Genomic DNA, 62,170 nt, shown 5'->3' with positions numbered 1-62,170 from the left:
TTCACTTCCATGATTTAAAATCATAATTAAATTATGCAATTAAGATGTCATAAAAATCTATAACTCCAATTATAAACTTAATTCTACAAAATTTCTCCCACTTCCACTAATATTTTAAAATATTTATGAAAGACAAAATAAAAATTTTAAGATTAAGTAAGTAAATCATTAAAATATTTCAAATAAAATATAATGTAAAGTTAGAAAAAATTACTAAAATCAAACCAAAAAATTAAATTAATTTAAATTAAAAAAAAACCTATTTAATAATAATTCAAATAGATGAATAGCTTGTTTGAACATATTTATCCCATAGAAGAAGATTATAAGAAGTAAAATCAAGGTCATAAATGTTGAATAAATTAAAAGAGTTCTATGACCGTAAAACGCACAAAATAAAACCGTTTAATTTGGAAATTGTTTATATGATATACAAAGACGATGACTCAATGCCAGAGAATGAGATATGAATGTTTAAGACTATTAAGAGTTACATAGAAGCTAGTGATATAAATTGGATGATGAGTTGAATTTTTATTATTGATTTGTTAATGATATAGAAAATGATGATGATAATGTAAATCATACGCATGCACATGCCGATGTAACTACATGATGATGTAACTAACATCCATAACATAAAACTTAACTCTAAGTTAGTTACACTATAGTTGGTTAGTTAGTTGAAGATACTTCATATATAAGCAAAACAATGCTCATGTAACTGATTAAGATTAACCAATACATTGGTTCTACTTTTCTCATCGTTGCATGCATGTTAGCCTTTCTTTCTTCTTCTCCAAGCCATAGCCAAAAGCTTGTCATTTCCATGGCATGATTTGCATAGAGTCCATCTTCACATGGTATCATCGACCTGTGATTCTTTTTGGTTGACTTATCATCAAATTTCAAATTCAATAGCTATTTTTCCACAAACATGGCCTTTACAATTTCGTTCATATGAAAAATGAATAAATTATGATTATAATGTTTAGATTATTTTAATTTAAACATTTAATTTATATACGAATATATGAATAAGCAAGTATGAGTAGTTAAAATCTTACTCTTATAGCCTTAACTCAAGTCTGAGAATTTTTGTAGGTTTTCCTTGTGAGTAAATGTTTGTTTAATGTCCAAGAGATGAAGCACTCCAATTATGTTTGAAAAGAAACATGAATATAGTTATATAATACATTTATATTGTTATAGGGTAACTTATGTATAATACTACCAGAAAGAACATTGTTATCTCCAACTCGTTCTAAAATTGTTTCTATGGTAACAATTCAAAATAATAGTGTGGAGTTGTGGAGTATGAGTCTGAATATTTATGACATAAGTCGTTCCCAAAAAAACATGCATTTTTAAGCCTTTGATTGGTTTGTATGTTTCATTTACATGAAGTATTTTTTATATTTTTTATGGTATATAAATTTTTCTCTTGTATCATTTCTCTAAATTGTGGTATAAGCTATTTGGCTTTCGTTACATGTAAAGGAGTTCCCTGAAGAAAAAAAATAGCAATAAAATATTAAAATCAATTAACTTATAACGAAAAGTAATAATGTTAAATTTTTTGAATATAAAAGTATATTTTGTGAACAATAAACACAATATTTTAGATAAAAATTTTACCTTCGTCTAACAAAATCATTTCTACGAATGCATATATAGTGAATATGGCGATGTTAAGAAGTTGTTAGGTGGTTATTAAAAGTTAAGAGAGTGTTATTATATACGACAATGCGCTCCTCTGACTTTTATGACTGAAGCGTATATATTTTCCTATGTTTATTATTTTAATCGGCTCAATGAATGAAAGGATGATGATAATAAATGAATATTATATGCAAGGGTAAACCACTAAATATGAAATGGAAATCCAATTAATTCTTAATTATAACAAAATTAAAATTGTCAATAATTAAATAGGTAAGTAATTCAAGTCCATCAATTTATTGATTATCTTTAATGATTTTAAAAAAAGTTTATTCTATTTATTGTCATTAATTCATGTGTTAAATTCCTAAAAAAAATAGTAGACATATTCGGGTTTACATATCCTTTGTGATAAATTAACGTTTTTTTTTTACCTTTGTGGCAGGAGTCTTTATGACCGCTTCCCCATTAAATGAGTTAACATATCTGGGTTGTCAATGTCTCAGTAGTGGTTTTGGTTTCATGGTATTTCATATATATATATATATATATATATATATATATATATATATATATATAATTTAATTATATTTTTCTTAGTGAAGTGTTTTGTGATATTTATGACATTTTGTTATGGTCAACATGATTCAATGTGTATATGGAATTTGACCCGTACAATTAACATTTTAGATACTCTAGGTGAAATTTATGATTAATGTGTTGCTCGAAGTGCGTAAGGGAAAAAACATGATTTTTGCAAATTAACACTTTATTTAATTATTGGTCGTTATGGTACACTATTTTACTTGATTTTCTTCCGTTAGAGATTTTTCCAACTGTTGCTCAAATTTATTAAGTCACCTTTTTTTCTTGAATTTTATTTCAGTTATCATTATAAGTATTCCATTTTAGAAATAAAAAAGCAGTCACATTTTAATAGTATATTCTGAACAATATCTTGCGGAAAGTATGGATGTTACAAGAATCACCAAGAGATACCAAATATATGTCAAATATTTTCTTATGATATAATTATATATAGCAAATGGTATGCTCCCCACCAATCATAAACCGATGAGTTTTGGTTTTATAAATGATAGTAAACTAGTATACGACCTGCGTGATGCGCTGGTTGTAAAGAAGGTTGTGCATATGGTAAAAATAAGTCTTTGAAATAAAATAAAATTTTATTTATGATATATATTAATTTTTTTATAAAAACTCGCATTAGCGGTTTCATGGAACACTTTCAATATTATCTTGAACATGTGATAACTTGTGCCCTAAGGGCACATGTTAAGTAGTCTAAAAATGGAAAGTTTGTGTTGGAAAAACAATGAAAAATTATTTATCAATTTTTAATAAAAACAATGCACATTTTTCAAAAAAAAAGTTTATACATTTAACTTTTAACATTTCGGCATTACCTTATATTAATAATAATTTTTAATAAGAAGTGGTTTATGATTGCAAATGTCTAACCTTATTTAGAGTATTTGGAAGGTGGTTCAGACGAAGGACACCTAAATTCATGGCATTCTTGGTGAAGTTTCTTCATACATTTTTCACATCCAATGTAATGCCATCCAAACCTATCGTCAATTTCATTTATAGTTACTGAAATTGTGAAGAAAACTTCCTATATTTAAAAGTTTAAAAAAATTGGTAAGTAAAATAACATAATTGTATTTACAAAATATTTTTTAATTAAAATGTATAGTGTACCTTAATATCTGACTCTCATGTCATTGCCATTACATTTTGTAGTGTAGTTCTATTTTGAGTCATTATCTTTTGAGGTGACATATTTAAAACTCAATGATAGGAATCTCCTTTATTTCTAGCTAAGTATTTGATGGAGTGTATAGTTTATACAGAATAAAAGACAATTAATAAATATTAGTAACCAAATAAAGTATAATCAATGGGTACACTAATTTTTTAGAATTCTGAATTTTCTAGATTGATGTAAATCTGAATAGTTGAAGTTGAGTTGATCGAGCGGTGGATCAAAATTTAAGTTTATTAGTGAAAATGGTAATACTTCTGAGTGAATATAATATATATAAGATTTAAATATATAGTTACCTCTAAACACATTCACTATTGTAGAGGTGATTGCAACTATGGTCATTTTTTTTTTTGACTTATCATCAAATTTTCAAATTCAATAGCTATTTTTCCCACAACATGGCCTTTACAATTTCATTCATATGTATAAATGAATAAATTATTATTATAATGTTTAGATTAATTTTAATTTAATACACTTAATTATATACGACTATATGAATAAGCAAATATGGGTAGTTAAAATCTTACTCTTGTAGCCTTAACTCAAGTCTGAGATTTTTGTAGGTTTTCCTTATGAGTAAATGTGTTCTTAATGTCCAAGAGAATGAAGCGCTCCAATCATGTCTGAAAAGAACCTGAATATAGTTATATAATATAATTTATATTGTTGTAGGGTAACTTATGTATAATACTACAGAAAAGAACATTGTTGTCTCCAACTCTTTCTAAAATTGTTTCTATGGTGACAAATTCAAAATAATAGTGTGGAATTGTGGAGTATGAGTCTTGAATATTTATGACATAAGTCGTTCCCAAAAAACATGCATTTTTAAGCCTTTGATTGGTTTGTATGTTTCATTTACATGAAGTTTTTTATATTTTTGTTATGGTATGAATTTCTCTCTTCTATCATTTCTCTAAATCGTGGTATAAGCTATTTGGCTTTTGTTACATGTAAAGGAGTTCCTGAAGAAAAAAATATATAGCAATAAAATATTAGAATCAATTATTTTATAAAGAAAAAATAATAATGTTAAATATTTTGAATATAAAGTATATTTTGCTAACAATAAACACAATATTTTAAATAACAAGTATTACCTTTCATCTAACAAAATTATTTCTACTAATGTTGTTCTTTTTTATTTCGCACATTATAAACGTTCCACAATCAAACGACTCTGACTCAGAGTAAGCAATCATTATTATTTATGATCGATGTTAAGATAGTTGCTATGGTGTGGTATTAAAAAAGTTAAGAGATTGTTGTTTATATACAACAATGCGTTCCTATGACTTTTCTTATGACTGAAGCGTATACATTTTCCTATGTTTATTATTTTAATCGGCTCAATGAATGAAATTGTGATAATAATAAAGGAATATTCTATGCAAGGGTTAACCACTAAATATGAATTGAAATCCAATTAATTCTTAACTATAACAAAATTAAAATTGTCAATAATTAAATAGGTAAGTAATTTAAGTCCATCAATTTATTGATTATCTTTAATGATTTAAAAAAAGTTTATTTTATTTATTATCATTAATTCATGCGTTAAATTCTTACAAAAAAAGTAGATATATTCGGGTTTATATATCCTTTGTGATAAATTAAAGTTTTTTTAGACCTTTGTGCCAGCAAATTTTACCTCATACCCCTACATTTATCCTTACACCCTTACAAATTTATCCTTATATATTTTTAACTAATTTATTTATTATTTTTTAAAATAATAATAATTTTTTTTGTATACCGGGAGACTTTACAAAAGAGTACCGGTAGTTATTTTTCAAATTTTTTTTAATATTTTTTTGTATACCGGAAGACTTTGCCAAAGAGTTCCGATAGTTAATTTTTGTGTACGGAGGACTTGGCAAAAGAGTTCCGTAGTCATTTTTCAAGCATTTTTTAAAATATTAAAGTCCCAGTAGTCATTTTATTATGTGTTGTTAATATTTAGGATAAAATCTTATATGTAAATTTTTTTTAATGTTTATAAGTAAAATAATTATTTATTATTCACATTCATTTTTCAATTTTTAATAAAAAAATTAATAATACAAAATTAAATCATTTATTATATTCATTATTTAGTTTTTATCACATTTTTTAATGATGAAATTAACTTTTATGACATCAATTTTTTTCAATAATTTTTTACAATTATTTATGATTTTTGTGCTCATAAATAATATTTTATTTATACTTTTTTTGAAAAATAATATAGTAAATTAAAATGATAATATTAATGGTTAAAATGAAGTGTAGTGTAATGTTTCATCATAACTCCAATTAAAGTTTTTATTAAATCTTTATTGGTAATAAATATTTCAATTTAGTTCAAAAATGAAATTGATAACTTTCTATTATCGTTAGGAAATAAATAGATGTAAATTTGATGTATTTTATTATTTATTAATAAAAATTAAAAATTAAGTTAAATTACATATGGATAATCAAAAGTATAATGTAATAGAATTCAATGAGTTTTTAAATTTTCAGTAATAATGTTAATAATATAAAATTTAAATATTTATTATATTCATTATTTAATTTAATTGAGAACAACTTTAAATATAATTTATTGTAAATATTTATCATTCGTTTTTTTTAATGATGACATTATATTTTATGACATTAATGTTTTCAATAACTTTTATAATGATTTGTGATGTTTTTGTCTTCAAAGTAGTCGGCCATCCCCTATTATTAGTGACAGATAAAATTATTTTTATTACAGAATAAAATTAATTTTTGTTGATTCAAATTAAATGGTGATAAATCAATTTTAATAAATACTGTTTATGAAAAAAAAATTGTAGTAAAATTTGTTTTTATTTAATATTTATCTTAGTAACTTTTTTATACCCTTGTAATGCTATTAATATTAGAATTAATGATTAATATATATAATACATTATACATATTTCATATGCCTTTAACTATTAAAGGTGTTAAATTTAATTCTCATAATAATAAAAAACATTCATAATAATCTAAAGACATTTAATATCTATGTTTATTATTTCTAATTTAACATTAAATATTTTGATTACCAATAATAATAAATTTAGTTAATTATTAACTTGAATAACATGTGGTAGAAAGTGATCTCTTTCAATTATTTCCATATCGATTGTTTCCTATGTTATATTAAAATAAATTATTATATATTATTAGTAGGTAGGTAAATATTTCATTCTGGTATATTTTTTACTTTGGCCATTTGTGATACTATTAATATTTGGCATAAAAATGTAATATGTGTTATATTTTTTTAAAAAATTTAGTGAAAAAAATAGAATTATGCAAGAAAGGAAAACCAAAATTGATTTGTCTTGTACCTATGTAGTTTGTGAAGAAGGTGCATATAGCATGTTCTTGACAACATTAAATTCCTATACAAAAAAAAGCAAATTGTACCAAATCAAACTCTACAAGAAAACAAGCATACTCTTTAAGATAATAATCTAAGCTAAAAGAACAACAACTTCATCATTATCCATATTTTTCAACAATGGAATTCCAAGAATTAAAGTATTAGGAAGGGTTAACAACGATAAATCAGTTTTAATCCATTTCAAACCACCTTTTCCGAAGATCTTAATAATTGTGGTTAAGAGAGCAAATGCAAGAAGTTTCTAAATGAAATTAACATACATGGATTTTAAACTCATTTTATTGATATTGTTTGATGAAACTACTTGGAATGAAAGAAGAGGGATTGAAAACGTTGCAACAAATTTGTTTATTCCCTAACATTGTTCTTTTCTGAAGATTTTGAATCATTTCATAATATTGGAGAAATCTAAAGTAGAATTCTGCAAGAACAACAATCCAGTCGGAGAAATCCAGAATAGAATTTTGCAAGAAAACATTCCAAAATCTATTTTTCCATAACGGTGGGAAGATGAAAATCTAATCGTGATGGAAGAAATCCAAAATATAATCCTGCAATAACAACCACACACATAACTAATTATGCAACACTAATCCAAAATCGAGAAATGTAATTAGAGAAATTCAAAATCAACTTTGCAAGAACAGAATGACTTCCTGAGATATTTGCAACAGGAGTAGTGATTACTTTGATTACTCTCTTATTCTACTGAGAAGTACTTGAAACCATTTTCTTTAAGGTACAAAATTATAAGTTTCTCTCCATTTCTCTGAGTTTTGCCACTCCTAGCCTGGTTTTGGAGAAATTAGAGAGGGAGAAAATGGATTTTAGTATGGAAAGAGTCAAAGAATATGGGGTGTTGGCAAATAGTGGTATTTTGATTAGTGGTTTAGTAAAAGTTGTACACATGATCTAATCGAATGATGTGGATTATTTTTTAAGAAGTTAAGGTTAGGTGTTTGTTGCATTGGTTTTAATAGATATAAATAGAAATTGAATTTTGTTTTGAATATTATAATGTAAATATACATACCGGTACTCGACAAATTAGAATATTTAGTAACGTAATATAAATATTAGTTAGGGTCATTGCCTTGGTCTTGTTGACTGTCCACTACCATATAAAATGCTTACTTGTGCACTTAGTGTATAAGCATGTGCTTTATTATGGTACCAAATTTATTTATAGCAGTATGTGTGTGATCTTAAGAATATACGCAATAGGTAGTTAGTGGGTTAGTAATTGAAAAAAATAAAATTGTTGACTTAGTGAATTTGGTTCCTAAAAATTGGGGTGTTTGGACTAAGTGAGAATTGAATAAACCTAATAAATAGAACCATTCTCCTTATCTTGAAAAAGTCATGTACATTCCAATAATTTTCTCTATTGTTTGCTTCAATCGGTGTCACTTTTGTCCGTCTTATCTCTCAACTTTCAGCTTTATAAAAATTTATTAACTCAATTCATATCTTACACGTAAAAATACTCAGCCTATACTTTTTCAATTTCATAAAAGATGTACTTGTTATCCTAGTGAAATATGCATTATGTGGAATGTTGTAGTAGAGTCACTTGTTATGTCTTGATAAAAAGTTTGACGCTTTTTAGGCCTTTCTGTCAAAAGCTTTTGTGACAAATTAACATTTCTTAGAGTTTTGTGGCAAGAGACTTTAGGACAGCTTCCGCCATTGAAATGGATTTACATATATAGATGGTTAATGTCTCATTAGTCATTTTGGGTTCATGCATTTCATAACACACACACACACACACACACACACACACACATATATATATATATATATATATATATATATATATATATATATATATATATATATATATATATATATATATATAAATATAAAAATTTTAATTATAGTTTTTTTGGTGAAGTGTTTTGTGCTATTTTATGACATTTTCTTATGGTGAACATGATTCAACGTGCATATGGAATTTGACCCTTACAATTAACATTTTAGGTACTCAAGAAAAAATGCATGATTGAATGTGTTGCTTGAAGGGCGTATGGAAGAAAAATAAGATTTTTGCAAATTAGCACTTTATTTAATAATTGGTCGTTGTGTTATACTATTTTACTTCACTTATTGTTAACATTTGAACTCGATTAGAAATGCGGATACTGATTTTCTTTCGCTAGCAATTTGTCGAACCATTGCTCAATTTTATTAAATCTACATTTTTTTCCGAATTTTATTTCAGTTTTCATTATAAGTATTCCATTTTATAAAAAAAACAGTCCATTTTAATAGTAAATTCTAAATAATATCTTGGAGAAAGTATGAGATGTTACAAGAACCACCAAGAGATACCAAGTATGCGTCAAAAAAAAATTTATGATATAATTATATAAAGTTGAATGGTAAACTCTCCATCAAAGATAGACGAATGAGGTTTGGTTTTATAAATGTTAGTAAATGTTATTTCTGTGAGAATTGTGAATCCATGATCCATCTCTTTTTTGCTTGTGATGCTCTTAACCATATTTGGAGAGACATTCTAATGTGGATGGGCATTAGAAGAAATCTTTATATTTGGAATAGAGAGAAAATGTGGATGATAAAAGAAACAAAGATAAAAGTTTGGAAGTGGCATATTTTGAAAATAGCTATAGCGGAAGCAGTTTATGAGATTTGGAGAAGTAGGAATGAGAAGATATTTTCACAAAGAGATAAGAACCCATATTTAAAAGATAAGATAATACGAAATATTGTAGCGAGATGTACATTGCATAGAGAGTTAGAAAACCATGTGAATACAATTCATCCTTGAATATAATAGGTCTTGTTTTGGTTGATACCTGGATCCATTGGATTGATTTTTGTAATGACTGTTTTTTTATAATGACAATTTAATGCTTTTATTGAGAAAAAAAAAGTTATATATAATTTTAGTTTTTTAATATTGTACAACTTTACCAATGTTCATAATTATTAATAGTTGTTCAGTAGTTTTATGGATAATTAGTCCATTTTTTAATTATATACAAATATACTAAGTTATCTTGTGAATAAATCACAACTTCTTTAAATTACTTAAATTTATTTTTGTAATTTTAATTTCTAATTCTAGATATTATTTGAAAATTTTAATACTTTATGAAATTGAAAATTATGTTTTTTAGAAAATATTGTTATTGTTAAAAAACTATTAAAAAATTGTTTGTATTTTTTTATGATAATCGGAATTGGATGTGTGTTGCTAATATGATTTTTTTAGGAGTACAAACATAAGATGGCTAGCTAATATGTAATGAAGATAAGATCTTTTAGCCAACTGTTATTTTATATTTTACAAAAGAAACTTTCACAATAGAAAATGACAATTCATAATTTATAACCGAAAGACCAATTTAAGTTATGGAGGAAAGTTAATTATAGACCCAAATATCTATCTTAGCAAATTGGATAGATTTTATACATGGCTTACAAATAAACTAAAAATAGGATAATAAAATAATAAATTGTGCCTATAAAAACCTGTTGATTTTAAACAATACACAATAATATTTTTTTGGAGAACAAAACAATATGTTTAATCCCAGGATTGGGCTCTTTTTTATTGTATGTTCATTTTTGTTGTGTGCTTTCTCATTTGCAACAACGGTTGAATATGATACAAATGCCATTATCATCAATGGAGAACGACGAATAATAATATCTGGTGCAATCCACTACCCACGCAGCACTTCCCAAATGTGGCCAGATCTTATTAAGAAAGCAAAAGATGGTGGTCTTGATGCCATCGAAACATATATATTTTGGGACCTTCACGAACCTATTCGCCGCCAATATGATTTTTCTGAAAATCTAGACTTCATCAAGTTTCTAAAAAATGTTCATGAAGAAGGTCTTTATGTTGTGCTTCGAATTGGTCCTTATGTTTGTGCTGAATGGAACTATGGAGGTTTCCCAATGTGGTTACACAACTTGCCAGGGATTCAACTAAGGACTGACAATGTAGTTTTTAAGGAGGAAATGAAAATATTCACAACAAAGATTGTGACCTTGTGCAAAGAAGCTGGATTGTTTGCACCACAAGGGGGGCCAATTATTTTAGCTCAAATTGAGAATGAATATGGAGATGTCATAACTAATTATGGAGAAGATGGGAATGCATACATTAAATGGTGTGCCCAGATGGCTTTAGCTCAAAATGTCGGCGTCCCATGGATCATGTGCAAGCAAAACAATGCTCCATCACCTATTATCAACACATGCAATGGTTATTATTGTGATAATTTCAAGCCAAACAATCCTAAAAGCCCCAAAATGTTTACAGAGAATTGGGTTGGCTGGTTCCAAAAATGGGGTGAAAGGAAGCCACACAGAACTGCTGAAGATGTAGCATTTTCAGTTGCACGTTTTTTTCAAAACGGTGGTGTCCTCCAAAACTACTACATGTACCATGGAGGAACAAATTTTGGAAGAACTGCGGGTGGTCCATATATTATTACAGCATATGACTATGATGCACCACTTGATGAATATGGTAACTTGAACCAACCAAAATGGGGACATCTTAAAAAACTCCATGCCGCCATAAAGTTAGGAGAGAAGGTTCTCACTAATGGAACGGTTACAGAGAAGCAATATGGAGATTCAGTATATTTGACTACATATGCAAATAATGCCACTGGAGAAAAATTTTGTTTTTTGAGTAATTCACATAATTCTAAGGATGTTGAAGTTGATCTACAACAAGATGGAAAGTACCATGTGCCTTCTTGGTCAGTGTCTATTCTCCAAGATTGCAACAAGGAAGTTTTCAACACTGCAAAGGTTGATGCACAAACAAATGTTTATGTGAAGAAACTATCTAAAGAATTAGGAAACTCACTCATCTGGACATGGGCATCTGACCCTGTGGAAGACACCTTACAAGCAATAGGTACATTTAACGCGTCTCAACTTTTAGAGCAAAAGAGTGTTACCGTTGATGCTAGTGATTATTTGTGGTACATGACCAAGGTTTTCATCAATGAAACATCCACTTGGAGTAATGCAACTTTGCAAGTGAACACATCAGGCCATGTTCTTCATGCCTATGTTAATGGACAATATATTGGCCCACAGTGGGGAACATATGATAACCTTCGTTTTACATATGAAAAAATCGTTTCGTTAAAACAAGGTACCAACATTATAAGTTTACTAAGTGGTACAGTTGGTCATGCGCATTATGGTGCATCTTTTGATATGAAAGAAACTGGTATTGTTGGGGGTCCTGTGAAACTCATTGCAACCAGTTCAGGTAATACTATGGATTTATCAAAATCTAGTTGGTCATACAAGGTTGGATTAAACGGTGAGGCTAGAAGGTTCTATGATTCTAAAATTAAAAATGGAGTTCAATGGAACATAAACAATGTTGTTATAGGAAAACCATTGACTTGGTACAAGACTACTTTTAAGACCCCTGAAGGTAAAGACTCTGTAGTCTTGGATTTCATAGGCCTTACAAAAGGACATGCATGGGTTAATGGTCAAAGTATTGGAAGGTATTGGCCTACAATGGTAGCTGACAAAAATGGATGTGATATTAAATGTGATTATAGAGGAAATTATGGAGCTGATAAATGTTTGAGTGGCTGTGGAGAACCATCTCAGAGGTTTTACCATGTGCCAAGGTCATTCTTAAATAATGACACAAAAAGTAACACGTTGGTTTTGTTTGAGGAAATGGGTGGAAGCCCTTTTAATGTGTCTGTTCAAACAGTTGCAATTGATTTTATATGTGCAAGAACAGATTATGGAAAAACCTTAGAACTAAAATGCCCTGATGGAAAAACTATTTCAGAAATCCAGTTTGCGAGCTATGGAGATCCACAAGGAAATTGTGGATCATTTCAAGTAGGTGAATGGGAATCACGCCATAGTGTGGCAGTGGTCGAAAAAGCATGTGGTGGAAAACAATTATGTTCAATTAACGTGACAAGTTCCATATTTGGAATAACTAAAGGTGGCATAAATGGCCAGCTAGCTGTGCAACTCCTATGTGATGGCTCTAATCCTGAAGATAATCGTGTACAAATGGTGCACGTGTAGTTCTATATTATAATTTGTCTCCATGTTAGCACATTCTATAATGTGTGACATATATTTCTTTATGTTATATTTTTCTGTTGGGCTCCACTTTTTATTTTTAAAATTTCAATTTTTTACTTATGCTACAACCTTAGTCATCATAGTTTCATTTTCTTACTTTAGACTAGACAAATAAACAAAAAAGTATAAATAACTATTATTATCTTAGAAAACAAATTAGGAGTGTACAAATCCTATGTGATGACTTTGATGATGGGCTTTGATTATGTTCAGGTGCACTCTTATATCTTTTATATTTTCCTATGCCACGTCATAATTTTTTTATGTGACGATCTTTAGAATTATATTCTTTAGTGCAGTTCCTCTTTTCTCTTTTATTTCTATCTCACATTTTTTTATTCACTTCCATGATTTAAAATCATAATTAAATTATGCAATTAGATGTCATAAAAATCTATAACTCCAATTATAAACTTAATTCTACAAAATTTCTCCCACTTCCACTAATATTTTAAAATATTTATGAAAGAAAAATAAAATTTTAAGATTAAGTAAGTAAATTCATTAAAATATTTCAAATAAAATATAATGTAAAGTTAGAAAAAATTACTAAAATCAACCAAAAAATTAAATTAATAATATATAAAATAAAACCTATTTAATAATAATTCAAATAGATGAATAGCTTGTTTGAACATATTTATCCCATAGGAAGAAGATTATAAGAAGTAAAATCAAGGTCATAAATGTTGAATAAATTAAAAGAGTTCTATGACCGTAAAAACGCACAAAATAAAACACGTTTAATTTGGAAGTTGTTTAATATGATATACAAAGACGATGACTCAATGCCAGAGAATATGAATGTGTTAAGACTATTAAGAGTTACATAGAAGCTAGTGATATTAAATTGGATGATGAGTTGAATTTTTATTATTGATTTTGTTAATGATAATAGAAATGATGATGATAATGTAAATCATACGCATGCACATGCCGATGTAACTACATGATGATGTAACTAACATCCATAACATAAATAACTTAACTCTAAGTTAGTTACACTATAGTTGGTTAGTTAGTTGAAGATTACTTCATATATAAGCAAAACAATGCTCATGTAACTGATTAAGATTAACCAATACATTGGTTCTACTTTTCTCATCGTTGCATGCATGTTAGCCTTTCTTTCTTCTTCTCCAAGCCATAGCCAAAAGCTTGTCATTTCCATGGCATGATTTGCATAGAGTCCATCTTCACATGGTATCATCGACCTGTGATTCTTTTCTGGTTGACTTATCATCAAATTTTCAAATTCAATAGCTATTTTTTCCCACAACATGGCCTTTACAATTTCGTTCATATGAAAAAATGAATAAATTATGATTATAATGTTTAGATTAATTTTAATTTAATACATTTAATTTATATACGAATATATGAATAAGCAAGTATGAGTAGTTAAAATCTTACTCTTATAGCCTTAACTCAAGTCTGAGAATTTTTGTAGGTTTTCCTTGTGAGTAAATGTGTTTTTAATGTCCAAGAGAATGAAGCACTCCAATTATGTTTGAAAAGAAACATGAATATAGTTATATAATACAATTTATATTGTTATAGGGTAACTTATGTATAATACTACCAGAAAGAACATTGTTATCTCCAACTCGTTCTAAAATTGTTTCTATGGTAACAAATTCAAAATAATAGTGTGGAGTTGTGGAGTATGAGTCTTGAATATTTATGACATAAGTCGTTCCCAAAAAAACATGCATTTTTAAGCCTTTGATTGGTTTGTATGTTTCATTTACATGAAGTATTTTTTATATTTTTTATGGTATATAAATTTTTCTCTTGTATCATTTCTCTAAATTGTGGTATAAGCTATTTGGCTTTCGTTACATGTAAAGGAGTTCCCTGAAGAAAAAAAATAGCAATAAAATATTAAAATCAATTAACTTATAACGAAAAGTAATAATGTTAAATTTTTTGAATATAAAAGTATATTTTGTGAACAATAAACACAATATTTTAGATAAAAAATTATTACCTATTCGTCTAACAAAATCATTTCTACGAATGCATATATAGTGAATATGGTCGATGTTAAGAAAGTTGTCCTATGACCTTTCTTATGACTGAAGCGTATATATATGTTTATTATTTTAATCGGCTCAATGAATGAAAGGGTGATGATAATAAATGAATATTATATGCAAGGGTAAACCACTAAATATGAAATGGAAATCCAATTAATTCTTAATTATAACAAAATTAAAATTGTCAATAATTAAATAGGTAAGTAATTCAAGTCCATCAATTTATTGATTATCTTTAATGATTTTAAAAAAAAAGTTTATTCTATTTATTGTCATTAATTCATGTGTTAAATTCCTAAAAAAAATAGTAGACATATTCGGGTTTACATATCCTTTGTGATAAATTAACGTTTTTTTAGACCTTTGTGGCAGGAGTCTTTATGACCGCTTCCCCATTTAAATGAGTTAACATATCTGGGTTGTCAATGTCTCAGTAGTGGTTTTGGTTTCATTGTATTTATATATATATATATATATATATATATATATATATATATATATATATATATATATATATATATATATATATATATATATATATACAAAAAATTTAATTATATTTTTCTTAGTGAAGTGTTTTGTGATATTTTATGACATTTTGTTATGGTCAACATGATTCAATGTGTATATGGAATTTGACCCGTACAATTAACATTTTAGATACTCTAGGTGAAATTTATGATTGAATGTGTTGCTCGAAGTGCGTAAGGGAAAAAACATGATTTTTGCAAATTAACACTTTATTTAATTATTGGTCGTTATGGTACACTATTTTACTTGATTTTCTTCCGTTAGAGATTTTTCCAACTGTTGCTCAAATTTATTAAGTCTACCTTTTTTTCTTGAATTTTATTTCAGTTATCATTATAAGTATTCCATTTTAGAAATAAAAAAGCAGTCGCATTTTAATAGTATATTCTGAACAATATCTTGCGGAAAGTATGGGATGTTACAAGAATCACCAAGAGATACCAAATATATGTCAAATATTTTCTTATGATATAATTATATATAGCAAAATGGTATGCTCCCCACCAATCATAAACCGATGAGTTTTGGTTTTATAAATGATAGTAAACTAGTATACGACCTGCGTGATGCGCTGGTTGTAAAGAAGGTTGTGCATATGGTAAAAATAAGTCTTTGAAATAAACTAAAATTTTATTTATGATATATATTATTTTTTTTATAAAAACTCGCATTAGCGGTTTCATGGAACACTTTCAATATTATCTTGAACATGTGATTAACTTGTGCCCTAAGGGCACATGTTAAGTAGTCTAAAAATGGAAAGTTTGTGTTGGAAAAACAATGAAAAAATTATTTATCAATTTTTAATAAAAACAATGCACATTTTTCAAAAAAAAAAGTTTATACATTTAACTTTTAACATTTCGGCATTACCTTATATTAATAATAATTTTTTTAATAAGATGGTTTATGATTGCAAATGTCTAACCTTTATTTAGAGTATTTGGAAGGTGGTTCAGACGAAGGACACCTAAATTCATGGCATTCTTGGTGAAGTTTCTTCATACATTTTTCACATCCAATGTAATGCCATCCAAACCTATCGTCAATTTCATTTATAGTTACTGAAATTGTGAAGAAAACTTCCTATATTTAAAAGTTTAAAAAAATTGGTAAGTAAAATAACATAATTGTATTTACAAAATATTTTTTAATTAAAATGTATAGTGTACCTTAATATCTGACTCTCATGTCATTGCCATTACATTTTGTAGTGTAGTTCTATTTTGAGTCATTATCTTTTGAGGTGACATATTTTAAAACTCAATGATAGGAATCTCCTTTATTTCTAGCTAAGTATTTGATGGAGTGTATAGTTTATACAGAATAAAAAGACAATTAATAAATATTAGTAACCAAATAAAGTATAATCAATGGGTACACTAATTTTTTAGAATTCTGAATTTTCTAGATTGATGTAAATCTGAATAGTTGAAGTTGAGTTGATCGAGCGGTGGATCAAAAATTTAAGTTTATTAGTGAAAATGGTAATACTTCTGAGTGAATATAATATATATAAGATTTAAATATATAGTTACCTCTAAACACATTCACTATTGTAGAGGTGATTGCAACTATGGTCATTTTTTTATTGACTTATCATCAAATTTTCAAATTCAATAGCTATTTTTCCCACAACATGGCCTTTACAATTTCATTCATATGTATAAATGAATAAATTATTATTATAATGTTTAGATTAATTTTAATTTAATACACTTAATTTATATACGACTATATGAATAACAAATATGGGTAGTTAAAATCTTACTCTTGTAGCCTTAACTCAAGTCTGAGAATTTTTGTAGGTTTTCCTTATGAGTAAATGTGTTCTTAATGTCCAAGAGAATGAAGCGCTCCAATCATGTCTGAAAAGAAACCTGAATATAGTTATATAATATAATTTATATTGTTGTAGGGTAACTTATGTATAATACTACCAGAAAGAACATTGTTGTCTCCAACTCTTTCTAAAATTGTTTCTATGGTGACAAATTCAAAATAATAGTGTGGAATTGTGGAGTATGAGTCTTGAATATTTATGACATAAGTCGTTCCCAAAAAACATGCATTTTTAAGCCTTTGATTGGTTTGTATGTTTCATTTACATGAAGTATTTTTTATATTTTGTTATGGTATATGAATTTCTCTCTTCTATCATTTCTCTAAATCGTGGTATAAGCTATTTGGCTTTTGTTACATGTAAAGGAGTTCCCTGAAGAAAAAAATATATAGCAATAAAATATTAGAATCAATTATTTTATAAAGAAAAAATAATAATGTTAAATATTTTGAATATAAAAGTATATTTTGCTAACAATAAACACAATATTTTAAATAACAAGTTATTACCTTTTCATCTAACAAAATTATTTCTACTAATGTTTGTTCTTTTTTATTTCGCACATTATAAACGTTCCACAATCAAACGACTCTGACTCAGAGTAAGCAATCATTATTATTTATGATCGATGTTAAGATAGTTGCTATGGTGTGGTATTAAAAAAAGTTAAGAGATTGTTGTTTATATACAACAATGCGTTCCTATGACTTTTCTTATGACTGAAGCGTATATATTTTCCTATGTTTATTATTTTAATCGGCTCAATGAATGAAATTGTGATAATAATAAAGGAATATTCTATGCAAGGGTTAACCACTAGATATGAAATTGAAATCCAATTAATTCTTAACTATAACAAAATTAAAATTGTCAATAATTAAATAGGTAAGTAATTTAAGTCCATCAATTTATTGATTATCTTTAATGATTTAAAAAAAAGTTTATTTTATTTATTATCATTAATTCATGCGTTAAATTCTTACAAAAAAAGTAGATATATTCGGGTTTATATATCCTTTGTGATAAATTAAAGTTTTTTAGACCTTTGTGCCAGCAAATTTTTACCTCATACCCCTACATTTATCCTTACACCCTTACAAATTTTATCCTTATATATTTTTAACTAATTTATTTATTTATTTTTTAAAATAATAATAATTTTTTTTGTATACCGGGAGACTTTACAAAAGAGTACCGGTAGTTATTTTTCAAATTTTTTTTAATATTTTTTTGTATACCGGAAGACTTTGCCAAAGAGTTCCGATAGTTAATTTTTGTGTACCGGAGGACTTGGCAAAAGAGTTCCCGTAGTCATTTTTCAAGCATTTTTTAAAATATTAAAGTCCCAGTAGTCATTTTATTATGTGTTGTTAATATTTAGGATAAAATCTTATATGTAAATTTTTTTTAATGTTTATAAGTAAAATAATTTACTTATTATTCACATTCATTTTTCAATTTTTAATAAAAAAATTAATAATACAAAATTAAATCATTTATTATATTCATTATTTAGTTTTTATCACATTTTTTAATGATGAAATTAACTTTTATGACATCAATTTTTTCAATAATTTTTTACAATTATTTATGACATTTTTGTGCTCATAAATAATATTTTATTTATACTTTTTTTGAAAAATAATATAGTAAATTAAAATGATAATATTAATGGTTAAAATGAAGTGTAGTGTAATTGTTTCATCATAACTCCAATTAAAGTTTTTATTAAATCTTTATTGGTAATAAATATTTCAATTTAGTTCAAAAATGAAATTGATAACTTTCTATTATCGTTAGGAAATAAATAGATGTAAATTTGATGTTATTTTATTATTTATTAATAAAAATTAAAAATTAAGTTAAATTACATATGGATAATCAAAAGTATAATGTAATAGAATTCAATGAGTTTTTAAATTTTCAGTAATAATGTTAATAATATAAAATTTAAATATTTATTATATTCATTATTTAATTTAATTGAGAACAACTTTAAATATAATTTATTGTAAATATTTTATCATTCGTTTTTTTTAATGATGACATTATATTTTATGACATTAATGTTTTCAATAACTTTTTATAATGATTTGTGATGTTTTTGTCTTCAAAGTAGTCGGCCATCCCCTATTATTAGTGACAGATAAAATTTATTTTTTATTACAGAATAAAATTAATTTTTGTTGATTCAAATTAAATGGTGATAAATCAATTTTAATAAATACTGTTTATGAAAAAAAAATTGTAGTAAAATTTGTTTTTATTTAATATTTATCTTAGTAACTTTTTTATACCCTTGTAATGCTATTAATATTAGAATTAATGATTAATATATATAATACATTATACATATTTCATATGCCTTTAACTATTAAAGGTGTTAAATTTAATTCTCATAATATAAAAAACATTCATAATAATCTAAAAGACATTTAATATCTATGTTTATTATTTCTAATTTAACATTAAATATTTTGATTACCAATAATAATAAATTTAGTTAATTATTAACTTGAATAACATGTGGTAGAAAGTGATCTCTTTCAATTATTTCCATATCGATTGTTTCCTATGTTATATTTAAAATAAATTATTATAATATTATTAGTAGGTAGGTAAATATTTCATTCTGGTAATTTTTTACTTTGGCCATTTGTGATACTATTAATATTTGGCATAAAAATGTAATATGTGTTATATTTTTTAAAAAATTTAGTGAAATAAAAATAGAATTATGCAAGAAAGGAAAACCAAAATTGATTTGTCTTGTACCTATGTAGTTTGTGAAGAAGGTGCATATAGCATGTTCTTGACAACATTAAATTCCTATACAAAAAAAGCAAATTGTACCAAATCAAACTCTACAAGAAAACAAGCATACTCTTTAAGATAATAATCTAAGCTAAAAGAACAACAACTTCATCATTATCCATATTTTTCAACAATGGAATTCCAAGAATTAAAGTATTAGGAAGGGTTAACAACGATAAATCAGTTTTAATCCATTTCAAACCACCTTTTCCGAAGATCTTAATAATTGTGGTTAAGAGAGCAAATGCAAGAAGTTTCTAAATGAAATTAACATACATGGATTTTAAACTCATTTTATTGATATTGTTTGATGAAACTACTTGGAATGAAAGAAGAGGGATTGAAAACGTTGCAACAAATTTGTTTATTCCCTAACATTGTTCTTTTCTGAAGATTTTGAATCATTTCATAATATTGGAGAAATCTAAAGTAGAATTCTGCAAGAACAACAATCCAGTCGGAGAAATCCAGAATAGAATTTTGCAAGAAAACATTCCAAAATCTATTTTTCCATAACGGTGGGAAGATGAAAATCTAATCGTGATGGAAGAAATCCAAAATATAATCCTGCAATAACAACCACACACATAACTAATTATGCAACACTAATCCAAAATCGAGAAATGTAATTAGAGAAATTCAAAATCAACTTTGCAAGAACAGAATGACTTCCTGAGATATTTGCAACAGGAGTAGTGATTACTTTGATTACTCTCTTATTCTACTGAGAAGTACTTGAAACCATTTTCTTTAAGGTACAAAATTATAAGTTTCTCTCCATTTCTCTGAGTTTTGCCACTCCTAGCCTGGTTTTGGAGAAATTAGAGAGGGAGAAAATGGATTTTAGTATGGAAAGAGTCAAAGAATATCATATGGGGTGTTGGCAAATAGTGGTATTTTGATTAGTGGTTTAGTAAAAGTTGTACACATGATCTAATCGAATGATGTGGATTATTTTTTAAGAAGTTAAGGTTAGGTGTTTGTTGCATTGGTTTTAATAGATATAAATAGAAATTGAATTTTGTTTTGAATATTATAATGTAAATATACATACCGGTACTCGACAAATTAGAATATTTAGTAACGTAATATAAATATTAGTTAGGGTCATTGCCTTGGTCTTGTTGACTGTCCACTACCATATAAAATGCTTACTTGTGCACTTAGTGTATAAGCATGTGCTTTATTATGGTACCAAATTTATTTATAGCAGTATGTGTGTGATCTTAAGAATATACGCAATAGGTAGTTAGTGGGTTAGTAATTGAAAAAAATAAAAATTGTTGACTTAGTGAATTTGGTTCCTAAAAATTGGGGTGTTTGGACTAAGTGAGAATTGAATAAACCTAATAAATAGAACCATTCTCCTTATCTTGAAAAAGTCATGTACATTCCAATAATTTTCTCTATTGTTTGCTTCAATCGGTGTCACTTTTGTCTGTCTTATCTCTCAACTTTCAGCTTTATAAAAATTTATTAACTCAATTTATATCTTACACGTAAAAATACTCAGCCTATACTTTTTCAATTTCATAAAAGATGTACTTGTTATCCTAGTGAAATATGCATTATGTGGAATGTTGTAGTAGAGTCACTTGTTATGTCTTGATAAAAAGTTTGACGCTTTTTAGGCCTTTCTGTCAAAAGCTTTTGTGACAAATTAACATTTCTTAGAGTTTTGTGGCAAGAGACTTTAGGACAGCTTCCGCCATTGAAATGGATTTACATATATAGATGGTTAATGTCTCATTAGTCATTTTGGGTTCATGCATTTCATAACACACACACACACACACACACACACACATATATATATATATATATATATATATATATATATATATATATATATATATATATATATATATATATAATACAAAAAAAACTTTTAATTATAGTTTTTTTGGTGAAGTGTTTTGTGCTATTTTATGACATTTTCTTATGGTGAACATGATTCAACGTGCATATGGAATTTGACCCTTACAATTAACATTTTAGGTACTCAAGAAAAAATGCATGATTGAATGTGTTGCTTGAAGGGCGTATGGAAGAAAAATAAGATTTTTGCAAATTAGCACTTTATTTAATAATTGGTCGTTGTGTTATACTATTTTACTTCACTTATTGTTAACATTTGAACTCGATTAGAAATGCGGATACTGATTTTCTTTCGCTAGCAATTTGTCGAACCATTGCTCAATTTTATTAAATCTACATTTTTTTCCGAATTTTATTTCAGTTTTCATTATAAGTATTCCATTTTATAAAAAAACAGTCCATTTTAATAGTAAATTCTAAATAATATCTTGGAGAAAGTATGAGATGTTACAAGAACCACCAAGAGATACCAAGTATGCGTCAAAAAAAAATTTATGATATAATTATATAAAGTTGAATGGTAAACTCTCCATCAAAGATAGACGAATGAGGTTTGGTTTTATAAATGTTAGTAAATGTTATTTCTGTGAGAATTGTGAATCCATGATCCATCTCTTTTTTGCTTGTGATGCTCTTAACCATATTTGGAGAGACATTCTAATGTGGATGGGCATTAGAAGAAATCTTTATATTTGGAATAGAGAGAAAATGTGGATGATAAAAGAAACAAAGATAAAAGTTTGGAAGTGGCATATTTTGAAAATAGCTATAGCGGAAGCAGTTTATGAGATTTGGAGAAGTAGGAATGAGAAGATATTTTCACAAAGAGATAAGAACCCATATTTAAAAGATAAGATAATACGAAATATTGTAGCGAGATGTACATTGCATAGAGAGTTAGAAAACCATGTGAATACAATTCATCCTTGAATATAATAGGTCTTGTTTTGGTTGATACCTGGATCCATTGGATTGATTTTTGTAATGACTGTTTTTTTATAATGACAATTTAATGCTTTTATTGAGAAAAAAAAAGTTATATATAATTTTAGTTTTTTAATATTGTACAACTTTACCAATGTTCATAATTATTAATAGTTGTTCAGTAGTTTTATGGATAATTAGTCCATTTTTTAATTATATACAAATATACTAAGTTATCTTGTGAATAAATCACAACTTCTTTAAATTACTTAAATTTATTTTTGTAATTTTAATTTCTAATTCTAGATATTATTTGAAAATTTTAATACTTTATGAAATTGAAAATTATGTTTTTTAGAAAATATTGTTATTGTTAAAAAACTATTAAAAAATTGTTTGTATTTTTTTATGATAATCGGAATTGGATGTGTGTTGCTAATATGATTTTTTTAGGAGTACAAACATAAGATGGCTAGCTAATATGTAATGAAGATAAGATCTTTTAGCCAACTGTTATTTTATATTTTACAAAAGAAACTTTCACAATAGAAAATGACAATTCATAATTTATAACCGAAAGACCAATTTAAGTTATGGAGGAAAGTTAATTATAGACCCAAATATCTATCTTAGCAAATTGGATAGATTTTATACATGGCTTACAAATAAACTAAAAATAGGATAATAAAATAATAAATTGTGCCTATAAAAACCTGTTGATTTTAAACAATACACAATAATATTTTTTTGGAGAACAAAACAATATGTTTAATCCCAGGATTGGGCTCTTTTTTATTGTATGTTCATTTTTGTTGTGTGCTTTCTCATTTGCAACAACGGTTGAATATGATACAAATGCCATTATCATCAATGGAGAACGACGAATAATAATATCTGGTGCAATCCACTACCCACGCAGCACTTCCCAAATGTGGCCAGATCTTATTAAGAAAGCAAAAGATGGTGGTCTTGATGCCATCGAAACATATATATTTTGGGACCTTCACGAACCTATTCGCCGCCAATATGATTTTTCTGAAAATCTAGACTTCATCAAGTTTCTAAAAAATGTTCATGAAGAAGGTCTTTATGTTGTGCTTCGAATTGGTCCTTATGTTTGTGCTGAATGGAACTATGGAGGTTTCCCAATGTGGTTACACAACTTGCCAGGGATTCAACTAAGGACTGACAATGTAGTTTTTAAGGAGGAAATGAAAATATTCACAACAAAGATTGTGACCTTGTGCAAAGAAGCTGGATTGTTTGCACCACAAGGGGGGCCAATTATTTTAGCTCAAATTGAGAATGAATATGGAGATGTCATAACTAATTATGGAGAAGATGGGAATGCATACATTAAATGGTGTGCCCAGATGGCTTTAGCTCAAAATGTCGGCGTCCCATGGATCATGTGCAAGCAAAACAATGCTCCATCACCTATTATCAACACATGCAATGGTTATTATTGTGATAATTTCAAGCCAAACAATCCTAAAAGCCCCAAAATGTTTACAGAGAATTGGGTTGGCTGGTTCCAAAAATGGGGTGAAAGGAAGCCACACAGAACTGCTGAAGATGTAGCATTTTCAGTTGCACGTTTTTTTCAAAACGGTGGTGTCCTCCAAAACTACTACATGTACCATGGAGGAACAAATTTTGGAAGAACTGCGGGTGGTCCATATATTATTACAGCATATGACTATGATGCACCACTTGATGAATATGGTAACTTGAACCAACCAAAATGGGGACATCTTAAAAAACTCCATGCCGCCATAAAGTTAGGAGAGAAGGTTCTCACTAATGGAACGGTTACAGAGAAGCAATATGGAGATTCAGTATATTTGACTACATATGCAAATAATGCCACTGGAGAAAAATTTTGTTTTTTGAGTAATTCACATAATTCTAAGGATGTTGAAGTTGATCTACAACAAGATGGAAAGTACCATGTGCCTTCTTGGTCAGTGTCTATTCTCCAAGATTGCAACAAGGAAGTTTTCAACACTGCAAAGGTTGATGCACAAACAAATGTTTATGTGAAGAAACTATCTAAAGAATTAGGAAACTCACTCATCTGGACATGGGCATCTGACCCTGTGGAAGACACCTTACAAGCAATAGGTACATTTAACGCGTCTCAACTTTTAGAGCAAAAGAGTGTTACCGTTGATGCTAGTGATTATTTGTGGTACATGACCAAGGTTTTCATCAATGAAACATCCACTTGGAGTAATGCAACTTTGCAAGTGAACACATCAGGCCATGTTCTTCATGCCTATGTTAATGGACAATATATTGGCCCACAGTGGGGAACATATGATAACCTTCGTTTTACATATGAAAAAATCGTTTCGTTAAAACAAGGTACCAACATTATAAGTTTACTAAGTGGTACAGTTGGTCATGCGCATTATGGTGCATCTTTTGATATGAAAGAAACTGGTATTGTTGGGGGTCCTGTGAAACTCATTGCAACCAGTTCAGGTAATACTATGGATTTATCAAAATCTAGTTGGTCATACAAGGTTGGATTAAACGGTGAGGCTAGAAGGTTCTATGATTCTAAAATTAAAAATGGAGTTCAATGGAACATAAACAATGTTGTTATAGGAAAACCATTGACTTGGTACAAGACTACTTTTAAGACCCCTGAAGGTAAAGACTCTGTAGTCTTGGATTTCATAGGCCTTACAAAAGGACATGCATGGGTTAATGGTCAAAGTATTGGAAGGTATTGGCCTACAATGGTAGCTGACAAAAATGGATGTGATATTAAATGTGATTATAGAGGAAATTATGGAGCTGATAAATGTTTGAGTGGCTGTGGAGAACCATCTCAGAGGTTTTACCATGTGCCAAGGTCATTCTTAAATAATGACACAAAAAGTAACACGTTGGTTTTGTTTGAGGAAATGGGTGGAAGCCCTTTTAATGTGTCTGTTCAAACAGTTGCAATTGATTTTATATGTGCAAGAACAGATTATGGAAAAACCTTAGAACTAAAATGCCCTGATGGAAAAACTATTTCAGAAATCCAGTTTGCGAGCTATGGAGATCCACAAGGAAATTGTGGATCATTTCAAGTAGGTGAATGGGAATCACGCCATAGTGTGGCAGTGGTCGAAAAAGCATGTGGTGGAAAACAATTATGTTCAATTAACGTGACAAGTTCCATATTTGGAATAACTAAAGGTGGCATAAATGGCCAGCTAGCTGTGCAACTCCTATGTGATGGCTCTAATCCTGAAGATAATCGTGTACAAATGGTGCACGTGTAGTTCTATATTATAATTTGTCTCCATGTTAGCACATTCTATAATGTGTGACATATATTTCTTTATGTTATATTTTTCTGTTGGGCTCCACTTTTTATTTTTAAAATTTCAATTTTTTACTTATGCTACAACCTTAGTCATCATAGTTTCATTTTCTTACTTTAGACTAGACAAATAAACAAAAAAAGTATAAATAACTATTATTATCTTAGAAAACAAATTAGGAGTGTACAAATCCTATGTGATGACTTTGATGATGGGCTTTGATTATGTTCAGGTGCACTCTTATATCTTTTATATTTTCCTATGCCACGTCATAATTTTTTTATGTGACGATCTTTAGAATTATATTCTTTAGTGCAGTTCCTCTTTTCTCTTTTATTTCTATCTCACATTTTTTTATTCACTTCCATGATTTAAAATCATAATTAAATTATGCAATTAGATGTCATAAAAATCTATAACTCCAATTATAAACTTAATTCTACAAAATTTCTCCCACTTCCACTAATATTTTAAAATATTTATGAAAGAAAAATAAAATTTTAAGATTAAGTAAGTAAATTCATTAAAATATTTCAAATAAAATATAATGTAAAGTTAGAAAAAATTACTAAAATCAACCAAAAAATTAAATTAATAATATATAAAATAAAACCTATTTAATAATAATTCAAATAGATGAATAGCTTGTTTGAACATATTTATCCCATAGGAAGAAGATTATAAGAAGTAAAATCAAGGTCATAAATGTTGAATAAATTAAAAGAGTTCTATGACCGTAAAAACGCACAAAATAAAACACGTTTAATTTGGAAGTTGTTTAATATGATATACAAAGACGATGACTCAATGCCAGAGAATATGAATGTGTTAAGACTATTAAGAGTTACATAGAAGCTAGTGATATTAAATTGGATGATGAGTTGAATTTTTATTATTGATTTTGTTAATGATAATAGAAATGATGATGATAATGTAAATCATACGCATGCACATGCCGATGTAACTACATGATGATGTAACTAACATCCATAACATAAATAACTTAACTCTAAGTTAGTTACACTATAGTTGGTTAGTTAGTTGAAGATTACTTCATATATAAGCAAAACAATGCTCATGTAACTGATTAAGATTAACCAATACATTGGTTCTACTTTTCTCATCGTTGCATGCATGTTAGCCTTTCTTTCTTCTTCTCCAAGCCATAGCCAAAAGCTTGTCATTTCCATGGCATGATTTGCATAGAGTCCATCTTCACATGGTATCATCGACCTGTGATTCTTTTCTGGTTGACTTATCATCAAATTTTCAAATTCAATAGCTATTTTTTCCCACAACATGGCCTTTACAATTTCGTTCATATGAAAAAATGAATAAATTATGATTATAATGTTTAGATTAATTTTAATTTAATACATTTAATTTATATACGAATATATGAATAAGCAAGTATGAGTAGTTAAAATCTTACTCTTATAGCCTTAACTCAAGTCTGAGAATTTTTGTAGGTTTTCCTTGTGAGTAAATGTGTTTTTAATGTCCAAGAGAATGAAGCACTCCAATTATGTTTGAAAAGAAACATGAATATAGTTATATAATACAATTTATATTGTTATAGGGTAACTTATGTATAATACTACCAGAAAGAACATTGTTATCTCCAACTCGTTCTAAAATTGTTTCTATGGTAACAAATTCAAAATAATAGTGTGGAGTTGTGGAGTATGAGTCTTGAATATTTATGACATAAGTCGTTCCCAAAAAAACATGCATTTTTAAGCCTTTGATTGGTTTGTATGTTTCATTTACATGAAGTATTTTTTATATTTTTTATGGTATATAAATTTTTCTCTTGTATCATTTCTCTAAATTGTGGTATAAGCTATTTGGCTTTCGTTACATGTAAAGGAGTTCCCTGAAGAAAAAAAATAGCAATAAAATATTAAAATCAATTAACTTATAACGAAAAGTAATAATGTTAAATTTTTTGAATATAAAAGTATATTTTGTGAACAATAAACACAATATTTTAGATAAAAAATTATTACCTATTCGTCTAACAAAATCATTTCTACGAATGGATATATAGTGAATATGGTCGATGTTAAGAAAGTTCTCCTATGACCTTTCTTATGACTGAAGCGTATATATGTTTATTATTTTAATCGGCTCAATGAATGAAAGGGTGATGATAATAAATGAATATTATATGCAAGGGTAAACCACTAAATATGAAATGGAAATCCAATTAATTCTTAATTATAACAAAATTAAAATTGTCAATAATTAAATAGGTAAGTAATTCAAGTCCATCAATTTATTGATTATCTTTAATGATTTTAAAAAAAAAGTTTATTCTATTTATTGTCATTAATTCATGTGTTAAATTCCTAAAAAAAATAGTAGACATATTCGGGTTTACATATCCTTTGTGATAAATTAACGTTTTTTTAGACCTTTGTGGCAGGAGTCTTTATGACCGCTTCCCTGTTTAAATGAGTTAACATATCTGGGTTGTCAATGTCTCAGTAGTGGTTTTGGTTTCATTGTATTTATATATATATATTTATATATATATATATATATATATATATATATATATATATATATATATATATATATATATATACAAAAAATTTAATTATATTTTTCTTAGTGAAGTGTTTTGTGATATTTTATGACATTTTGTTATGGTCAACATGATTCAATGTGTATATGGAATTTGACCCGTACAATTAACATTTTAGATACTCTAGGTGAAATTTATGATTGAATGTGTTGCTCGAAGTGCGTAAGGGAAAAAACATGATTTTTGCAAATTAACACTTTATTTAATTATTGGTCGTTATGGTACACTATTTTACTTGATTTTCTTCCGTTAGAGATTTTTCCAACTGTTGCTCAAATTTATTAAGTCTACCTTTTTTTCTTGAATTTTATTTCAGTTATCATTATAAGTATTCCATTTTAGAAATAAAAAAGCAGTCGCATTTTAATAGTATATTCTGAACAATATCTTGCGGAAAGTATGGGATGTTACAAGAATCACCAAGAGATACCAAATATATGTCAAATATTTTCTTATGATATAATTATATATAGCAAAATGGTATGCTCCCCACCAATCATAAACCGATGAGTTTTGGTTTTATAAATGATAGTAAACTAGTATACGACCTGCGTGATGCGCTGGTTGTAAAGAAGGTTGTGCATATGGTAAAAATAAGTCTTTGAAATAAACTAAAATTTTATTTATGATATATATTATTTTTTTTATAAAAACTCGCATTAGCGGTTTCATGGAACACTTTCAATATTATCTTGAACATGTGATTAACTTGTGCCCTAAGGGCACATGTTAAGTAGTCTAAAAATGGAAAGTTTGTGTTGGAAAAACAATGAAAAAATTATTTATCAATTTTTAATAAAAACAATGCACATTTTTCAAAAAAAAAAGTTTATACATTTAACTTTTAACATTTCGGCATTACCTTATATTAATAATAATTTTTTTAATAAGATGGTTTATGATTGCAAATGTCTAACCTTTATTTAGAGTATTTGGAAGGTGGTTCAGACGAAGGACACCTAAATTCATGGCATTCTTGGTGAAGTTTCTTCATACATTTTTCACATCCAATGTAATGCCATCCAAACCTATCGTCAATTTCATTTATAGTTACTGAAATTGTGAAGAAAACTTCCTATATTTAAAAGTTTAAAAAAATTGGTAAGTAAAATAACATAATTGTATTTACAAAATATTTTTTAATTAAAATGTATAGTGTACCTTAATATCTGACTCTCATGTCATTGCCATTACATTTTGTAGTGTAGTTCTATTTTGAGTCATTATCTTTTGAGGTGACATATTTTAAAACTCAATGATAGGAATCTCCTTTATTTCTAGCTAAGTATTTGATGGAGTGTATAGTTTATACAGAATAAAAAGACAATTAATAAATATTAGTAACCAAATAAAGTATAATCAATGGGTACACTAATTTTTTAGAATTCTGAATTTTCTAGATTGATGTAAATCTGAATAGTTGAAGTTGAGTTGATCGAGCGGTGGATCAAAAATTTAAGTTTATTAGTGAAAATGGTAATACTTCTGAGTGAATATAATATATATAAGATTTAAATATATAGTTACCTCTAAACACATTCACTATTGTAGAGGTGATTGCAACTATGGTCATTTTTTTATTGACTTATCATCAAATTTTCAAATTCAATAGCTATTTTTCCCACAACATGGCCTTTACAATTTCATTCATATGTATAAATGAATAAATTATTATTATAATGTTTAGATTAATTTTAATTTAATACACTTAATTTATATACGACTATATGAATAAGCAAATATGGGTAGTTAAAATCTTACTCTTGTAGCCTTAACTCAAGTCTGAGAATTTTTGTAGGTTTTCCTTATGAGTAAATGTGTTCTTAATGTCCAAGAGAATGAAGCGCTCCAATCATGTCTGAAAAGAAACCTGAATATAGTTATATAATATAATTTATATTGTTGTAGGGTAACTTATGTATAATACTACCAGAAAGAACATTGTTGTCTCCAACTCTTTCTAAAATTGTTTCTATGGTGACAAATTCAAAATAATAGTGTGGAATTGTGGAGTATGAGTCTTGAATATTTATGACATAAGTCGTTCCCAAAAAACATGCATTTTTAAGCCTTTGATTGGTTTGTATGTTTCATTTACATGAAGTATTTTTTATATTTTGTTATGGTATATGAATTTCTCTCTTCTATCATTTCTCTAAATCGTGGTATAAGCTATTTGGCTTTTGTTACATGTAAAGGAGTTCCCTGAAGAAAAAAATATATAGCAATAAAATATTAGAATCAATTATTTTATAAAGAAAAAATAATAATGTTAAATATTTTGAATATAAAAGTATATTTTGCTAACAATAAACACAATATTTTAAATAACAAGTTATTACCTTTTCATCTAACAAAATTATTTCTACTAATGTTTGTTCTTTTTTATTTCGCACATTATAAACGTTCCACAATCAAACGACTCTGACTCAGAGTAAGCAATCATTATTATTTATGATCCATGTTAAGATAGTTGCTATGGTGTGGTATTAAAAAAAGTTAAGAGATTGTTGTTTATATACAACAATGCGTTCCTATGACTTTTCTTATGACTGAAGCGTATATATTTTCCTATGTTTATTATTTTAATCGGCTCAATGAATGAAATTGTGATAATAATAAAGGAATATTCTATGCAAGGGTTAACCACTAGATATGAAATTGAAATCCAATTAATTCTTAACTATAACAAAATTAAAATTGTCAATAATTAAATAGGTAAGTAATTTAAGTCCATCAATTTATTGATTATCTTTAATGATTTAAAAAAAAGTTTATTTTATTTATTATCATTAATTCATGCGTTAAATTCTTACAAAAAAAGTAGATATATTCGGGTTTATATATCCTTTGTGATAAATTAAAGTTTTTTAGACCTTTGTGCCAGCAAATTTTTACCTCATACCCCTACATTTATCCTTACACCCTTACAAATTTTATCCTTATATATTTTTAACTAATTTATTTATTTATTTTTTAAAATAATAATAATTTTTTTTGTATACCGGGAGACTTTACAAAAGAGTACCGGTAGTTATTTTTCAAATTTTTTTTAATATTTTTTTTGTATACCGGAAGACTTTGCCAAAGAGTTCCGATAGTTAATTTTTGTGTACCGGAGGACTTGGCAAAAGAGTTCCCGTAGTCATTTTTCAAGCATTTTTTAAAATATTAAAGTCCCAGTAGTCATTTTATTATGTGTTGTTAATATTTAGGATAAAATCTTATATGTAAATTTTTTTTAATGTTTATAAGTAAAATAATTTACTTATTATTCACATTCATTTTTCAATTTTTAATAAAAAAATTAATAATACAAAATTAAATCATTTATTATATTCATTATTTAGTTTTTATCACATTTTTTAATGATGAAATTAACTTTTATGACATCAATTTTTTCAATAATTTTTTACAATTATTTATGACATTTTTGTGCTCATAAATAATATTTTATTTATACTTTTTTTGAAAAATAATATAGTAAATTAAAATGATAATATTAATGGTTAAAATGAAGTGTAGTGTAATTGTTTCATCATAACTCCAATTAAAGTTTTTATTAAATCTTTATTGGTAATAAATATTTCAATTTAGTTCAAAAATGAAATTGATAACTTTCTATTATCGTTAGGAAATAAATAGATGTAAATTTGATGTTATTTTATTATTTATTAATAAAAATTAAAAATTAAGTTAAATTACATATGGATAATCAAAAGTATAATGTAATAGAATTCAATGAGTTTTTAAATTTTCAGTAATAATGTTAATAATATAAAATTTAAATATTTATTATATTCATTATTTAATTTAATTGAGAACAACTTTAAATATAATTTATTGTAAATATTTTATCATTCGTTTTTTTTAATGATGACATTATATTTTATGACATTAATGTTTTCAATAACTTTTTATAATGATTTGTGATGTTTTTGTCTTCAAAGTAGTCGGCCATCCCCTATTATTAGTGACAGATAAAATTTATTTTTTATTACAGAATAAAATTAATTTTTGTTGATTCAAATTAAATGGTGATAAATCAATTTTAATAAATACTGTTTATGAAAAAAAATTGTAGTAAAATTTGTTTTTATTTAATATTTATCTTAGTAACTTTTTTATACCCTTGTAATGCTATTAATATTAGAATTAATGATTAATATATATAATACATTATACATATTTCATATGCCTTTAACTATTAAAGGTGTTAAATTTAATTCTCATAATAATAAAAAACATTCATAATAATCTAAAAGACATTTAATATCTATGTTTATTATTTCTAATTTAACATTAAATATTTTGATTACCAATAATAATAAATTTAGTTAATTATTAACTTGAATAACATGTGGTAGAAAGTGATCTCTTTCAATTATTTCCATATCGATTGTTTCCTATGTTATATTTAAAATAAATTATTATAATATTATTAGTAGGTAGGTAAATATTTCATTCTCGTAATTTTTTACTTTGGCCATTTGTGATACTATTAATATTTGGCATAAAAATGTAATATGTGTTATATTTTTTAAAAAATTTAGTGAAATAAAAATAGAATTATGCAAGAAAGGAAAACCAAAATTGATTTGTCTTGTACCTATGTAGTTTGTGAAGAAGGTGCATATAGCATGTTCTTGACAACATTAAATTCCTATACAAAAAAAGCAAATTGTACCAAATCAAACTCTACAAGAAAACAAGCATACTCTTTAAGATAATAATCTAAGCTAAAAGAACAACAACTTCATCATTATCCATATTTTTCAACAATGGAATTCCAAGAATTAAAGTATTAGGAAGGGTTAACAACGATAAATCAGTTTTAATCCATTTCAAACCACCTTTTCCGAAGATCTTAATAATTGTGGTTAAGAGAGCAAATGCAAGAAGTTTCTAAATGAAATTAACATACATGGATTTTAAACTCATTTTATTGATATTGTTTGATGAAACTACTTGGAATGAAAGAAGAGGGATTGAAAACGTTGCAACAAATTTGTTTATTCCCTAACATTGTTCTTTTCTGAAGATTTTGAATCATTTCATAATATTGGAGAAATCTAAAGTAGAATTCTGCAAGAACAACAATCCAGTCGGAGAAATCCAGAATAGAATTTTGCAAGAAAACATTCCAAAATCTATTTTTCCATAACGGTGGGAAGATGAAAATCTAATCGTGATGGAAGAAATCCAAAATATAATCCTGCAATAACAACCACACACATAACTAATTATGCAACACTAATCCAAAATCGAGAAATGTAATTAGAGAAATTCAAAATCAACTTTGCAAGAACAGAATGACTTCCTGAGATATTTGCAACAGGAGTAGTGATTACTTTGATTACTCTCTTATTCTACTGAGAAGTACTTGAAACCATTTTCTTTAAGGTACAAAATTATAAGTTTCTCTCCATTTCTCTGAGTTTTGCCACTCCTAGCCTGGTTTTGGAGAAATTAGAGAGGGAGAAAATGGATTTTAGTATGGAAAGAGTCAAAGAATATCATATGGGGTGTTGGCAAATAGTGGTATTTTGATTAGTGGTTTAGTAAAAGTTGTACACATGATCTAATCGAATGATGTGGATTATTTTTTAAGAAGTTAAGGTTAGGTGTTTGTTGCATTGGTTTTAATAGATATAAATAGAAATTGAATTTTGTTTTGAATATTATAATGTAAATATACATACCGGTACTCGACAAATTAGAATATTTAGTAACGTAATATAAATATTAGTTAGGGTCATTGCCTTGGTCTTGTTGACTGTCCACTACCATATAAAATGCTTACTTGTGCACTTAGTGTATAAGCATGTGCTTTATTATGGTACCAAATTTATTTATAGCAGTATGTGTGTGATCTTAAGAATATACGCAATAGGTAGTTAGTGGGTTAGTAATTGAAAAAAATAAAAATTGTTGACTTAGTGAATTTGGTTCCTAAAAATTGGGGTGTTTGGACTAAGTGAGAATTGAATAAACCTAATAAATAGAACCATTCTCCTTATCTTGAAAAAGTCATGTACATTCCAATAATTTTCTCTATTGTTTGCTTCAATCGGTGTCACTTTTGTCTGTCTTATCTCTCAACTTTCAGCTTTATAAAAATTTATTAACTCAATTTATATCTTACACGTAAAAATACTCAGCCTATACTTTTTCAATTTCATAAAAGATGTACTTGTTATCCTAGTGAAATATGCATTATGTGGAATGTTGTAGTAGAGTCACTTGTTATGTCTTGATAAAAAGTTTGACGCTTTTTAGGCCTTTCTGTCAAAAGCTTTTGTGACAAATTAACATTTCTTAGAGTTTTGTGGCAAGAGACTTTAGGACAGCTTCCGCCATTGAAATGGATTTACATATATAGATGGTTAATGTCTCATTAGTCATTTTGGGTTCATGCATTTCATAACACACACACACACACACACACACACACATATATATATATATATATATATATATATATATATATATATATATATATATATATATATATATATATATAATACAAAAAAAACTTTTAATTATAGTTTTTTTGGTGAAGTGTTTTGTGCTATTTTATGACATTTTCTTATGGTGAACATGATTCAACGTGCATATGGAATTTGACCCTTACAATTAACATTTTAGGTACTCAAGAAAAAATGCATGATTGAATGTGTTGCTTGAAGGGCGTATGGAAGAAAAATAAGATTTTTGCAAATTAGCACTTTATTTAATAATTGGTCGTTGTGTTATACTATTTTACTTCACTTATTGTTAACATTTGAACTCGATTAGAAATGCGGATACTGATTTTCTTTCGCTAGCAATTTGTCGAACCATTGCTCAATTTTATTAAATCTACATTTTTTTCCGAATTTTATTTCAGTTTTCATTATAAGTATTCCATTTTATAAAAAAACAGTCCATTTTAATAGTAAATTCTAAATAATATCTTGGAGAAAGTATGAGATGTTACAAGAACCACCAAGAGATACCAAGTATGCGTCAAAAAAAAATTTATGATATAATTATATAAAGTTGAATGGTAAACTCTCCATCAAAGATAGACGAATGAGGTTTGGTTTTATAAATGTTAGTAAATGTTATTTCTGTGAGAATTGTGAATCCATGATCCATCTCTTTTTTGCTTGTGATGCTCTTAACCATATTTGGAGAGACATTCTAAAGTGGATGGGCATTAGAAGAAATCTTTATATTTGGAATAGAGAGAAAATGTGGATGATAAAAGAAACAAAGATAAAAGTTTGGAAGTGGCATATTTTGAAAATAGCTATAGCGGAAGCAGTTTATGAGATTTGGAGAAGTAGGAATGAGAAGATATTTTCACAAAGAGATAAGAACCCATATTTAAAAGATAAGATAATACGAAATATTGTAGCGAGATGTACATTGCATAGAGAGTTAGAAAACCATGTGAATACAATTCATCCTTGAATATAATAGGTCTTGTTTTGGTTGATACCTGGATCCATTGGATTGATTTTTGTAATGACTGTTTTTTTATAATGACAATTTAATGCTTTTATTGAGAAAAAAAAAGTTATATATAATTTTAGTTTTTTAATATTGTACAACTTTACCAATGTTCATAATTATTAATAGTTGTTCAGTAGTTTTATGGATAATTAGTCCATTTTTTAATTATATACAAATATACTAAGTTATCTTGTGAATAAATCACAACTTCTTTAAATTACTTAAATTTATTTTTGTAATTTTAATTTCTAATTCTAGATATTATTTGAAAATTTTAATACTTTATGAAATTGAAAATTATGTTTTTTAGAAAATATTGTTATTGTTAAAAAACTATTAAAAAATTGTTTGTATTTTTTTATGATAATCGGAATTGGATGTGTGTTGCTAATATGATTTTTTTAGGAGTACAAACATAAGATGGCTAGCTAATATGTAATGAAGATAAGATCTTTTAGCCAACTGTTATTTTATATTTTACAAAAGAAACTTTCACAATAGAAAATGACAATTCATAATTTATAACCGAAAGACCAATTTAAGTTATGGAGGAAAGTTAATTATAGACCCAAATATCTATCTTAGCAAATTGGATAGATTTTATACATGGCTTACAAATAAACTAAAAATAGGATAATAAAATAATAAATTGTGCCTATAAAAACCTGTTGATTTTAAACAATACACAATAATATTTTTTTGGAGAACAAAACAATATGTTTAATCCCAGGATTGGGCTCTTTTTTATTGTATGTTCATTTTTGTTGTGTGCTTTCTCATTTGCAACAACGGTTGAATATGATACAAATGCCATTATCATCAATGGAGAACGACGAATAATAATATCTGGTGCAATCCACTACCCACGCAGCACTTCCCAAATGTGGCCAGATCTTATTAAGAAAGCAAAAGATGGTGGTCTTGATGCCATCGAAACATATATATTTTGGGACCTTCACGAACCTATTCGCCGCCAATATGATTTTTCTGAAAATCTAGACTTCATCAAGTTTCTAAAAAATGTTCATGAAGAAGGTCTTTATGTTGTGCTTCGAATTGGTCCTTATGTTTGTGCTGAATGGAACTATGGAGGTTTCCCAATGTGGTTACACAACTTGCCAGGGATTCAACTAAGGACTGACAATGTAGTTTTTAAGGAGGAAATGAAAATATTCACAACAAAGATTGTGACCTTGTGCAAAGAAGCTGGATTGTTTGCACCACAAGGGGGGCCAATTATTTTAGCTCAAATTGAGAATGAATATGGAGATGTCATAACTAATTATGGAGAAGATGGGAATGCATACATTAAATGGTGTGCCCAGATGGCTTTAGCTCAAAATGTCGGCGTCCCATGGATCATGTGCAAGCAAAACAATGCTCCATCACCTATTATCAACACATGCAATGGTTATTATTGTGATAATTTCAAGCCAAACAATCCTAAAAGCCCCAAAATGTTTACAGAGAATTGGGTTGGCTGGTTCCAAAAATGGGGTGAAAGGAAGCCACACAGAACTGCTGAAGATGTAGCATTTTCAGTTGCACGTTTTTTTCAAAACGGTGGTGTCCTCCAAAACTACTACATGTACCATGGAGGAACAAATTTTGGAAGAACTGCGGGTGGTCCATATATTATTACAGCATATGACTATGATGCACCACTTGATGAATATGGTAACTTGAACCAACCAAAATGGGGACATCTTAAAAAACTCCATGCCGCCATAAAGTTAGGAGAGAAGGTTCTCACTAATGGAACGGTTACAGAGAAGCAATATGGAGATTCAGTATATTTGACTACATATGCAAATAATGCCACTGGAGAAAAATTTTGTTTTTTGAGTAATTCACATAATTCTAAGGATGTTGAAGTTGATCTACAACAAGATGGAAAGTACCATGTGCCTTCTTGGTCAGTGTCTATTCTCCAAGATTGCAACAAGGAAGTTTTCAACACTGCAAAGGTTGATGCACAAACAAATGTTTATGTGAAGAAACTATCTAAAGAATTAGGAAACTCACTCATCTGGACATGGGCATCTGACCCTGTGGAAGACACCTTACAAGCAATAGGTACATTTAACGCGTCTCAACTTTTAGAGCAAAAGAGTGTTACCGTTGATGCTAGTGATTATTTGTGGTACATGACCAAGGTTTTCATCAATGAAACATCCACTTGGAGTAATGCAACTTTGCAAGTGAACACATCAGGCCATGTTCTTCATGCCTATGTTAATGGACAATATATTGGCCCACAGTGGGGAACATATGATAACCTTCGTTTTACATATGAAAAAATCGTTTCGTTAAAACAAGGTACCAACATTATAAGTTTACTAAGTGGTACAGTTGGTCATGCGCATTATGGTGCATCTTTTGATATGAAAGAAACTGGTATTGTTGGGGGTCCTGTGAAACTCATTGCAACCAGTTCAGGTAATACTATGGATTTATCAAAATCTAGTTGGTCATACAAGGTTGGATTAAACGGTGAGGCTAGAAGGTTCTATGATTCTAAAATTAAAAATGGAGTTCAATGGAACATAAACAATGTTGTTATAGGAAAACCATTGACTTGGTACAAGACTACTTTTAAGACCCCTGAAGGTAAAGACTCTGTAGTCTTGGATTTCATAGGCCTTACAAAAGGACATGCATGGGTTAATGGTCAAAGTATTGGAAGGTATTGGCCTACAATGGTAGCTGACAAAAATGGATGTGATATTAAATGTGATTATAGAGGAAATTATGGAGCTGATAAATGTTTGAGTGGCTGTGGAGAACCATCTCAGAGGTTTTACCATGTGCCAAGGTCATTCTTAAATAATGACACAAAAAGTAACACGTTGGTTTTGTTTGAGGAAATGGGTGGAAGCCCTTTTAATGTGTCTGTTCAAACAGTTGCAATTGATTTTATATGTGCAAGAACAGATTATGGAAAAACCTTAGAACTAAAATGCCCTGATGGAAAAACTATTTCAGAAATCCAGTTTGCGAGCTATGGAGATCCACAAGGAAATTGTGGATCATTTCAAGTAGGTGAATGGGAATCACGCCATAGTGTGGCAGTGGTCGAAAAAGCATGTGGTGGAAAACAATTATGTTCAATTAACGTGACAAGTTCCATATTTGGAATAACTAAAGGTGGCATAAATGGCCAGCTAGCTGTGCAACTCCTATGTGATGGCTCTAATCCTGAAGATAATCGTGTACAAATGGTGCACGTGTAGTTCTATATTATAATTTGTCTCCATGTTAGCACATTCTATAATGTGTGACATATATTTCTTTATGTTATATTTTTCTGTTGGGCTCCACTTTTTATTTTTAAAATTTCAATTTTTTACTTATGCTACAACCTTAGTCATCATAGTTTCATTTTCTTACTTTAGACTAGACAAATAAACAAAAAAAGTATAAATAACTATTATTATCTTAGAAAACAAATTAGGAGTGTACAAATCCTATGTGATGACTTTGATGATGGGCTTTGATTATGTTCAGGTGCACTCTTATATCTTTTATATTTTCCTATGCCACGTCATAATTTTTTTATGTGACGATCTTTAGAATTATATTCTTTAGTGCAGTTCCTCTTTTCTCTTTTATTTCTATCTCACATTTTTTTATTCACTTCCATGATTTAAAATCATAATTAAATTATGCAATTAGATGTCATAAAAATCTATAACTCCAATTATAAACTTAATTCTACAAAATTTCTCCCACTTCCACTAATATTTTAAAATATTTATGAAAGAAAAATAAAATTTTAAGATTAAGTAAGTAAATTCATTAAAATATTTCAAATAAAATATAATGTAAAGTTAGAAAAAATTACTAAAATCAACCAAAAAATTAAATTAATAATATATAAAATAAAACCTATTTAATAATAATTCAAATAGATGAATAGCTTGTTTGAACATATTTATCCCATAGGAAGAAGATTATAAGAAGTAAAATCAAGGTCATAAATGTTGAATAAATTAAAAGAGTTCTATGACCGTAAAAACGCACAAAATAAAACACGTTTAATTTGGAAGTTGTTTAATATGATATACAAAGACGATGACTCAATGCCAGAGAATATGAATGTGTTAAGACTATTAAGAGTTACATAGAAGCTAGTGATATTAAATTGGATGATGAGTTGAATTTTTATTATTGATTTTGTTAATGATAATAGAAATGATGATGATAATGTAAATCATACGCATGCACATGCCGATGTAACTACATGATGATGTAACTAACATCCATAACATAAATAACTTAACTCTAAGTTAGTTACACTATAGTTGGTTAGTTAGTTGAAGATTACTTCATATATAAGCAAAACAATGCTCATGTAACTGATTAAGATTAACCAATACATTGGTTCTACTTTTCTCATCGTTGCATGCATGTTAGCCTTTCTTTCTTCTTCTCCAAGCCATAGCCAAAAGCTTGTCATTTCCATGGCATGATTTGCATAGAGTCCATCTTCACATGGTATCATCGACCTGTGATTCTTTTCTGGTTGACTTATCATCAAATTTTCAAATTCAATAGCTATTTTTTCCCACAACATGGCCTTTACAATTTCGTTCATATGAAAAAATGAATAAATTATGATTATAATGTTTAGATTAATTTTAATTTAATACATTTAATTTATATACGAATATATGAATAAGCAAGTATGAGTAGTTAAAATCTTACTCTTATAGCCTTAACTCAAGTCTGAGAATTTTTGTAGGTTTTCCTTGTGAGTAAATGTGTTTTTAATGTCCAAGAGAATGAAGCACTCCAATTATGTTTGAAAAGAAACATGAATATAGTTATATAATACAATTTATATTGTTATAGGGTAACTTATGTATAATACTACCAGAAAGAACATTGTTATCTCCAACTCGTTCTAAAATTGTTTCTATGGTAACAAATTCAAAATAATAGTGTGGAGTTGTGGAGTATGAGTCTTGAATATTTATGACATAAGTCGTTCCCAAAAAAACATGCATTTTTAAGCCTTTGATTGGTTTGTATGTTTCATTTACATGAAGTATTTTTTATATTTTTTATGGTATATAAATTTTTCTCTTGTATCATTTCTCTAAATTGTGGTATAAGCTATTTGGCTTTCGTTACATGTAAAGGAGTTCCCTGAAGAAAAAAAATAGCAATAAAATATTAAAATCAATTAACTTATAACGAAAAGTAATAATGTTAAATTTTTTGAATATAAAAGTATATTTTGTGAACAATAAACACAATATTTTAGATAAAAAATTATTACCTATTCGTCTAACAAAATCATTTCTACGAATGGATATATAGTGAATATGGTCGATGTTAAGAAAGTTCTCCTATGACCTTTCTTATGACTGAAGCGTATATATATGTTTATTATTTTAATCGGCTCAATGAATGAAAGGGTGATGATAATAAATGAATATTATATGCAAGGGTAAACCACTAAATATGAAATGGAAATCCAATTAATTCTTAATTATAACAAAATTAAAATTGTCAATAATTAAATAGGTAAGTAATTCAAGTCCATCAATTTATTGATTATCTTTAATGATTTTAAAAAAAAAGTTTATTCTATTTATTGTCATTAATTCATGTGTTAAATTCCTAAAAAAAATAGTAGACATATTCGGGTTTACATATCCTTTGTGATAAATTAACGTTTTTTTAGACCTTTGTGGCAGGAGTCTTTATGACCGCTTCCCCGTTTAAATGAGTTAACATATCTGGGTTGTCAATGTCTCAGTAGTGGTTTTGGTTTCATTGTATTTCATATATATATATTTCATATATATATATATATATATATATATATATATATATATATATATATATATATATATAAAAAATTTAATTATATTTTTCTTAGTGAAGTGTTTTGTGATATTTTATGACATTTTGTTATGGTCAACATGATTCAATGTGTATATGGAATTTGACCCGTACAATTAACATTTTAGATACTCTAGGTGAAATTTATGATTGAATGTGTTGCTCGAAGTGCGTAAGGGAAAAAACATGATTTTTGCAAATTAACACTTTATTTAATTATTGGTCGTTATGGTACACTATTTTACTTGATTTTCTTCCGTTAGAGATTTTTCCAACTGTTGCTCAAATTTATTAAGTCTACCTTTTTTTCTTGAATTTTATTTCAGTTATCATTATAAGTATTCCATTTTAGAAATAAAAAAGCAGTCGCATTTTAATAGTATATTCTGAACAATATCTTGCGGAAAGTATGGGATGTTACAAGAATCACCAAGAGATACCAAATATATGTCAAATATTTTCTTATGATATAATTATATATAGCAAAATGGTATGCTCCCCACCAATCATAAACCGATGAGTTTTGGTTTTATAAATGATAGTAAACTAGTATACGACCTGCGTGATGCGCTGGTTGTAAAGAAGGTTGTGCATATGGTAAAAATAAGTCTTTGAAATAAAATAAAATTTTATTTATGATATATATTATTTTTTTTATAAAAACTCGCATTAGCGGTTTCATGGAACACTTTCAATATTATCTTGAACATGTGATTAACTTGTGCCCTAAGGGCACATGTTAAGTAGTCTAAAAATGGAAAGTTTGTGTTGGAAAAACAATGAAAAAATTATTTATCAATTTTTAATAAAAACAATGCACATTTTTCAAAAAAAAAAGTTTATACATTTAACTTTTAACATTTCGGCATTACCTTATATTAATAATAATTTTTTTAATAAGATGGTTTATGATTGCAAATGTCTAACCTTTATTTAGAGTATTTGGAAGGTGGTTCAGACGAAGGACACCTAAATTCATGGCATTCTTGGTGAAGTTTCTTCATACATTTTTCACATCCAATGTAATGCCATCCAAACCTATCGTCAATTTCATTTATAGTTACTGAAATTGTGAAGAAAACTTCCTATATTTAAAAGTTTAAAAAAATTGGTAAGTAAAATAACATAATTGTATTTACAAAATATTTTTTAATTAAAATGTATAGTGTACCTTAATATCTGACTCTCATGTCATTGCCATTACATTTTGTAGTGTAGTTCTATTTTGAGTCATTATCTTTTGAGGTGACATATTTTAAAACTCAATGATAGGAATCTCCTTTATTTCTAGCTAAGTATTTGATGGAGTGTATAGTTTATACAGAATAAAAAGACAATTAATAAATATTAGTAACCAAATAAAGTATAATCAATGGGTACACTAATTTTTTAGAATTCTGAATTTTCTAGATTGATGTAAATCTGAATAGTTGAAGTTGAGTTGATCGAGCGGTGGATCAAAAATTTAAGTTTATTAGTGAAAATGGTAATACTTCTGAGTGAATATAATATATATAAGATTTAAATATATAGTTACCTCTAAACACATTCACTATTGTAGAGGTGATTGCAACTATGGTCATTTTTTTATTGACTTATCATCAAATTTTCAAATTCAATAGCTATTTTTCCCACAACATGGCCTTTACAATTTCATTCATATGTATAAATGAATAAATTATTATTATAATGTTTAGATTAATTTTAATTTAATACACTTAATTTATATACGACTATATGAATAAGCAAATATGGGTAGTTAAAATCTTACTCTTGTAGCCTTAACTCAAGTCTGAGAATTTTTGTAGGTTTTCCTTATGAGTAAATGTGTTCTTAATGTCCAAGAGAATGAAGCGCTCCAATCATGTCTGAAAAGAAACCTGAATATAGTTATATAATATAATTTATATTGTTGTAGGGTAACTTATGTATAATACTACCAGAAAGAACATTGTTGTCTCCAACTCTTTCTAAAATTGTTTCTATGGTGACAAATTCAAAATAATAGTGTGGAATTGTGGAGTATGAGTCTTGAATATTTATGACATAAGTCGTTCCCAAAAAACATGCATTTTTAAGCCTTTGATTGGTTTGTATGTTTCATTTACATGAAGTATTTTTTATATTTTGTTATGGTATATGAATTTCTCTCTTCTATCATTTCTCTAAATCGTGGTATAAGCTATTTGGCTTTTGTTACATGTAAAGGAGTTCCCTGAAGAAAAAAATATATAGCAATAAAATATTAGAATCAATTATTTTATAAAGAAAAAATAATAATGTTAAATATTTTGAATATAAAAGTATATTTTGCTAACAATAAACACAATATTTTAAATAACAAGTTATTACCTTTTCATCTAACAAAATTATTTCTACTAATGTTTGTTCTTTTTTATTTCGCACATTATAAACGTTCCACAATCAAACGACTCTGACTCAGAGTAAGCAATCATTATTATTTATGATCGATGTTAAGATAGTTGCTATGGTGTGGTATTAAAAAAAGTTAAGAGATTGTTGTTTATATACAACAATGCGTTCCTATGACTTTTCTTATGACTGAAGCGTATATATTTTCCTATGTTTATTATTTTAATCGGCTCAATGAATGAAATTGTGATAATAATAAAGGAATATTCTATGCAAGGGTTAACCACTAGATATGAAATTGAAATCCAATTAATTCTTAACTATAACAAAATTAAAATTGTCAATAATTAAATAGGTAAGTAATTTAAGTCCATCAATTTATTGATTATCTTTAATGATTTAAAAAAAAGTTTATTTTATTTATTATCATTAATTCATGCGTTAAATTCTTACAAAAAAAGTAGATATATTCGGGTTTATATATCCTTTGTGATAAATTAAAGTTTTTTAGACCTTTGTGCCAGCAAATTTTTACCTCATACCCCTACATTTATCCTTACACCCTTACAAATTTTATCCTTATATATTTTTAACTAATTTATTTATTTATTTTTAAAATAATAATAATTTTTTTTGTATACCGGGAGACTTTACAAAAGAGTACCGGTAGTTATTTTTCAAATTTTTTTTAATATTTTTTTTGTATACCGGAAGACTTTGCCAAAGAGTTCCGATAGTTAATTTTTGTGTACCGGAGGACTTGGCAAAAGAGTTCCCGTAGTCATTTTTCAAGCATTTTTTAAAATATTAAAGTCCCAGTAGTCATTTTATTATGTGTTGTTAATATTTAGGATAAAATCTTATATGTAAATTTTTTTTAATGTTTATAAGTAAAATAATTTACTTATTATTCACATTCATTTTTCAATTTTTAATAAAAAAATTAATAATACAAAATTAAATCATTTATTATATTCATTATTTAGTTTTTATCACATTTTTTAATGATGAAATTAACTTTTATGACATCAATTTTTTCAATAATTTTTTACAATTATTTATGACATTTTTGTGCTCATAAATAATATTTTATTTATACTTTTTTTGAAAAATAATATAGTAAATTAAAATGATAATATTAATGGTTAAAATGAAGTGTAGTGTAATTGTTTCATCATAACTCCAATTAAAGTTTTTATTAAATCTTTATTGGTAATAAATATTTCAATTTAGTTCAAAAATGAAATTGATAACTTTCTATTATCGTTAGGAAATAAATAGATGTAAATTTGATGTTATTTTATTATTTATTAATAAAAATTAAAAATTAAGTTAAATTACATATGGATAATCAAAAGTATAATGTAATAGAATTCAATGAGTTTTTAAATTTTCAGTAATAATGTTAATAATATAAAATTTAAATATTTATTATATTCATTATTTAATTTAATTGAGAACAACTTTAAATATAATTTATTGTAAATATTTTATCATTCGTTTTTTTTAATGATGACATTATATTTTATGACATTAATGTTTTCAATAACTTTTTATAATGATTTGTGATGTTTTTGTCTTCAAAGTAGTCGGCCATCCCCTATTATTAGTGACAGATAAAATTTATTTTTTATTACAGAATAAAATTAATTTTTGTTGATTCAAATTAAATGGTGATAAATCAATTTTAATAAATACTGTTTATGAAAAAAAATTGTAGTAAAATTTGTTTTTATTTAATATTTATCTTAGTAACTTTTTTATACCCTTGTAATGCTATTAATATTAGAATTAATGATTAATATATATAATACATTATACATATTTCATATGCCTTTAACTATTAAAGGTGTTAAATTTAATTCTCATAATAATAAAAAACATTCATAATAATCTAAAAGACATTTAATATCTATGTTTATTATTTCTAATTTAACATTAAATATTTTGATTACCAATAATAATAAATTTAGTTAATTATTAACTTGAATAACATGTGGTAGAAAGTGATCTCTTTCAATTATTTCCATATCGATTGTTTCCTATGTTATATTTAAAATAAATTATTATAATATTATTAGTAGGTAGGTAAATATTTCATTCTGGTAATTTTTTACTTTGGCCATTTGTGATACTATTAATATTTGGCATAAAAATGTAATATGTGTTATATTTTTTAAAAAATTTAGTGAAATAAAAATAGAATTATGCAAGAAAGGAAAACCAAAATTGATTTGTCTTGTACCTATGTAGTTTGTGAAGAAGGTGCATATAGCATGTTCTTGACAACATTAAATTCCTATACAAAAAAAGCAAATTGTACCAAATCAAACTCTACAAGAAAACAAGCATACTCTTTAAGATAATAATCTAAGCTAAAAGAACAACAACTTCATCATTATCCATATTTTTCAACAATGGAATTCCAAGAATTAAAGTATTAGGAAGGGTTAACAACGATAAATCAGTTTTAATCCATTTCAAACCACCTTTTCCGAAGATCTTAATAATTGTGGTTAAGAGAGCAAATGCAAGAAGTTTCTAAATGAAATTAACATACATGGATTTTAAACTCATTTTATTGATATTGTTTGATGAAACTACTTGGAATGAAAGAAGAGGGATTGAAAACGTTGCAACAAATTTGTTTATTCCCTAACATTGTTCTTTTCTGAAGATTTTGAATCATTTCATAATATTGGAGAAATCTAAAGTAGAATTCTGCAAGAACAACAATCCAGTCGGAGAAATCCAGAATAGAATTTTGCAAGAAAACATTCCAAAATCTATTTTTCCATAACGGTGGGAAGATGAAAATCTAATCGTGATGGAAGAAATCCAAAATATAATCCTGCAATAACAACCACACACATAACTAATTATGCAACACTAATCCAAAATCGAGAAATGTAATTAGAGAAATTCAAAATCAACTTTGCAAGAACAGAATGACTTCCTGAGATATTTGCAACAGGAGTAGTGATTACTTTGATTACTCTCTTATTCTACTGAGAAGTACTTGAAACCATTTTCTTTAAGGTACAAAATTATAAGTTTCTCTCCATTTCTCTGAGTTTTGCCACTCCTAGCCTGGTTTTGGAGAAATTAGAGAGGGAGAAAATGGATTTTAGTATGGAAAGAGTCAAAGAATATCATATGGGGTGTTGGCAAATAGTGGTATTTTGATTAGTGGTTTAGTAAAAGTTGTACACATGATCTAATCGAATGATGTGGATTATTTTTTAAGAAGTTAAGGTTAGGTGTTTGTTGCATTGGTTTTAATAGATATAAATAGAAATTGAATTTTGTTTTGAATATTATAATGTAAATATACATACCGGTACTCGACAAATTAGAATATTTAGTAACGTAATATAAATATTAGTTAGGGTCATTGCCTTGGTCTTGTTGACTGTCCACTACCATATAAAATGCTTACTTGTGCACTTAGTGTATAAGCATGTGCTTTATTATGGTACCAAATTTATTTATAGCAGTATGTGTGTGATCTTAAGAATATACGCAATAGGTAGTTAGTGGGTTAGTAATTGAAAAAAATAAAAATTGTTGACTTAGTGAATTTGGTTCCTAAAAATTGGGGTGTTTGGACTAAGTGAGAATTGAATAAACCTAATAAATAGAACCATTCTCCTTATCTTGAAAAAGTCATGTACATTCCAATAATTTTCTCTATTGTTTGCTTCAATCGGTGTCACTTTTGTCTGTCTTATCTCTCAACTTTCAGCTTTATAAAAATTTATTAACTCAATTTATATCTTACACGTAAAAATACTCAGCCTATACTTTTTCAATTTCATAAAAGATGTACTTGTTATCCTAGTGAAATATGCATTATGTGGAATGTTGTAGTAGAGTCACTTGTTATGTCTTGATAAAAAGTTTGACGCTTTTTAGGCCTTTCTGTCAAAAGCTTTTGTGACAAATTAACATTTCTTAGAGTTTTGTGGCAAGAGACTTTAGGACAGCTTCCGCCATTGAAATGGATTTACATATATAGATGGTTAATGTCTCATTAGTCATTTTGGGTTCATGCATTTCATAACACACACACACACACACACACACACACACATATATATATATATATATATATATATATATATATATATATATATATATATATATATATATATATATATATATAATACAAAAAAAACTTTTAATTATAGTTTTTTTGGTGAAGTGTTTTGTGCTATTTTATGACATTTTCTTATGGTGAACATGATTCAACGTGCATATGGAATTTGACCCTTACAATTAACATTTTAGGTACTCAAGAAAAAATGCATGATTGAATGTGTTGCTTGAAGGGCGTATGGAAGAAAAATAAGATTTTTGCAAATTAGCACTTTATTTAATAATTGGTCGTTGTGTTATACTATTTTACTTCACTTATTGTTAACATTTGAACTCGATTAGAAATGCGGATACTGATTTTCTTTCGCTAGCAATTTGTCGAACCATTGCTCAATTTTATTAAATCTACATTTTTTTCCGAATTTTATTTCAGTTTTCATTATAAGTATTCCATTTTATAAAAAAACAGTCCATTTTAATAGTAAATTCTAAATAATATCTTGGAGAAAGTATGAGATGTTACAAGAACCACCAAGAGATACCAAGTATGCGTCAAAAAAAAATTTATGATATAATTATATAAAGTTGAATGGTAAACTCTCCATCAAAGATAGACGAATGAGGTTTGGTTTTATAAATGTTAGTAAATGTTATTTCTGTGAGAATTGTGAATCCATGATCCATCTCTTTTTTGCTTGTGATGCTCTTAACCATATTTGGAGAGACATTCTAAAGTGGATGGGCATTAGAAGAAATCTTTATATTTGGAATAGAGAGAAAATGTGGATGATAAAAGAAACAAAGATAAAAGTTTGGAAGTGGCATATTTTGAAAATAGCTATAGCGGAAGCAGTTTATGAGATTTGGAGAAGTAGGAATGAGAAGATATTTTCACAAAGAGATAAGAACCCATATTTAAAAGATAAGATAATACGAAATATTGTAGCGAGATGTACATTGCATAGAGAGTTAGAAAACCATGTGAATACAATTCATCCTTGAATATAATAGGTCTTGTTTTGGTTGATACCTGGATCCATTGGATTGATTTTTGTAATGACTGTTTTTTTATAATGACAATTTAATGCTTTTATTGAGAAAAAAAAAGTTATATATAATTTTAGTTTTTTAATATTGTACAACTTTACCAATGTTCATAATTATTAATAGTTGTTCAGTAGTTTTATGGATAATTAGTCCATTTTTTAATTATATACAAATATACTAAGTTATCTTGTGAATAAATCACAACTTCTTTAAATTACTTAAATTTATTTTTGTAATTTTAATTTCTAATTCTAGATATTATTTGAAAATTTTAATACTTTATGAAATTGAAAATTATGTTTTTTAGAAAATATTGTTATTGTTAAAAAACTATTAAAAAATTGTTTGTATTTTTTTATGATAATCGGAATTGGATGTGTGTTGCTAATATGATTTTTTTAGGAGTACAAACATAAGATGGCTAGCTAATATGTAATGAAGATAAGATCTTTTAGCCAACTGTTATTTTATATTTTACAAAAGAAACTTTCACAATAGAAAATGACAATTCATAATTTATAACCGAAAGACCAATTTAAGTTATGGAGGAAAGTTAATTATAGACCCAAATATCTATCTTAGCAAATTGGATAGATTTTATACATGGCTTACAAATAAACTAAAAATAGGATAATAAAATAATAAATTGTGCCTATAAAAACCTGTTGATTTTAAACAATACACAATAATATTTTTTTGGAGAACAAAACAATATGTTTAATCCCAGGATTGGGCTCTTTTTTATTGTATGTTCATTTTTGTTGTGTGCTTTCTCATTTGCAACAACGGTTGAATATGATACAAATGCCATTATCATCAATGGAGAACGACGAATAATAATATCTGGTGCAATCCACTACCCACGCAGCACTTCCCAAATGTGGCCAGATCTTATTAAGAAAGCAAAAGATGGTGGTCTTGATGCCATCGAAACATATATATTTTGGGACCTTCACGAACCTATTCGCCGCCAATATGATTTTTCTGAAAATCTAGACTTCATCAAGTTTCTAAAAAATGTTCATGAAGAAGGTCTTTATGTTGTGCTTCGAATTGGTCCTTATGTTTGTGCTGAATGGAACTATGGAGGTTTCCCAATGTGGTTACACAACTTGCCAGGGATTCAACTAAGGACTGACAATGTAGTTTTTAAGGAGGAAATGAAAATATTCACAACAAAGATTGTGACCTTGTGCAAAGAAGCTGGATTGTTTGCACCACAAGGGGGGCCAATTATTTTAGCTCAAATTGAGAATGAATATGGAGATGTCATAACTAATTATGGAGAAGATGGGAATGCATACATTAAATGGTGTGCCCAGATGGCTTTAGCTCAAAATGTCGGCGTCCCATGGATCATGTGCAAGCAAAACAATGCTCCATCACCTATTATCAACACATGCAATGGTTATTATTGTGATAATTTCAAGCCAAACAATCCTAAAAGCCCCAAAATGTTTACAGAGAATTGGGTTGGCTGGTTCCAAAAATGGGGTGAAAGGAAGCCACACAGAACTGCTGAAGATGTAGCATTTTCAGTTGCACGTTTTTTTCAAAACGGTGGTGTCCTCCAAAACTACTACATGTACCATGGAGGAACAAATTTTGGAAGAACTGCGGGTGGTCCATATATTATTACAGCATATGACTATGATGCACCACTTGATGAATATGGTAACTTGAACCAACCAAAATGGGGACATCTTAAAAAACTCCATGCCGCCATAAAGTTAGGAGAGAAGGTTCTCACTAATGGAACGGTTACAGAGAAGCAATATGGAGATTCAGTATATTTGACTACATATGCAAATAATGCCACTGGAGAAAAATTTTGTTTTTTGAGTAATTCACATAATTCTAAGGATGTTGAAGTTGATCTACAACAAGATGGAAAGTACCATGTGCCTTCTTGGTCAGTGTCTATTCTCCAAGATTGCAACAAGGAAGTTTTCAACACTGCAAAGGTTGATGCACAAACAAATGTTTATGTGAAGAAACTATCTAAAGAATTAGGAAACTCACTCATCTGGACATGGGCATCTGACCCTGTGGAAGACACCTTACAAGCAATAGGTACATTTAACGCGTCTCAACTTTTAGAGCAAAAGAGTGTTACCGTTGATGCTAGTGATTATTTGTGGTACATGACCAAGGTTTTCATCAATGAAACATCCACTTGGAGTAATGCAACTTTGCAAGTGAACACATCAGGCCATGTTCTTCATGCCTATGTTAATGGACAATATATTGGCCCACAGTGGGGAACATATGATAACCTTCGTTTTACATATGAAAAAATCGTTTCGTTAAAACAAGGTACCAACATTATAAGTTTACTAAGTGGTACAGTTGGTCATGCGCATTATGGTGCATCTTTTGATATGAAAGAAACTGGTATTGTTGGGGGTCCTGTGAAACTCATTGCAACCAGTTCAGGTAATACTATGGATTTATCAAAATCTAGTTGGTCATACAAGGTTGGATTAAACGGTGAGGCTAGAAGGTTCTATGATTCTAAAATTAAAAATGGAGTTCAATGGAACATAAACAATGTTGTTATAGGAAAACCATTGACTTGGTACAAGACTACTTTTAAGACCCCTGAAGGTAAAGACTCTGTAGTCTTGGATTTCATAGGCCTTACAAAAGGACATGCATGGGTTAATGGTCAAAGTATTGGAAGGTATTGGCCTACAATGGTAGCTGACAAAAATGGATGTGATATTAAATGTGATTATAGAGGAAATTATGGAGCTGATAAATGTTTGAGTGGCTGTGGAGAACCATCTCAGAGGTTTTACCATGTGCCAAGGTCATTCTTAAATAATGACACAAAAAGTAACACGTTGGTTTTGTTTGAGGAAATGGGTGGAAGCCCTTTTAATGTGTCTGTTCAAACAGTTGCAATTGATTTTATATGTGCAAGAACAGATTATGGAAAAACCTTAGAACTAAAATGCCCTGATGGAAAAACTATTTCAGAAATCCAGTTTGCGAGCTATGGAGATCCACAAGGAAATTGTGGATCATTTCAAGTAGGTGAATGGGAATCACGCCATAGTGTGGCAGTGGTCGAAAAAGCATGTGGTGGAAAACAATTATGTTCAATTAACGTGACAAGTTCCATATTTGGAATAACTAAAGGTGGCATAAATGGCCAGCTAGCTGTGCAACTCCTATGTGATGGCTCTAATCCTGAAGATAATCGTGTACAAATGGTGCACGTGTAGTTCTATATTATAATTTGTCTCCATGTTAGCACATTCTATAATGTGTGACATATATTTCTTTATGTTATATTTTTCTGTTGGGCTCCACTTTTTATTTTTAAAATTTCAATTTTTTACTTATGCTACAACCTTAGTCATCATAGTTTCATTTTCTTACTTTAGACTAGACAAATAAACAAAAAAAGTATAAATAACTATTATTATCTTAGAAAACAAATTAGGAGTGTACAAATCCTATGTGATGACTTTGATGATGGGCTTTGATTATGTTCAGGTGCACTCTTATATCTTTTATATTTTCCTATGCCACGTCATAATTTTTTTATGTGACGATCTTTAGAATTATATTCTTTAGTGCAGTTCCTCTTTTCTCTTTTATTTCTATCTCACATTTTTTTATTCACTTCCATGATTTAAAATCATAATTAAATTATGCAATTAGATGTCATAAAAATCTATAACTCCAATTATAAACTTAATTCTACAAAATTTCTCCCACTTCCACTAATATTTTAAAATATTTATGAAAGAAAAATAAAATTTTAAGATTAAGTAAGTAAATTCATTAAAATATTTCAAATAAAATATAATGTAAAGTTAGAAAAAATTACTAAAATCAACCAAAAAATTAAATTAATAATATATAAAATAAAACCTATTAATAATAATTCAAATAGATGAATAGCTTGTTTGAACATATTTATCCCATAGGAAGAAGATTATAAGAAGTAAAATCAAGGTCATAAATGTTGAATAAATTAAAAGAGTTCTATGACCGTAAAAACGCACAAAATAAAACACGTTTAATTTGGAAGTTGTTTAATATGATATACAAAGACGATGACTCAATGCCAGAGAATATGAATGTGTTAAGACTATTAAGAGTTACATAGAAGCTAGTGATATTAAATTGGATGATGAGTTGAATTTTTATTATTGATTTTGTTAATGATAATAGAAATGATGATGATAATGTAAATCATACGCATGCACATGCCGATGTAACTACATGATGATGTAACTAACATCCATAACATAAATAACTTAACTCTAAGTTAGTTACACTATAGTTGGTTAGTTAGTTGAAGATTACTTCATATATAAGCAAAACAATGCTCATGTAACTGATTAAGATTAACCAATACATTGGTTCTACTTTTCTCATCGTTGCATGCATGTTAGCCTTTCTTTCTTCTTCTCCAAGCCATAGCCAAAAGCTTGTCATTTCCATGGCATGATTTGCATAGAGTCCATCTTCACATGGTATCATCGACCTGTGATTCTTTTCTGGTTGACTTATCATCAAATTTTCAAATTCAATAGCTATTTTTTCCCACAACATGGCCTTTACAATTTCGTTCATATGAAAAAATGAATAAATTATGATTATAATGTTTAGATTAATTTTAATTTAATACATTTAATTTATATACGAATATATGAATAAGCAAGTATGAGTAGTTAAAATCTTACTCTTATAGCCTTAACTCAAGTCTGAGAATTTTTGTAGGTTTTCCTTGTGAGTAAATGTGTTTTTAATGTCCAAGAGAATGAAGCACTCCAATTATGTTTGAAAAGAAACATGAATATAGTTATATAATACAATTTATATTGTTATAGGGTAACTTATGTATAATACTACCAGAAAGAACATTGTTATCTCCAACTCGTTCTAAAATTGTTTCTATGGTAACAAATTCAAAATAATAGTGTGGAGTTGTGGAGTATGAGTCTTGAATATTTATGACATAAGTCGTTCCCAAAAAAACATGCATTTTTAAGCCTTTGATTGGTTTGTATGTTTCATTTACATGAAGTATTTTTTATATTTTTTATGGTATATAAATTTTTCTCTTGTATCATTTCTCTAAATTGTGGTATAAGCTATTTGGCTTTCGTTACATGTAAAGGAGTTCCCTGAAGAAAAAAAATAGCAATAAAATATTAAAATCAATTAACTTATAACGAAAAGTAATAATGTTAAATTTTTTGAATATAAAAGTATATTTTGTGAACAATAAACACAATATTTTAGATAAAAAATTATTACCTATTCGTCTAACAAAATCATTTCTACGAATGGATATATAGTGAATATGGTCGATGTTAAGAAAGTTCAGTTTATGCATCATTTGTTATTACAAAACGTTAGAGATTGTTATTTATAATACATACAATGCGCAAAATCCTATGACCTTTCTTATGACTGAAGCGTATATATTTTCCTATGTTTATTATTTTAATCGGCTCAATGAATGAAAGGGTGATGATAATAAATGAATATTATATGCAAGGGTAAACCACTAAATATGAAATGGAAATCCAATTAATTCTTAATTATAACAAAATTAAAATTGTCAATAATTAAATAGGTAAGTAATTCAAGTCCATCAATTTATTGATTATCTTTAATGATTTAAAAAAAAAGTTTATTCTATTTATTGTCATTAATTCATGTGTTAAATTCCTAAAAAAAATAGTAGACATATTCGGGTTTACATATCCTTTGTGATAAATTAACGTTTTTTTAGACCTTTGTGGCAGGAGTCTTTATGACCGCTTCCCCGTTTAAATGAGTTAACATATCTGGGTTGTCAATGTCTCAGTAGTGGTTTTGGTTTCATGTATTTCATATATATATATTATATATATATATATATATATATATATATATATATATATATATATATATATATATATATATATATATATATATATATATATATATATATATAATTAATTATATAATTTATTAGTGAAGTGTTTTGTGATATTTTATGACATTTTGTTATGGTCAACATGATTCAATGTGTATATGGAATTTGACCCGTACAATTAACATTTTAGATACTCTAGGTGAAATTTATGATTGAATGTGTTGCTCGAAGTGCGTAAGGGAAAAAACATGATTTTTGCAAATTAACACTTTATTTAATTATTGGTCGTTATGGTACACTATTTTACTTGATTTTCTTCCGTTAGAGATTTTTCCAACTGTTGCTCAAATTTATTAAGTCTACCTTTTTTTCTTGAATTTTATTTCAGTTATCATTATAAGTATTCCATTTTAGAAATAAAAAAGCAGTCGCATTTTAATAGTATATTCTGAACAATATCTTGCGGAAAGTATGGGATGTTACAAGAATCACCAAGAGATACCAAATATATGTCAAATATTTTCTTATGATATAATTATATATAGCGAAATGGTATGCTCCCCACCAATCATAAACCGATGAGTTTTGGTTTTATAAATGATAGTAAACTAGTATACGACCTGCGTGATGTGCTGGTTGTAAAGAAGGTTGTGCATATGGTAAAAATAAGTCTTTGAAATAAAATAAAATTTTATTTATGATATATATTATTTTTTTTATAAAAACTCGCATTAGCGGTTTCATGGAACACTTTCAATATTATCTTGAACATGTGATTAACTTGTGCCCTAAGGGCACATGTTAAGTAGTCTAAAAATGGAAAGTTTGTGTTGGAAAAACAATGAAAAAATTATTTATCAATTTTTAATAAAAACAATGCACATTTTTCAAAAAAAAAGTTTATACATTTAACTTTTAACATTTCGGCATTACCTTATATTAATAATAATTTTTTTAATAAGATGGTTTATGATTGCAAATGTCTAACCTTTATTTAGAGTATTTGGAAGGTGGTTCAGACGAAGGACACCTAAATTCATGGCATTCTTGGTGAAGTTTCTTCATACATTTTTCACATCCAATGTAATGCCATCCAAACCTATCGTCAATTTCATTTATAGTTACTGAAATTGTGAAGAAAACTTCCTATATTTAAAAGTTTAAAAAATTGGTAAGTAAAATAACATAATTGTATTTACAAAATATTTTTTAATTAAAATGTATAGTGTACCTTAATATCTGACTCTCATGTCATTGCCATTACATTTTGTAGTGTAGTTCTATTTTGAGTCATTATCTTTTGAGGTGACATATTTTAAAACTCAATGATAGGAATCTCCTTTATTTCTAGCTAAGTATTTGATGGAGTGTATAGTTTATACAGAATAAAAAGACAATTAATAAATATTAGTAACCAAATAAAGTATAATCAATGGGTACACTAATTTTTTAGAATTCTGAATTTTCTAGATTGATGTAAATCTGAATAGTTGAAGTTGAGTTGATCGAGCGGTGGATCAAAAATTTAAGTTTATTAGTGAAAATGGTAATACTTCTGAGTGAATATAATATATATAAGATTTAAATATATAGTTACCTCTAAACACATTCACTATTGTAGAGGTGATTGCAACTATGGTCATTTTTTTATTGACTTATCATCAAATTTTCAAATTCAATAGCTATTTTTCCCACAACATGGCCTTTACAATTTCATTCATATGTATAAATGAATAAATTATTATTATAATGTTTAGATTAATTTTAATTTAATACACTTAATTTATATACGACTATATGAATAAGCAAATATGGGTAGTTAAAATCTTACTCTTGTAGCCTTAACTCAAGTCTGAGAATTTTTGTAGGTTTTCCTTATGAGTAAATGTGTTCTTAATGTCCAAGAGAATGAAGCGCTCCAATCATGTCTGAAAAGAAACCTGAATATAGTTATATAATATAATTTATATTGTTGTAGGGTAACTTATGTATAATACTACCAGAAAGAACATTGTTGTCTCCAACTCTTTCTAAAATTGTTTCTATGGTGACAATTCAAAATAATAGTGTGGAATTGTGGAGTATGAGTCTTGAATATTTATGACATAAGTCGTTCCCAAAAAACATGCATTTTTAAGCCTTTGATTGGTTTGTATGTTTCATTTACATGAAGTATTTTTTATATTTTGTTATGGTATATGAATTTCTCTCTTCTATCATTTCTCTAAATCGTGGTATAAGCTATTGGCTTTTGTTACATGTAAAGGAGTTCCCTGAAGAAAAAAATATATAGCAATAAAATATTAGAATCATTATTTTATAAAGAAAAAATAATAATGTTAAATATTTTGAATATAAAAGTATATTTTGCTAACAATAAACACAATATTTTAAATAACAAGTTATTACCTTTTCATCTAACAAAATTATTTCTACTAATGTTTGTTCTTTTTTATTTCGCACATTATAAACGTTCCACAATCAAACGACTCTGACTCAGAGTAAGCAATCATTATTATTTATGATCGATGTTAAGATAGTTGCTATGGTGTGGTATAAAAAAAGTTAAGAGATTGTTGTTTATATACAACAATGCGTTCCTATGACTTTTCTTATGACTGAAGCGTATACATTTTCCTATGTTTATTATTTTAATCGGCTCAATGAATGAAATTGTGATAATAATAAAGGAATATTCTATGCAAGGGTTAACCACTAGATATGAAATTGAAATCCAATTAATTCTTAACTATAACAAAATTAAAATTGTCAATAATTAAATAGGTAAGTAATTTAAGTCCATCAATTTATTGATTATCTTTAATGATTTAAAAAAAAGTTTATTTTATTTATTATCATTAATTCATGCGTTAAATTCTTACAAAAAAAGTAGATATATTCGGGTTTATATATCCTTTGTGATAAATTAAAGTTTTTTAGACCTTTGTGCCAGCAAATTTTTACCTCATACCCCTACATTTATCCTTACACCCTTACAAATTTTATCCTTATATATTTTTAACTAATTTATTTATTTATTTTTTAAAATAATAATAATTTTTTTGTATACCGGGAGACTTTACAAAGAGTACCGGTAGTTATTTTTCAAATTTTTTTTAATATTTTTTTTGTATACCGGAAGACTTTGCCAAAGAGTTCCGATAGTTAATTTTTGTGTACCGGAGGACTTGGCAAAAGAGTTCCCGTAGTCATTTTTCAAGCATTTTTTAAAATATTAAAGTCCCAGTAGTCATTTTATTATGTGTTGTTAATATTTAGGATAAAATCTTATATGTAAATTTTTTTTAATGTTTATAAGTAAAATAATTTATTTTATATTCACATTCATTTTCAATTTTTAATAAAAAATTAATAATACAAAATTAAATCATTTATTATATTCATTATTTAGTTTTATCACATTTTTTAATGATGAAATTAACTTTTATGACATCAATTTTTTCAATAATTTTTTACAATTATTTATGACATTTTTGTGCTCATAAATAATATTTTATTTACTTTTTTTGAAAAATAATATAGTAAATTAAAATGATAATATTAATGGTTAAAATGAAGTGTAGTGTAATTGTTTCATCATAACTCCAATTAAAGTTTTTATTAAATTTATTGGTAATAAATATTTCAATTTAGTTCAAAAATGAAATTGATAACTTTCTATTATCGTTAGGAAATAAATAGATGTAAATTTGATGTTATTTTATATTATTAATAAAAATTAAAAATTAAGTTAAATTACATATGGATAATCAAAAGTATAATGTAATAGAATTCAATGAGTTTTTAAATTTTCAGTAATAATGTTAATAATATAAATTAAAATATTTATTATATTCATTATTTAATTTAATTGAGAACAACTTTAAAATAATTTATTGTAAATATTTTATCATTCGTTTTTTTAATGATGACATTATATTTTATGACATTAATGTTTTCAATAACTTTTTTAATGATTTGTGATGTTTTGTCTTCAAAGTAGTCGGCCATCCCCTATTATTAGTGACAGATAAAATTTATTTTTTATTTACAGAATAAAATTAATTTTGTTGATTCAAATTAAATGGTGATAAATCAATTTTAATAAATACTGTTTATGAAAAAAAAATTGTAGTAAAATTGTTTTTATTAATATTTATCTTAGTAACTTTTTATACCCTTGTAATGCTATTAATATTAGAATAATGATTAATATATATATACATTATACATTTTCATATGCCTTTAACTATTAAAGGTGTTAAATTTAATTCTCATAATAATAAAAAAACATTCATAATAATCTAAAAGACATTTAATATCTATGTTTATTATTTCTATTTAACATTAAATATTTTGTGTTACCAAAATAATAAATTTAGTTAATTATTAACTTGAATAAACATGTGGTAGAAAGTGATCTCTTTCAATTATTTCCATATCGATTGTTTCCTATGTTATATTAAAATAAATATTATAAATATTATTAGTAGGTAGGTAAATATTTCATTCTGGTAATTTTTTACTTTGGCCATTTGTGATACTATTAATATTTGGCATAAAAATGTAATATGTGTTATATTTTTTAAAAAATTTAGTGAAATAAAAATAGAATTATGCAAGAAAGGAAAACCAAAATTGATTTGTCTTGTACCTATGTAGTTTGTGAAGAAGGTGCATATAGCATGTTCTTGACAACATTAAATTCCTATACAAAAAAAGCAAATTGTACCAAATCAAACTCTACAAGAAAACAAGCATACTCTTAAGATAATAATCTAAGCTAAAAGAACAACAACTTCATCATTATCCATATTTTTCAACAATGGAATTCCAAGAATTAAAGTATTAGGAAGGGTTAACAACGATAAAATCAGTTTTAATCATTTCAAACCACCTTTTCCGAAGATCTTAATAATTGTGGTTAAGAGAGCAAATGCAAGAAGTTTCTAAATGAAATAACATACATGGATTTTAAACTCATTTTATTGATATTGTTTGATGAAACTACTTGGAATGAAAGAAGAGGGATTGAAAACGTTGCAACAAATTTGTTTATTCCCTAACATTGTTCTTTTCTGAAGATTTGAATCATTTCATAATATTGGAGAAATCTAAAGTAGAATTCTGCAAGAACAACAATCCAGTCGGAGAAATCCAGAATAGAATTTTGCAAGAAAACATTCCAAAATCTATTTTCCATAACGGTGGAAGATGAAAATCTAATCGTGATGGAAGAAATCCAAAATATAATCCTGCAATAACACCACACACATAACTAATTATGCAACACTAATCCAAAATCGAGAAATGTAATTAGAGAAAATTCAAAATCAACTTTGCAAGAACAGAATGACTTCCTGAGATATTTGCAACAGGAGTAGTGATTACTTTGATTACTCTCTTATTCTACTGAGAAGTACTTGAAACCATTTTCTTTAAGGTACAAAATTATAAGTTTCTCTCCATTTCTCTGAGTTTTGCCACTCCTAGCCTGGTTTTGGAGAAATTAGAGAGGGAGAAAATGGATTTTAGTATGGAAAGAGTCAAAGAATATCATATGGGGTGTTGGCAAATAGTGGTATTTTGATTAGTGGGTTAGTAAAGTTGTACACATGATCTAATCGAATGATGTGGATTATTTTTTAAGAAGTTAAGGTTAGGTGTTTGTTGCATTGGTTTTAATAGATATAAATAGAAATTGAATTTGTTTTGAATATTATAATGTAAATATACATACCGGTACTCGACAAATTAGAATATTTAGTAACGTAATATAATATTAGTTAGGGTCATTGCCTTGGTCTTGTTGACTGTCCACTACCATATAAAATGCTTACTTGTGCACTTAGTGTATAAGCATGTGCTTTATTATGGTACCAAATTTATTTATAGCAGTATGTGTGTGATCTTAAGAATATACGCAATAGGTAGTTAGTGGGTTAGTAATTGAAAAAAATAAAAATTGTTGACTTAGTGAATTTGGTTCCTAAAAATGGGGGTGTTGGACTAAGTGAGAATTGAATAAACCTAATAAATAGAACCATTCTCCTTATCTTGAAAAAGTCATGTACATTCCAATAATTTTCTCTATGTTTGCTTCAATCGGTGTCACTTTTGTCTGTCTTATCTCTCAACTTTCAGCTTTATAAAAATTTATTAACTCAATTTATATCTTACACGTAAAAATACTCAGCCTATATTTTTTCAATTTCATAAAAGATGTACTTGTTATCCTAGTGAAATATGCATTATGTGGAATGTGTGTAGTAGAGTCCTTGTTATGTCTTGATAAAAAAGTTTGACGCTTTTTAGGCCTTTCTGTCAAAGCTTTGTGACAAATTAACATTTCTTAGAGTTTTGTGGCAAGAGACTTTAGGAGCTTCCGCCATTGAAATGGATTACATATATAGATGGTTAATGTCTCATTAGTCATTTTGGGTTCATGCATTTCATAACACACACACACACACACACACAC

General features: G+C 27.2%; 4 protein-coding genes across 4 annotated transcripts; all 4 read left to right on the top strand.

The window, feature by feature from the left end:
• The first annotated feature begins 10,155 nt into the window (after positions 1-10,155).
• LOC127114139 (beta-galactosidase 7-like) lies at positions 10,156-13,006 on the top strand. Its single transcript, XM_051046528.1, has one exon. The coding sequence runs from the start codon at positions 10,413-10,415 to the stop codon at positions 12,927-12,929; it is 2,517 nt and encodes an 838-aa protein (XP_050902485.1). The 5' UTR covers positions 10,156-10,412; the 3' UTR covers positions 12,930-13,006.
• A 10,519-nt stretch (positions 13,007-23,525) lies between these two features.
• LOC127114138 (beta-galactosidase 7-like) lies at positions 23,526-26,395 on the top strand. The gene has a single exon (XM_051046527.1). The coding sequence runs from the start codon at positions 23,783-23,785 to the stop codon at positions 26,297-26,299; it is 2,517 nt and encodes an 838-aa protein (XP_050902484.1). The 5' UTR covers positions 23,526-23,782; the 3' UTR covers positions 26,300-26,395.
• Positions 26,396-36,890: 10,495 nt separating this feature from the next.
• On the top strand, positions 36,891-39,760 carry LOC127114136 (beta-galactosidase 7-like). Its single transcript, XM_051046525.1, has one exon. The coding sequence runs from the start codon at positions 37,148-37,150 to the stop codon at positions 39,662-39,664; it is 2,517 nt and encodes an 838-aa protein (XP_050902482.1). The 5' UTR covers positions 36,891-37,147; the 3' UTR covers positions 39,665-39,760.
• Positions 39,761-50,336: 10,576 nt separating this feature from the next.
• Positions 50,337-53,109, top strand: LOC127114137 (beta-galactosidase 7-like). Its single transcript, XM_051046526.1, has one exon. The coding sequence runs from the start codon at positions 50,516-50,518 to the stop codon at positions 53,030-53,032; it is 2,517 nt and encodes an 838-aa protein (XP_050902483.1). The 5' UTR covers positions 50,337-50,515; the 3' UTR covers positions 53,033-53,109.
• Positions 53,110-62,170: the final 9,061 nt, after the last annotated feature.

This window comes from Lathyrus oleraceus, unplaced genomic scaffold (assembly GCF_024323335.1).
Source record: "Lathyrus oleraceus cultivar Zhongwan6 unplaced genomic scaffold, CAAS_Psat_ZW6_1.0 chrUn0400, whole genome shotgun sequence".
Lineage (NCBI taxonomy): Eukaryota > Viridiplantae > Streptophyta > Magnoliopsida > Fabales > Fabaceae > Lathyrus > Lathyrus oleraceus.
Note: the sequence above shows the minus strand (reverse complement) of the source record. Positions and strands in the feature narration are given on the sequence as shown.

Coding starts and splice junctions, on each gene's coding strand:
- LOC127114139 (XM_051046528.1), top strand. CDS start 10,413: ATGTTTAATCCCAGGATTGGGCTCTTTTTTATTGTATGTTCATTTTTG.
- LOC127114138 (XM_051046527.1), top strand. CDS start 23,783: ATGTTTAATCCCAGGATTGGGCTCTTTTTTATTGTATGTTCATTTTTG.
- LOC127114136 (XM_051046525.1), top strand. CDS start 37,148: ATGTTTAATCCCAGGATTGGGCTCTTTTTTATTGTATGTTCATTTTTG.
- LOC127114137 (XM_051046526.1), top strand. CDS start 50,516: ATGTTTAATCCCAGGATTGGGCTCTTTTTTATTGTATGTTCATTTTTG.